Source organism: Agelaius phoeniceus, unplaced genomic scaffold (assembly GCF_051311805.1).
Source record: "Agelaius phoeniceus isolate bAgePho1 unplaced genomic scaffold, bAgePho1.hap1 Scaffold_400, whole genome shotgun sequence".
Taxonomy (NCBI): Eukaryota; Metazoa; Chordata; class Aves; order Passeriformes; family Icteridae; genus Agelaius; species Agelaius phoeniceus.
Window position 1 is genome coordinate 1 of NW_027509987.1, and position 70,554 is coordinate 70,554.

Below are 70,554 nucleotides of genomic sequence, written 5' to 3' on the forward strand. Positions count from 1 at the left end.
TCCCCAATTTTTGTTGAATTTTCCTGATTTTTTCTGGAATTTTCTACTAAAAAAAAACTCCCAAAATTCCAAATTTTCCCCATTAAAAACCCCAATTTTTTCCTGTTTTTTAGGATTAAAACCTGGGAATTTTCCTGAATTTTTCTGGAATTTTCTGCAGAAAAAAGCCCCAAAAATTCCAATTTTTCCACATTAAAAATCCCCAATTTTTAGGAATTCCTCTGAAAAAAAAACTTCAAAAATTCCAATTTTTCCTCATTAAAAAATCCCCGATTTTTGGGGAATTTTCCTGAATTTTTCTGCAATTTTCTATGGAAAAAAAACTCCAAAAATTCCAATTTTTCCTCATTAAAAATCCCCAATTTTGGGGGATTTTTAGGGAATTTTCCTTGAATTTTCTGTGGAAAAAAACCCCCCAAAATTCCAATTTTTCCTCATTAAAAAATCCAATTTTTGGGGGATTTTTGGAGAATTTTCTATGGAAAAAAAAAACCAAAAAATTCCAATTTTTCCCTGTTTTTTTTAGATCCAAACCTGGGAATTTTCCTGGATTTTCCTATGGAAAAAAGCCCCAAAAATTCTGATTTTTTTCCTCATTAAAAAATCCAAATTTTTGGGGAATTTTCCTGGTATTTTTGGGGGATTTCCTATGAAAAAAAACCCAAAAATTCCAATTTTTCCTCATTTAAAAATCCAAATTTTTGGGCCTTTTTGGGGAATTTTCCTATGGAAAACCCCCAAAAATTCCAATTTTTCCTCATTAAAAATCCCCAATTTTTGTTGAATTTTCCTGATTTTTTCTGGAATTTTCTACTAAAAAAAAAACTCCCAAAATTCCAAATTTTCCCCATTAAAAACCCCCAATTTTTTCCTGTTTTTTAGGATTAAAACCTGGGAATTTTCCTGAATTTTTCTGGAATTTTCTGCAGAAAAAAGCCCCAAAAATTCCAATTTTTCCACATTAAAAATCCCCAATTTTTAGGAATTCCTCTGAAAAAAAAACTTCAAAAATTCCAATTTTTCCTCATTAAAAAATCCCCGATTTTTGGGGAATTTTCCTGAATTTTTCTGCAATTTTCTATGGAAAAAAAACTCCAAAAATTCCAATTTTTCCTCATTAAAAATCCCCAATTTTGGGGGATTTTTAGGGAATTTTCCTTGAATTTTCTGTGGAAAAAAACCCCCCAAAATTCCAATTTTTCCTCATTAAAAAATCCAATTTTTGGGGGATTTTTGGAGAATTTTCTATGGAAAAAAAAAACCAAAAAATTCCAATTTTTCCCTGTTTTTTTTAGATCCAAACCTGGGAATTTTCCTGGATTTTCCTATGGAAAAAAGCCCCAAAAATTCTGATTTTTTTCCTCATTAAAAAATCCAAATTTTTGGGGAATTTTCCTGGTATTTTTGGGGGATTTCCTATGAAAAAAAACCCAAAAATTCCAATTTTTCCTCATTTAAAAATCCAAATTTTTGGGCCTTTTTGGGGAATTTTCCTATGGAAAACCCCCAAAAATTCCAATTTTTCCTCATTAAAAATCCCCAATTTTTGTTGAATTTTCCTGATTTTTTCTGGAATTTTCTACTAAAAAAAAACTCCCAAAATTCCAAATTTTCCCCATTAAAAACCCCCCAATTTTTTCCTGTTTTTTAGGATTAAAACCTGGGAATTTTCCTGAATTTTTCTGGAATTTTCTGCAGAAAAAACCCCAAAAATTCCAATTTTTCCTCATGAAAAAAAAATCCGGATTTTTGGGGGAATTTTTCTGGAATTTCCTATGGAAAAAAACCCCAAAATTCCAATTTTTCCCCTTAGAAAATCCCCAAGTTTTAGGAATTTTCCTCTGGAAAAAAAACCCCAAAAATTCTGATTTTTTTCCCATTAAAATCCAATTTTTTGGGGATTTTTGGGGATTTTTTTTTAAATTTTCCTATGGAAAAAATCCCAAAAATTCCAATTTTCCCCATTAAAAATCCAAATTTTCCCCCCATTTTTTAGGATTAAAACCTGGGAATTTTCCTGAATTTTTCTGGAACTTTCTGCAGAAAAAACCCCAAAAATTCCAATTTTTCTCATTAAAAAATCCAAATTTTTGGGGATTTTTGGGGGAATTTTCCTATGGAAAAAAACCCCAAAAATTCCAATTTTTACCCTTAGAAAATCCCCAAGTTTTAGGAATTTTCCTCTGGAAAAAAAAACCCAAAAATTCTGATTTTTTTCCCATTAAAAATCCAAATTTTTGGGGATTTTTGGGGATTTTTTTGGAATTTTCTGCAGAAAAAAAAAAACCCAAAAATTCCAATTTTTCCTCATTAAAAAAATGCGAATTTTTGGGGATTTTTCCTGAATTTTCCTATGAAAAAAAAAAAACCCAAAAATTCTGATTTTTCCTCATTAAAAATTCAAATTTTTCCCTGGTTTTTTTGGGATCCAAAGCTGGGAATTTTCCTGAATTTTTCTTGAACTTTTTGCAGAAGAAAATCCCCAAAATTCCAATTTTTCCTCATTAAAAATCCCCAATTTTTAGGAATTTCTCTGGAAAAAAAAACTCCAAAAATTCTGATTTTTTCCTCATTAAAAAATCCAAATTTTGGGGAATTTTTGGGGATTTTTTTTGAATTTTTCTATGGAAAAAAATCCCAAAATTTCCAATTTTTCCTCATTAAAAACCCCCAATTTTTTTCCATTTTTTAGGATTAAAACCTGGGAATTTTCCTGCATTTTTCTGGAATTTTCTGCAGAAAAAAAACCCCAAAATTCCAATTTTTCTTCATTAAAAAAATCCAATTTTTCGGGATTTTGGGGATTTTTTCTATGGAAAAAAACCCCAAAAATTCCAATTTTTCCTCATTAAAATTCCCCAATTTTGGGGATTTTTGGGGAATTTTCCTATGGATAAAAACCCCAAAAAATCCAAATTTTTCCCCATTAAAATTCCCTTTTTTTCCTGTTTTTTGGGATCCAAACTTGGGAATTTTCCTGAATTTTTCTGGAATTTTCTGCAGAAAAAAACCCCCAAAAATTCCAATTTTTCCCCATTAAAAATCCCCAATTTTTAGGAATTCCTCTGGAAAAAAACTCCAAAAATTCTGATTTTTTCCTCATTAAAAAATCCAAATTTTTGTGGATTTTTTGGGGGAATTTTCCTTGATTTTCCTATGGAAAAAAACCCCAAAATTCCAATTTTTCCTCATTAAAAAAATCCAAATTTTTGGGGATTTTTCCTGAATTTTCCTATGGAAAAAAACCCCAAAAATTCCAGGTTTTCCTCATTAAAAATCCCCAATTTTTAGGAATTTATTGAGAATTTTCCTGGAATTTTCTATGGAAAAAACCCCAAAAATTCCAATTTTTCCCCATTCAAAATCCTTTTTTTAAACTATTTTTAGGATTAAAATTGGGAATTTTCCTGAATTTTTCTGGAATTTTCTGCAGGAAAAAACCCCAAAAATTCCAATTTTTCCTCATTAAAAATCCAAATTTTTGGGGATTTTTCCTGAATTTTCCTATGGAAAAAAACCCCAAAAAATCCAAATTTTTCCTCATTAAAAATCCCCAATTTTTAGGAATTCCTCTGGGAAAAAACCTCCAAAAATTCTGATTTTTCCTCATTAAAAAAATCCAAATTTTTTGGGGTTTTGGGGGAATTTTCCTATGGAAAAACCCCAAAAAATCCAATTTTTCCTCATGAAAAAAAATCCAAATTTTTGGGATTTTTGAAGGACTTTTTCTGGAATTTCCTATGGGAAAAAACCCCAAAAATTCCAGTTTTTCCCCCATTAAAAATCCCCAATTTTTAGGAATTTATTGAGAATTTTCCTGGATTTTCCTATGGAAAAAGAACCAAAAATTCCAATTTTTCCTCATTAAAAAATTCAAATTTTCAGGGATTTTTGGGGAATTTTCCTATGGAAAAAACCCCAAAAATTCCTGATTTTTTTCTCTTTTTTGGGATTAAAATCTGGGAATTTTCCTGAATTTTTCTGGATATTTCTGCAGAAAAAACCCCCAAAAATTCCAATTTTTCCTCATTAAAAATCCAAATTTTTGGGGATTTTTCCTGAATTTTCCTATGGAAAAAAGCCCCAAAAATTCCAATTTTTTCCCATTTTTTGGGATCCAAACCTGGGAATTTTCCTGTATTTTCTATGGAAAAAAGCCCCAAAAATTCTGATTTTTCCTCATTTAAAAAATACAATTTTTTGTCAATTTTCTTGGATTTTCCTATGGAAAAAAACCCAAAATTCAATTTTTCCTCATTAAAAAATCCAAATTTGGGGGATTTTTCCTGAATTTTCCTATGGAAAAAAACCCCAAAAAATCTAAATTTTCCCCATTCGAATTCCCTTTTTTTCCTGTTTTTTGGGATTCAAAGCTGGGAATTTTCCTGATTTTTTCTGGAATTTTCTATGGAAAAAAACCCCAAAAATTCCAATTTTTCCTCATTAAAAAAAAATCCAAATTTTTGGGGAATTTTCCTATGGAAAAAAACCCCAAAAATTCCAATTTTTCCTCATTAAAAATCCAAATTTTTGGGAATTTTTGGGAAATTTTCTTGGATTTTCCTATGGAAAAAAACCCCAAAAATTCCAATTTTTCCTCATGAAAAAAATCCAAATTTTTGGGGATTTTTTGGGGAATTTTCCTATGGAATAAAACCCCAAAAATTCCAATTTTTCCCCAATAAAAATTCCAATTTTTCCCTGTTTTTTGGGATCCAAACCTGGGAATTTTCCTGAATTCTTCTGGAATTTTCTATGGAAAAAACCCCAAAAATTCCAGTTTTTCCCCATTAAAAATCCATTTTTTTTCCATTTTTTTAGGATTAAAACCTGAGAATTTTCCTGATTTTTTTCTGGAATTTTCTATGGAAAAAAACCCCAAAAATTCCAATTTTTCCTCATTAAAAATCCCCAATTTTTAGGAATTTCTCTGGAAATAAAAACTCCAAAAATTCTGATTTTTCCTCATTAAAAAATCCAAATTTTTGTATATTTTTTTGGGAATTTTCCTTGATTTTCCTACGGAAAAGAACTGCAAAAATTCAAAATTTTCCCATGAAAAAATCCCTTTTTTTTTTCCTGTTTTTTGGGATTAAAATCTGGAATTTTCCTGAAATTTTCTGGAACTTTCTGAAGAAAAAAAAGCCAAAAATTCCAATTTTTCCTCATGAAAAATATCCAAATATTTGGGATTTTTGGGGGAATTTTTCTGGAATTTCCTGCAGGAAAAAAACCCCAAAAATTCAAATTTTTCCTATTAAAAATTCACATTTTTTTTTTCCTGTTTTTTGGGATTAAAATTTGGGAATTTTCCTCAATTTTTCTGGAATTTTCTGCAGAAAAAAAACCCCAAAATTCCAATTTTTCCTCATTAAAAATCCAAATTTTTGGGGGATTTTTCCTGAATTTTCCTATGGAAAAAAACCCCAAAAAATCCAATTTTTACTCATTAAAAATCCCCAAATTTTTAGGAATTTCTCTGGAAAAAAAACCCCAAAAAAATCCAATTTTTCCCCATTAAAAATCCCCGATTTTGGGGGAATTTTCCTGAATTTTCCTGGAATTTTCTATGGAAAAAAAGCCCCAAAAATTCCAATTTTTCTCCATTAAAAATTCCAATTTTTCCCTTTTGTTTGGGATCCAAACCTGGGAATTTTCCTGAATTCTTCTGGAATTTTCTGCAGAAAAAAAACCCAAAAATTCTGATTTTTCCTCATTAAAAAATCCAAATTTTTGGGGAACTTTCCTATGGAAAAAACCCCAAAAAATCCAATTTTTCCTCATTAAAAATCCCCAATTTTTAGGAATTTCTCTGGAAAAAAACCCCAAAAATTCTGATTTTTTCCTCATTAAAATCCAAATTTTTTGGGATTTTTGGGGATTCTTTTGGAATTTTCCTATGGAAAAAACCCCAAAAATTCCAATTTTTACCCTTCAGAAAATCCCAATTTTTAGGAATTTATCTGGAAAAAAAACCTCCAAAAAATCTGATTTTTTCCTCATTAAAAAATCCAAATTTTTGGGGGATTTTTCCTGAATTTTCCTATGGAAAAAAAAAACCCCAAAAATTCCAATTTTTCCTCATTAAAAAATCCCCGATTTTTGGGAATTTTCCTGAATTTTCCTATGGAAAAAAACCCCAAAAATTCCAATTTTTTCCCATTTTTTGGGATCCAAACCTGGGAATTTTCCTATGGAAAAAAGCCCCAAAAATTCCGATTTTTCCTCATTAAAAAAATCCAAATTTTGGGGGATTTTCCCTCAATTTTCCTATGGAAAAAAACCCCAAAAATTCCAATTTTTTCCCATTTTTTGGGATCCAAACCTGGGAATTTTCCTGCATTTCTGGGCATTTACAAGGAGCAAAAACCCTCTGGATCAAAGCCTTCACTGCCCAATAATCCACGGAATTTTCATGGATGTGGCGCTGGAATTCCAGCAAATCCTGACCCTGTGGGGAGAAAATTCCAAAATTTATTCCAAAATCTCCATTTTGGGAATTTTTGCCCAAAAAATCCTGGAAATTTGGAGCAAATTCCGCAAAATTCCACCAAAATTCCACTTTTTTTATCCCAAAATTCCGTTTTTTACCCAAAATTCCCCTATTTTTTACCCCAAAATTCCATTTTTCCCCTAAAATTCCATTTTTCCCCCAAAATTCCACTTTTTTTATCCCAAAAATTCCTTTTTTTAACTCCAAAAATTCCATTTTTTTTACCCCAAAATTCCACTATTTTTACCCCAAAAATTCGATTTTTTACCCAAAATTTCTATTTTTTTGCCCCAAAATTCCACATTTTTAACCCCAATATTCCACTATTTTTTACTCCAAAATTCCACCTTTTTAACCCAAAATTGCACTTTTTTTACCCAAAAATTCCATTTTTTAACCCCAATATTCCAGTATTTTTACCCCAAAATTCCACGATTTTTTACCCCAAAATTCCATTTTTAACCCCAAAATTTCCATTTTTAACTCCAAAATTCCATTTTTTACCCCAAAATTCCACTATTTTTACCAAAATTTCAATTTTTTTACCCCAAAATTCCCCCATTTTTACCCCAAAATTCCACCTTTTTTTACCCCAAAATTCCAATTTATTGCCCCAAAATTCCACTGCTTTTACCCCAAAATTCCACTATTTTTTACCCCAAAATTCCATTTTTTTACCCAAAATTCAATTTTTTTTACCCCAAAATTCCATTTTTTAACCTGATTTTTCCCTATTTTCCAATTTTTTCCCCATTTTTAACCAATTTTTTCTGATTTTTCCTGCTTTTTCCCCCATTTATTCCTGATTTTTTTCCAAAATTTTCCCCCAACTTTTTCCCAATTTTTTTCTGATTTTCCCCAAATTTTCCCCAATTTTTTTTTATTTTTTCCAATTTTGCCCCATTTTTCTCCAATTTTTCCCCAAATATTTCCCCAATTTTTTCTGAATTTTTCCCACATTTTTTCTGATTTTTTTCCAAATTTTCCCCGAATATTTTCCCAATTTTTCTGAATTTTTTTCCCGATCTTTCCCCAAAATTATTGTCATTTTTTCCAAATTTTTCCCCAAATTTTTCTCCATCTTTCCCCAAATTTCCTCGATTTTTCCTATAAAATTGTCCAAATTTTCCCTGATATTTTACCATTTTTCCCAATATTTTCCCAATTTTTTCTGATTTTTTCCCCTGTTTTTTCCCAATTTCCCCCAAAATTTTCCTCAGATTTTTCCCAATTTTTTCCCATTTTCCCCCAATATTTCCCCAATTTTTCCCCAATTTCTTCTGAATTTTTCCCAATTTCCCCTCAATTTTCCCCCAATATTTTCCCATTTTTTTTCTGCTTTTTTCCCTTCAATTTTTCCCAAAATTTTCCCCAAAGTTTTCCTCAGATTTTCCAGATTTTTTACCATTTTCCCCCAATTTTTTCCCAATTTCTTCTGAATTTTCCCCAATTTTCCCCTCACTTTTCCCAATTTCCTCCCAATTTTCCCCCAATTTTTTCCAATTTTTCCCCAAATTTTCCCTATTTTTTCCCAATTTTTCTGAATTTTTCCCCCATCTTTCCCCAAAATTTTTGCAAGTTTTTCCAATTTTTTCCCCATTTTTTCCCCACAATTTTCCCATACAATTGTCCAAATTTTCTCTAATTTTTTACCATTTTCCCCAATATTTCCCCAATTTTTCCAATTTCTTCTGAATTTCCCCCCAATTTTTTCCCAATTTCCCCTCAATTTTCCCAAGTTTTCCTCAGATTTTCCTCCAATATCTTCCCAATTTTTCCCAATTTCCCCCCAATTTTTTCCCAATTTTCCCTCCGATTTTCCCCCAATTTTTTCCCAATTTTCCCTCAGATTTTCCCCCAATTTTTCCCAATTTCCCCTCAGATTTTCCCTTATTTTTCCCAATTTTCCCTCAGATTTCCCCCATTTTTCCAAATTTTCCCTCATATTTTCCCCCATTTTTCCCAATTTTCCCTCAGATTTTCCCCCATTTTTCCCAATTTTCCCTCAGATTTTCCCCAATTTTTCTTCAGATTTTCCCAATTTTTTTCCCATTTTCCCTCAGATTTTCCCCTATTTCTCCCAATTTTTCCCCAATTTTCCCTCAGATTTTCCCCAATATTTTCCCTCAGATTTTCCCCCATTTTTCCCAATTTTCCCTCAGATTTTCCCCAATTTTTCCTCAGATTTTCCCAATTTTTTTCCCAATTTTCCCTCAGATTTTCCCTCAGATTTCCCCCCTTTTTGTCTCAATTTTCCCTCAGATTTCACCCCATTTTCCCCAATGTTCCCTCAAATTTCCCCCAATGTTCCCTCAGATTTCCCCCAATTTTTTCCCATTTTCCCCTCAGATTTCCCTCAGATTTTCCCCAATTTTTCCCAATTTCCCCTCAATTTTCCCCCAATTTCCCCCAAACTTTCCCCTCAGCTTTCCCCCATATCCCCCCATATTTCCCCCCTTTTCCCAATTTCCCCTTGTATTTTCACCAATTTTTTCCCAATTTCCCCTCCATTTTCCCCCAATATTTTCCCAATTTTTCCCTCAGATTTTCCCTGAGATTTCCCCCCTTTTTTCCCAATTTTCCCTCAGATTTTCCCCAATTTTTCCTCAGATTTCCCCCAATTTCCCCTCATATTTTTCCCCAATTTCCACTCAGATTTCCCCCCATTTTTCCCCAATTTTCCCTCAGATTTCCCCCCAATTTTCCCTTAGATTTTCCCCAATTTTCCCTCAGATCTTCCCCAGTGTTTTCCCAATTTTCCCCCAATATTTTCCCAATTTCCCCCAATTTTCCCAATTTTCCCACAATATTTCCCCAATTTCTTCTGAATTTTTCCCAATTTCTCCCCCAATTTTCCCTCAGATTTCCCCCAATTTTTTCCAATTCCCCTCAATTTTCCCTCAGATTTTCCCCCATTTTTTCCCAATTTTCCCTCAGATTTCCCTCAGATTTCCTCCAATGTTCCCTCAGATTTCCCCCCAATTTTTTCTGAATTTTCCCTCAGATTTTCCCTCAATTTTCCCTCAGATTTTCCCCAATTTTTTCCCAATATTCCCTCAGATTTCCCCCAATTTTCCCCTCATATTTTCCCCCATTTTCCCTCAAATTTCTCCCAATTTTCCCAAACTTTCCCTCAGTTTTTCCCCAATTTTCCCCCCGATTTTCTCCAATTTTTTCCCAATTTTCCCTCTGATTTCCCCCAATTTTTTCCCCAATTATCCCTCAGATTTCCCTCAATTTTTCCCAATTTTCCCTCAGATTTTCCCTCAGATTTTCCCCCAATTATTTTCCTCATATTTCCTCCAATTTTCCCCTCAGATTTTCCCCATTTTTCCCCCAATTTTTTCCCAATTTTCCCTCAGATTTCCCCCATTTTTCCCAATTTTCCCTCAGATTTTCCCCCTTTTTTTCTCAATTTTCCCTCATATTTTCCCCCATTTTTCCCAATTATCCCTCAGATTTCCCCCAATTTTCCCCAATTTTTTCCAATTTTCCCTCAGATTTTCCCTCATATTTTCCCCCATTTTTTTCGCGATTTTCCCTCAGATTTTCCCCTATTTTTTCCCAATTTTTCCTAATTTTCCCCCAATTTTTCCCCAATTTTCCCTCAGATTTTCCCTGAGATTTTCCCCATTTTTCCACAATTTTCCCTCATATTTTCTCTGAGATTTTCCCCATTTTTTCCCAATTTTCCCTCAGATTTTCACCCAATTTTTCCCAATTTTCCCCCATTTTTCCCAATTTTTTCCCAATTTCCCCTCAATTTTCCCTCAGATTTTCCCCCAATTTTTCTGAATTTTCCCTCATTTTTTCCCCCATTTTTCCCAAACTTTCCCTCAGTTTTTTCCCAATTTTCCCTCAGATTTCCCCCAATTTTCCCCCAATTTTTCCCAATTTCCCCTCAATTTTCCCTCAGATTTCCCCCAATTTTTTTACCAAATTTTCCCTCAGATTTTCCCCATTTTTTTCCCAATTTTCCCTCAGATTTTCCCCAATTTTTCCCAATTATGCCTCAAATTTCCCCCAATTTTTTCCCAATTTCCCTCAGATTTTCCCCATTTTTCCCAATTTCCCCTCAGATTTTCCCAATTTCCCCTCAGATTTTCCAAATTTCCCCATAGATTTTCCCCATTTTTTCCCAATTTTCCCTCAGATTTTCCCTCAGATTTCCCCTTTTTTTCTCAATTTTCCCTCAGATTTCCCCCCATTATTCCCAATTTTCCCTCAGATTTTCCCCAATTTTTCCTCAGATTTTCCCTCAGATTTTCCCCAATTTTCCCTCAGATTTCCCCCAATTTTCCCCTCATATTTTCCCCCATTTTTCCCAATTTCCCCTCAATTTTCCCTCAGATTTCCCCCAATTTTTTTACCAAATTTTCCCTCAGATTTTCCCCATTTTTTTCCCAATTTTCCCTCAGATTTTCCCCAATTTTTCCCAATTATGCCTCAAATTTCCCCCAATTTTTTCCCAATTTCCCCTCAGATTTTCCAAATTTCCCCACAGATTTTCCCCATTTTTTCCCAATTTTCCCTCAGATTTTCCCCAATTTTTTCCCCAATTTCCCCTCAGATTTTCCCCCTTTTTTTCGTCATTTTTCCCTCAGATTTCCCCCAATTTTCCCCTCATATTTTCCCTCATATTTTCCCAATTTTCCCCCATTTTTCCCAATTTCCCCTCAATTTTCCCCAATTTCCCCTCAGATTTCCCCCCATTTTCCCAATTTTCCCTCAGATTTTCCCTGAGATTTCCCCTTTTTTTCCCAATTTACCCTCAGATTTTCCCCCAATTTTTCCCAATTTTCCCTCAGATTTCCCTGAGTTTTTCCCCCATTTTTCCCCAATTTTCCCTCAGATATTCCCCCATTTCCCCAATTTTCCCTCATATTTTCCAGCAATTTTTCCCAACTTTCCCTCAGATTTCCCCCAATGTTCCCTCAGATTTCCCCCAATTTTTTTCCCAATTATCCCTCAGATTTCCCTCAATTTTTCCCAATTTTCCCTCAGATTTTCCCTCAGATTTTCCCCCATTTTTCCCAATTTTCCCTCAGATTTTCCCCCAATTATTTCCCTCATATTTCCTCCAATTTTTCCCCCGTTTTCCTCAGATTTTCCCCAATTTCCCGAATTTCCCCTCAGATTTTCCCCCAATTTTCCCTCACATTTTCCCTCATTTTTCCCATTTTCCCTCAGATTTCCCTCAATTTTTTACCAATTTTCCCTCAATTTTCCCTCATATTTTCCCCCATTTTTTTCTAATTTTCCCTCAGATTTTCCCTCAGATTTTCCCCCATTTTTCCCAATTTTCCCTCAGATTTTCCCCCAATTATTTCCCTCATATTTTCCCCCAATTTTCCCCTCAGATTTTCCCCATTTTTCCCCCAATTTTTAACCAAATTTCCCTCAGATTTTCCCCATTTTTCCCTCAGATTTCCCCCATTTTTTCCAATTTTCCCTCCGATTTTCCCCCTTTTTTCCCAATTTCCCTTCCATTTCCCCCAATATTTTCCCAATTTTCCTTAGATTTCCCCCAATTTTTTCCCAATTTTCCTCAGATTTCCCCCAATTTTCCCTCATATTTTCCCCAATTTTATTCCAATTTCCCCTTTAATTTTCCCCCCACTTTCCCCCCCTATCCCCCCATATCCCCACCTGTCTCTGCAGGCACAGGTGGCTCCGCGCCTCCGCCCGTCCCTTCCGGCCCTGCCGCTTTCCTGCACGAAGCGCTCGGCGCTGCCGGCGCCCCCGTGGTGCAGGACGGCGCTGACGGGGGCCCTGTCCAGGCCCAGGCCGATGCAGGCGGTGCCGCACAGGACCCAGAGCGCGCCGGCCGCCAGCGCCCTCAGCACGCGCCGCCTCTGGAGGGCGCTGAGGCCCGCGTGGTACGCGGCGGAAACCTGAACGGGCCGCGATTTCCCTGGAAAAAAAAACAATTCCATGGCTTTGAGTCAGTTATTGTGCAATTCCGGCTTTAGTTCCGGAAAATTCTCCCAAAAATTCCACCCTTTTCCCCTCACAATTCCCTCATTTTTCGCTAATTATCCCCAGTTTTCATGCATGGGCCCGGGCCGTTCCTAGAAAAACCAAGTTCTGAAGCTTTGAGTCAGTTATTCGGCAATTCCTGCTTTTTTTCCAGAAAATTCCCCCAAAATTCCACTCTTTTCCCCTCACAATTCCCTCATTTTTCTCCCCAATTTTCCTGCACGGGCCGGGATTTCCCTGGAAAAAGTAACATTTCAAGGCTTTCAGTCACTTATTCTGCAATTCCTGCTTTTTTTCCAGAAAATTCCCCCAAAAATTCCACCCTTTTCCCCTCACAATTCCCTCATTTTTCACTGTTTGGCCCCAGTTTTCCTGCACAGGCCGGGGCTGTTCCTGGAGAAACCAACAATTCCGAGGCTTTAGGTCAATTATTCTGCATTTCCGGCTTTAGTTCTGGAAAATTCCCCCAAAAATTCCACCCTTTTCCCCTCACAATTCCCTCATTTTTCGCTAATTATCCCCAGTTTTCATGCATGGGCCCGGGCCGTTCCTGGAAAAAGCAACAGTTCCGAGGCTTTCACTCAGTTATTCTGCATTTCCTGCTTTAGTTCCGGAAAATTCCCCCAAAAATTCCACTCTTTTCCCCTCACAATTCCCTAATTTTTTCTCCCCAATCTTCCTACATGGGCCGGGATTTCCCTGGAAAAAACAACATTTCCATGGCTTTCAGTCACTTATTCTGCAATTCCTGCTTTAGTTCCGGAAATTCCCCCACAAATTCCACCTTTTCCCCTCACAATTCCCTCATTTTTCACTGTTTGGCCCCAGTTTTCCTGCACGGCTCTGGGCTCTTCCTGGAGAAACCAACAAGTCCACGGCTTTCACTCAGTTATTCTGCAATTCCTGCTTTTTTTCTGGAAAATTCTGTGAAATTCCCCCCAAAATTCCACCCTTTTCCCCTCACAATTCCCTCATTTTTCGCTATTTGTCCCCAATTTTCCAGCACGGCCTGGGCTGTTCCTGCAGAAACCAACAGTTCCAAAGCTTTCAGTCACTTATTCTGCAATTCCTGCTTTAGTTCCAGAAAATTCCCCCAAAATTCCACCTTTTTCCCCTCACAATTCCCCGATTTTGCGCTTTTTGTGCCCAGTTTTCCTGCACGGGCCTGGGCTGTTCCTGGAAAAAAAACAACATTTCCAAGGCTTTCAGTCACTTGTTGTGGAATTCCAGCATTTTTTCCACAAATTCTGCAAAATTCCCCCACAAATTCCACCCTTTTCCCCTCACAATTCCCCATTTTTCACTCATTTGGCCCCAGTATTCCTGCACGGGCCGGGATTTCCCTGGGAAAAACAACATTTCTGAGGCTTTGAGTGAATTATTCTGCAATTCCTGCTTTAGTTCCGGAAAATTCCCCCAAAATTCCACCCTTTTCCCCTCACAATTCCCTCATTTTTCTCCCCAATTTTCCTGCACGGGCTGGGATTTCCCTGGAAAAACAACATTTCCAAGGCTTTCAGTCACTTGTTCTGCAATTCCTGCTTTAGTTCCAGAAAATTCTCCCAAAAATTCCACCCTTTTCCCCTCACAATTCCCCGATTTTGCGCTTTTTGTCTCCAGTTTTCCTGCACGGGCCCGGGCTGTTCCTGGAGAAACCAACATTTCCTGAGGCTTTCACTCAGTTATTCTGCAATTCCTGCTTTAGTTCCGGAAAATTCCCTGAAAAATTCCACCCTTTTCCCCTCACAATTCCCTCATTTTTCGCTATTTGTCCCCAGTTTTCATGCACGGCCCGGGCTGTTCCTGGAGAAACCAACAGTTCCTGAGGCTTTCAGTCACTTGTTGTGGAATTCCAGCTTTTTTTCCTCAAATTCTGTGAAATTCCCCCACAAATTCCACCCTTTTCCCCTCACAATTCCCTCATTTTTCACTCATTTGGCCCCAGTATTCCTGCACGGGCCGGGATTTCCCTGGAAAAAAACAACAATTCCATGGCTTTCAGTCACTTATTCTGCAATTCCTGCTTTAGTTCCGGAAAATTCCCCCCAAAATTCCACCCTTTTCCCCTCACAATTCCCTCATTTTTTGCTATTTGTCCCCAATTTTCCAGCACGGCCTGGGCTGTTCCTGCAGAAACCAACAGTTCCAAAGCTTTCAGTCACTTATTCTGCATTTCCTGCTTTAGTTCCGGAAAATTCCCCCTAAAATTCCACCCTTTTCCCCTCACAATTCCCCGATTTTGCTCTATTTGTGCCCAGTTTTCCTGCACGGGCCCGGGCTGTTCCTGGAAAAAAAACAACATTTCCAAGGCTTTCAGGCACTTGTTGTGGAATTCCAGCATTTTTTCCTCAAATTCTGCAAAATTCCCCCACAAATCCACCCTTTTCCCCTCATAATTCCCTCATTTTTCGCTATTTGCCCCCAATTTTCATGCACTGCCTGGGCTATTCCTGGAAAAAAACAACAATTCCAAAGCTTTCACTCAGTTATTCTGCAATTCCTGCTTTAGTTCCAGAAAATTCCCCCAAAATTCCACCCTTTTCCCCTCACAATTCCCTCATTTTTCACTGTTTGGCCCCAGTTTTCCTGCACGGCTCTGGGCTGTTCCTGGAGACACCAACAAGTCCACGGCTTTCACTCAGTTATTCTGCAATTCCTGCTTTTTTTCTGGAAAATTCTGTGAAATTCCCCCAAAAATTCCACTCTTTTCCCTCACAATTCCCTCATTTTTCGCTATTTGGCCCCAGTTTTCCTGCACGGGCTGGGATTTCCCTGGAAAAAGTAACATTTCCAAGGCTTTCACTCAGTTATTCTGCAATTCCTGCTTTAGTTCCAGAAAATTCCCTGAAAAATTCCACTCTTTTCCCCTCACAATTCCCTCATTTTTCACTCATTTGGCCCCAGTTTTCCTGCACGGCCTGGGCTGTTCCTGCAGAAAACAACAGTTCTGAAGCTTTCAGTCAGTTCTTCTGCAATTCCTGCTTTAGTTCCAGAAAATTCCCCCAAAAATTCCACCTTTTTCCCCTCACAATTCCCTCATTTTTCTCCCCAATTTTCCTGCACAGGCCTGGATTTCCCTGGAAAAAACAACAATTCCGAGGCTTTCACTCACTTATTCTGCATTTCCTGCTTTAGTTCCAGAAAATTCCCCCAAAATTCCACCCTTTTCCCCTCACAATTCCCTAATTTTTCACTGTTTGGCCCCAGTTTTCCTGCACGGCTCTGGGCTCTTCCTGGAGAAACCAACAAGTCCACGGCTTTCACTCAGTTATTCTGCAATTCCTGCTTTAGTTCCAGAAAATTCTGTGAAATTCCCCCAAAATTCCACTCTTTTCCCCTCATAATTCCCTCATTTTTCACTCATTTGGCCCCAGTATTCCTGCACAGGCCGGGATTTCCCTGGAAAAAACAACAATTCCATGGCATTCAGTCACTTTTTGTGGAATTCCAGCTTTTTTCCCTCAAATTCTGTGAAATTCCCTCAAAAATTCCACCCTTTTCCCCTCACAATTCCCCAATTTTGCTCTATTTGGCCCCAATTTTTGCTTCAAATTCCCCACATTTTCTTGCATTATTCCTTTTCCCCAGTTTTCAGAAATTCAATGATTTTCCCACAATTTCCCCTATTTTTGCCTCAATTTCTCCAAATTTTCAGGAATTGTTTCATTTTCTCCATGGTTTTCAAAAATTCAATGATTTTCCCAGAATTTTCCTCTATTTTTACCTCAATTTCTCCAAATTTTCTTAAACTTTTCCATTCCCCCATACTTTCAAAAATTCAATGTTTTTCCTGCAAATTTTCCCCTATTTTTGCCTCAATTTCTCCAAATTATTTTTCCTCATATTTTCAAAAATTCAATGATTTTCCCACAATTTTCCCCCAATTTTTGTCTCAATTTCTCCAAATTTTCTTGAATTGTTTCTTTTTTCTCGTATTTTCAAAAATTCAATGATTTTCCCCACCAATTTTCCCCTATTTTTACCTCAATTTCCCCAAATTATTCCTTTTTCTCATATTGTAAAAATTCAATGGTTTTCCCCCAAATTTCCCCTATTTTTACCTCAATTTCTCCAAATTTTCTTGAATTATTTCTTTTTTCCTCATACTTTTCTAAAATTCAATGATTTTTCCAAAAATTTTCCCCAATTTTTGCCTCATGTTCTCCAAATTTTCTGGAATTATTTCTTTTTTCTCATATTTTCAAAAATTCAATGATTTTCCCACCAATTTTCCCCAATTTTTGCCTCAATTTCTCCAAATTTTCTTGAATTATTTCTTTTTTTCTCATACTTTTCAAAAATTCAATGATTTTCCCACAATTTTTACCTCAATTTCTCCAAATTTTCTTGAATTATTCATTTTTCTTCATACTTTTCAAAAATTCAATGATTTTCCCACAATTTCCCCTATTTTTACCTCAATTTCTCCAAATTTTCTTAAATATTTCCTTTTTTTCTCATATTTTCAAAAATTCAATGATTTTCCCACAATTTTCCCCTATTTTTGCCTCAATTTCCCAATTTTCTTGAATTCTTCCTTTTTCCTCATATTTCAAAAATTCAATGATTTTCCCACAATTTCCCTCTATTTTTGCCTCAATTTCTCCAAATTTTCTTAAATTTTTCCATTCCCACACATTTTTCAAAAATTCAATGATTTTCCTACAAATTTTCCCCTATTTTTGAATTATTCCTTTTTTCTCATACTTTTCAAAAATTCAATGATTTTTTCCTTATTTTTACCTCAATTTCTCCAAATTTTCTTAAATTATTCCTTTTTTTCTCATACTTTTCAAAAATTCAATGATTTTCCCCACAATTTTCCCACAATTTTGCCTCAATTTCTCCAAATTATTCCTTTTTCTCATATTTTCAAAAATTCAATGATTTTCCCACAATTTTCCCCTATTTTTACCTCAATTTCCCCAAATTTTATTTAATTATTTATTTTTTCTCATATTTTCAAAAATTCAATGATTTTCCCACAATTTTCCCCAATTTTTACCTCAATTTCTCCAAATTTTCTTAAGTTTTCCCATTCCCCCATACTTTTCAAAAATTCAATGTTTTTTCCTACAAATTTTCCCATATTTTTTGAATTATTCCTTTTTTTCTCATACTTTTCAATAATTCAATGATTTTCCCACAATTTTCCCCTATTTTTACCTCAATTTCTCCAAATTCTTCCTTTTTTCTCATATTTCAAAAATTCAATGATTTTCCCACAATTTCCCCTATTTTTACCTCAATTTCTCCCCAAATTTTCTGGAATTATTTCCTTTTCCCATGGTTTTCAAAATTCAATGATTTTCCCACAATTTCCCCTATTTTTACCTCAATTTCTCCAAATTTTCTTGAATTATTTATTTTTTCTCATATTTTCAAAAATTCAATGATTTTCCCACAATTTTCCCCTATTTTTACCTCAATTTCTCCAAATTTTCTTGAATTATTCCTTTTTTTCTCATACTTTTCAAAAATTCAATGATTTTCCCACAATTTCCCCTATTTTTGCCTCAATTTCTCCAAATTTTCTTGAATTATTTATTTTTTTCTCATATTTTCAAAAATCCAATGATTTTCCCACAATTTTTGCTTCAAATTCCCCACATTTTCTTGAATTATTAATTTTCCCCAGATTTCATAAATTCAATGACTTTCCCTCAAAATTCCCCAATTTTTACCTCAATTTCTCCAAATTTTCTTGAATTATTCCTTTTTCTCATGTTTTCAAAAATTCAATGATTTTCCCACAATTTCCCCCAATTTTTACCTCAATTTCTCCAAATTATTTTTTTCTCATATTTTCAAAAATTCAATATTTTCCCACCAATTTTCCCCTTTTTTTACCTCAATTTCTCCAAATTATTTCTTTTTTCCCATATTTTCAAAAATTCAATGATTTTCCCACAATTTCCCCAATTTTACCTCAATTTCTCCACATTTTCTTGAATTATTCTTTTTTTCTCATACTTTTCAAAAATTCAATGATTTTTCCCCTATTTTTACCTCAATTTCTCCAAATTTTCTTGAATTATTTCTTTTTTTCTCATATTTTCAAAAATTCAATGATTTTCCCACCAATTTTCCCCAAATTTTACCTCAATTTCTCCAAATTATTTCCTTTTTCTCATATTTTCAAAAATTCAATGATTTTCCCACAATTTTCCCTATTTTTACCTCAATTTCTCCCCAAATTTTCTGGAATTATTTCCTTTTCCCATGGTTTTCAAAAATTCAATGATTTTCCCACAATTTTCCCCTATTTTTACCCTCAATTTCTCCAAATTTTCTTACATTATTTTTTTCTCACACTTTTCAAAAATTCAATGATTTTTCCCAAAATTTCCCCTATTTTTACCTCAATTTCTCCAAATTTTCTGGAATTATTTCCTTTTTTCTCATATTTTCAAAAATTCAATGATTTTCCCACAAAATTTTCCCCTATTTTTGCTTCAAATTCCCCACATTTTCTTATATTATTCCTTTTTCCCATGGTTTTCAAAAATTCAATGATTTTCCCACCAATTTTCCCCAATTTTTACCTCAATTTCTCCAAATTATTTCCTTTTTTCTCATATTTTCAAAAATTCAATGATTTTCCCACAATTTCCCCAATTTTTACCTCAATTTCTCCAAATTATTTCCTTTTTCCTCATATTTTCAAAATTCAATGTTTTTCCTACAAATTTTCCCTATTTTTTGAATTATTTCTTTTTTTCTCATACTTTTCAAAAATTCAATGATTTTCCCACAATTTTCCCCTATTTTACCTCAATTTCTCCAAATTTTCTTGAATTATTTCTTTTTTTCCCCCATTTTATGTCTGGAATTCTCCAAATTTGCTTGAAATTCCCCAATTTCTTCCTGAATTTTTCCCATTTTCCTCAGAAATCTTTTTAGATTCCTTCCATTTCCCTCACTCCTTTAAATTCCCCAAAATTCCAATAATTTCCCCCATTTTTCCTCCATATTTTTCCCATTTTTGCTTCAAATTCCCCACATTTTCCCCTGGTAAAAATTCCAAGGGTAATCCAAAAAAATTCCACAATTTTCCCCCCAAATTCCCAGATTTTTCTCTCATTTTGGCCCAAAATTCCCCAATTTTCCCCAAAATTTCCCCCAAATTTTTCCCATTTTCCCCCCCAAAAATTCCCATTTTTTCCCCAATTTCTCCCCAAAATTCCTTGAATTTTCCCTGATTTTCCTCCAAATTTTCCCCCAATTTTTTCCCAAAATTCCTCACTTTTCCCCGTTTTTTTCCCAAATTCCCCCAAATTTTTCCCCATATTTTTCCCCATTTTCTCCCCAAAATTCCTTGAATTTTCCCTGATTTTCCTCCAAATTTTCCCCCAATTTTTCCCAAAATTCCTCAACTTTTCCCCATATTTTTTCCCAATTCCCCCAAATTTTTCCCCATTTTTCCCACTTCCCCCCCAAAATTCCTTGAATTTTTTCCTGATTTTCCTCCAAATTTTCCCCCAAATTTTTTTTCCAAAATTCCTCAACTTTTCCCCATTTTTTTCCCAAATTCCCCCAAATTTTTCCCCATTTTTTCCCATTTTCCCCCCCAAAAATTCCCATTTTTTCCCCAATTTCTCCCCAAAATTCCTTGAATTTTCCCTGATTTTCCTCCAAATTTTCCCCCAATTTTTTCCCAAAAATCCTCAACTTTTCCCCGTTTTTTTCCCAAATTCCCCCAAATTTTTCCCCATTTTTTCCCATTTCCCCCCCAAAAATTCCCATTTTTTCCCCAATTTCTCCCCAAAATCCTCAACTTTTCCCCATATTTTTTCCCAAATTCCCCCAAATTTTTCCCCATTTTCTCCCCAAAATTCCTTGAATTTTTCCTGATTTTCCTCCAAATTTTCCCCCAAATTTTTTTTCCCAAAATTCCTCAACTTTTCCCATTTTTTCCCCAAATTCCCCCAAATTTTCTCCTAAATTTTCCTCCAATTTTTCCCAAAATCTTCCCCCCAATTTTTTCAAGAATTCCCATTTTTTCCCTTGATTTTCCCCAGAATTCCCCAAATTTCTTCCCATTTTTCCCAAAATTCCCCCAAATATTTTCCCCAATTTCCTCTAGAAATTCCCAAATTTTTTCCTCTCATTTTTCCCAAAATCCTCAATTTTTTCCCCAAATTCCTCCCCCCAATTTTCCCCCAAAATTCCCCCCAAATATTCCAAGGTTTCCAAAAACTTTTTCCCAAATTTCTCCAGCCTCTTCCAGAAATTCCCAAATTATTCCCCCCAATTTTTTCCTGATTTTCCAATTTTTTCCAAAACTTCCCTCCAATTTTCCCCCCATTTTTCCCAATTTTCTCTCCTTTTTTTCCTCCAAATTTTTCCCCAAATTTGCCCCCAAAATTCCCATTTTTTTCCCCATAATTCCCAAATTTTCCTCCAATTTTTCCTGATTTTCCCCAAATTATTGCCCCCATTTTCCCAATTTTTTCTCCTTTTTTCTCCAAATTTTCCCCTTAAATTTTTTCCAATTTTTCCCAAACTTTTTCCCCACATTTTTCCCATTTTCCCCCAAATTATTTCCCCCATTTTTCTCCTTTTTTTCTCAAATTTCCCCCTAAATTTCCCCAATTTTTCCTGACTTTTTCCCCAAATTTTCCCCATTTCCCCCCCAAAATTCCCCAATTTTTCCTCCAAATTTCCCCATAATTCCAAAATTTTCCTGAATTTCCCCCAAATTTCCCCCATTTTCCCAATTTTTTCTCTCAATTTTCCCCCCAAATTCCCCAATTTCTCCTCACATTTTCCCCCAAAATTCCCCATTTTTTCCTGATTACCCCCCAAATTTCCCCCCATTTTTTCCCAATTTTTCTCCCAATTTTCCAGACTTTTTCCCCAAATATCCCCCAAAATTCCCCCTCAAAATTCCCCCTCAAAATTCCCCATTTTTTCCACATTTTTCCTCATAATTCCCAATTTTCCTCCAATTTTCCTGAATTTCCCCAGAATTTTCCCCCAAATTTCCCCATTTTTCCTGATTTTCCCCCCATTTTCCCCACTAAATTTCCCCAATTTTTCAAAAAATTCCCCATTTTTCCCTCCATTTTTTGGTCAATTTTCCCCAAAATTCTTCCCCAAATTTTCCCCCCATTTTTTCCCAATTATTTCTCCTTTTTTTCCCCCTAAATTTCCCCAATTTTCTCCAAAAAGTCCCAAATTTTTCCCCATCCCCCCCAAATTCTCCAATTTTTTCCTCAAATTTCCCCAGAAAAATCTCCAGTTTTTTCCCAGAATTCCCCAATTTTTTCCTCAACTTTCCTCCCCAAATTCCCAATTTTTTCCTCAATTTTCCCCCAAAATTCCCTAGTTTTTTTCCTCAATTTTCTCCCAAAATTCCCTGTTTTTTCCCCCACAATTCCCCAATTTTTTCCTCAATTTTCTCCCAAAATTTCCCAATTTTTTCCTTATTTTTCCCCCCAAATTCCCAAAGTTTCCTCAATTTCCCCCCAAAATTCCCCATTTTTCCTTCATATTTTTCCCGTTTTCCCCCCTAAATTTCCCAATTTCTTCCTCAATTATTCCCCAAAATTCCCCAATTTTCTCCTCAATTTTCCCCCCAAATTCCCCAATTTTTTCCTCCATTTTCCCCCAATTTTCCCCCCCCAAATTCCCCAATTTTTTCCTCACTTTTCCCCCCAAAATTCCTCAATTTTCCCCAAATTTTCCCCCTATTTCCCCCTCAAAATTCCCCAATTTTTCCTCCGTATTTTTCCTGAAATTCCCCAATTTTTTCTCAATTTTCCCCAAATTTCCCCCTAAATTTCCCCAATTTCTTCCTCGATTATTCCCAAAATTCCCCAATTTTCTCCTCAATTTTCCCCCTAAATTTCCCCAAATTCCCCAATTTTTCCCTCACTTTTCCCCCAAATTTCCCCCCAAATTTCCCCTGAATGTTTTCCTCCATTTCCCCCAAAATTCCCCAATTTTTTCCTCAATTCTCCCCCAAATTTTCCCCCTAAATATCCCCAAATTTCTGCAAAAATTCCCCAAATTTTTCCCCAAATCCCCCAATTTTTCCTCAATTTTCCCTCCAAATTCCCCAACTTTTTCCTCAATTTCCCCCAAAATTCCCCAATTTTTCCTCAATTTCCCCCCAAATTCCCCAATTTTTCGTCAATTTCCCCCCCAAGTTCCCCAATTTTCTCCTCACTTTTCCCCCAAATTCCCCAATTTCTCCTCAAATTTCCCCCTAAATTTCCCAAAATTCCCCAATTTTTCCCCCCCAAATTCCCCAATTTTCCCCCAAAATTCCCCATTTTCCTTCATATTTTTCCTGATTTCCCCCCAAAATTCCCCAATTTTCTCCTCATTTTCCCCCCAAAATTCCCCATTTTTTCCTCCATTTTCCCTCCATATTTTTCCTGATTTTCCCCCCAAATTCCCCAATTTTTCCCCCCAAAATTCTCCAATTTTTTCTCAATTTTCCCCCAAATTTTCCCCCTAAATATCCCCAAATTTCTCCAAAAATTCCCCAAATTCTTCCCCTTTTCCCCCAAAACTCCCCAGTTTTCCCCCCAAAATTCCCCAGTTTTCCCCCCAAAATTTCCCCAATTTTCTCCTCAATTTTCCCCCCAAAATTCCCCAATTTTTTCCTCAATTTTCCCCCAATATTTCTCCATTTTTTTCCTCACATTTCCCCCCAAATTCCCCACTTTTTTCTCAATTTCCCCCATTTTTTCCCCATTTTTTCCCCAAATTCTCCAATTTTTCCTCACATTTTCCCCCAAATTCCCCAATTTTCTCCTCAATTCTTCCCCTAAATTTCCCCAAATTCCCCAATTTTTTCCTCAATTTTCCCCCCAAATTCCCCAGTTTTTTCCTCAATTTTCCCCCCAGTTTCCCCCCAAAATTCCCATTTTCCTTCATATTTTTCCTGATTTCCCCCCAAATTCCCATATTTTTTTCCTCAGTTTTCCCCCAAATTTTCCCCCTAAATATCCCCAAAATTTCCAAAAATTCCCCAAATTTTTCCCCAAATCCCCCAATTTTTCCTCAATTTTCCTCCCAAATTCCCCATTTTTTTCCTCCATTTCCCCCAAAATTCCCCAATTTTTTTGTCCATTTCCCCCCAAAATTCCCCAGCTTTTTTCCTCAATTTTCCCCAGAAATTTCCCCATTTTTCCCCAAATTCCCCAATTTTTCCTCTATTTTCCTCCCAAATTCCCCAATTTTTTCCTCAATTTCCCCCCAAAATTCCCCAATTTTTTCCTCCATTTTCCCCCAATTTTCCTCTCCATTTTCCCCCAAAATTCCCCCATTTTCCCTCACATTTCCCCCCAAATTCCCCATTTTTTCTCAATTTTCCCCAAATTTCCCCCATTTTTTCTCCTCAATTATTCCCCAAAATTCCCCAATTTTCTCCTCAATTTTCCCCCCAAAATTCCCCAATTTTTTCCTCAATTTTCCCCAAAATTCCCCAATTTTCTCCTCAATTATTCCCCAAAATTCCCCAATTTTTTCCTCAATTTTCCCCCAAAATTTCCCCGTTTTTTCCTCCATTTCCCCCCAAAATTCCCCAATTTTTTCCTCAATTTTCCCCAGAAAATTCCCCAGTTTTTTCCCCCAAATTCCCCAATTTTTTCCTCAATTCCCCCCCAAATTCCCCAATTTTCCCCCCCAAATTCCCAATTTTTTCCTCAATTTTCCCCCCCAAATTCCCCAATTTTTTCCTCAATTTCCCCCAAATTCCTGTTTTTTCCTGACTTTTTCCTCAAATTTCCTCCAAGTTTTTCCTGATTTCCCCCCAATTTTTTCCTCAATTTCCCCCCACAATTCCCCATTTTTTCTCCATTTCCCCCAAAATTCCCCATTTTTTTCCTCAACTTTCCCCCAAAATTCCCCATTTTTTTTCTCAATTTCCCCCCCAAATTCCCCATTTTTTTCCTCCATTTTCCCCCACTTTTTTCCTCAATTTTCCCCCCAAATTCCCCAATTTCCCCCCCCAAATTCCCCAATTTTTTCCTCCATTTTCCCCCAAAATTCCCCAATTTTTCCCCCCCAAATTCCCCAATTTTCCCCCAAAATTCCCCATTTTTCCTCCATATTTTTCCTGATTTTCCCCCAAATTCCCCATTTTTTTCTCCATTTCCCCCAAATTCCCCAATTTGCCTCAATTTCCCCCAGAAAATTCCCCAATTTTTTCCTCAATTTCCCCCCAAATTCCCCACTTTTTTCCTCCATTTCCCCCAAAATTCCCCAATTTTTTTCTCCATTTCCCCCCCAAATTCCCCATTTTTGTCCTCCATTTTCCCCCAATTTTTTCCTCCATTTTCCCCAGAAAATTCCCCAGTTTTTCCCCCAAATTCCCCAATTTTTTCCTCAATTTTCCCCCAAAATTCCCCATTTTTCCTCCATATTTTTCCTGATATTCCCCCCAATTTCCCCCATTTTTCCCAGTATTTTCCCCTCAAAATTCCCCAATTTTTTCCTCAATTTTTCCCCCAAAATTCCCCAATTTTTTTCCCCCAAATTCCCCATTTTTCCCCAATTTTTCCCCCCAAATTCTCCAATTTTTTCCCCATTTTCCCTCCATATTTTTCCTGATTTCCCCCCCAAATTCCCAATTTTTTCCTCAATTTTTCCCCCAAAATTCCCCAATTTTTCCCCCCCCAAATTCCCCAATTTTTTTCCTCAAATTTCCCCAGAAAATTCCCCATTTTTTCCCCATTTTCCCCCCAATTTTCCCCTCCATTTTCCCCCAATTTTCCCTCCATATTTTTCCTGATTTTCCCCCCAAATTTCCCAATTTTTTCCCCCAAATTCTCCAATTTTTTCCTCAGTTTTCCCCCAAAATTCCCCAGTTTTTTTCTCAATTTGCCCCCAAATTCTCCAATTTCTTCCTCAAATTTTCCCCCAAATTCCCCATTTTTTTCCTCCATTTCCCCCCAAATTCCCCAAATTTTTTCTCAATTTCCCCCATTTTTTCCCCTTTTTCCCCAAATTTCCCTGTTTTTTTCCTCAATTCCCCCCAAAATTCCCCATTTTTCCTCCATATTTTTCCTGATTTTCCCCCCAAAATTCCCCAATTTTTTCCTCAATTTCCCCCCAAAAATTCCCCAATTTTTTCCTCATTTTTCCCCCAAAATTCCCCAATTTTTTCCCCATTTTCCCCCCATTTTTTCCCCATTTTCCCTCCATATTTTTCCCCATTTTCCCCCCTAATTCCCCAATTTTTCCTCAATTTTCCCCCCAAATTTTCCAGTCTTTTCCTCAATTTCCCCCAAAATTCCCCAATTTTTTCCCCATTTTCCCCCCATTTTTTCCCCATTTTCCCTCCATATTTTTCCTGATTTTCCCCCCCAAATTCCCCAATTTTCTCCTCAATTTTCCCTCCAAAATTCCCCAATTTTTCCCTCAATTTTCCCCCCAAAATTCCCCAATTTTTCCTCAATTTTCCCCCCAAAATTCCCCAATTTTTCCTCAATTTTCCCCCAAAATTCCCCAATTTTTTCCTCAATTTTCCCCCAAAATTCCCCAGTTTTTTCCCCCCACAATTCCCCAATTTTTCCTCAATTTTCCCCCAAAATTCCCCAATTTTCCCCCCCAAATTCCCCATTTTTCCCCAATTTTTTCCCCCCAAATTCTCCAATTTTTTCCCCATTTTCCCTCCGTATTTTTCCTGATTTTCCCCCCAAATTACCCAATTTTTTCCTCAATTTTCCCCCAAAATTCCCCAATTTTTTCCTCAAATTTCCCCCCTAACTCCCCAATTTTTCCTCAATTTTCCCCAAATTTTCCCCCTAAATTTCCCCAAATTTCCCAATTTTTTCCTCCATTTTCCCCCAAATTTTCCCCCTAAATATCCCCAAATTTCTCCAAAAATTCCCCAATTTTTTCCTCAATTTCCCCCCCCAATTCCCCAATTTTTTCCTCAATTTTCCCCCAAATTCCCCAATGTTTTCCTCAAATTTCCCCAGTTTTTCCCCCAAATTCCCCAATTTTTTCCTCCATTTCCCCCCAAAATTCCCCAGCTTTTTTCCTCAATTTTCCCCAGAAATTTCCCCATTTTTCCCCAAATTCCCCAATTTTTCCTCACTTTTCCCCCAAAATTCCCCAATTTTTTCCTCAATTTTCCCCAGAAAATTCCCCAGTTTTTTCCCCCAAATTCCCCAATTTTTTCCTCAATTCCCCCCCAAATTCCCCAATTTTCCCCCCCCAAATTCCAATTTTTTCCTCACTTTTCCCCCAAAATTCCCCAATTTTTCCCTCAATTTTTCCCCCATAATTCCCCAATTTTTTCCTCAATTTTCCCCCAATTTTCCCCTCCATTTTCCCCAAAATTCCCCAATTTTTTCCTCCAAATTCCCCAATTTTCCCCCCCAAATTCCCCAATTTTTTCCTCAATTTTCCCCCAAAATTCCCCATTTTTCCCCATTTTCCCCCCATTTTCCCCCATTTCCCCACCTTGCCCTGCTCCCGTGGGCGGCCCCTCAGGGAAGTCGTTTTGGATCCGCTCCGCCAGGCGCTCGCTGTCCTCCCTGCGCGCGCAGTAAACGAGCACAGAGCCCCTCAGCCCCTCGCGGCTCCACTCGCGCAGCACCCGCACCACGGCCTGCAGGGAAAAAGGCAAAAGTAGGAATTTTTTCCTAAAATTTGGGGTTTTTTCATCTATAAAAATTGGATTTTCAGGGAAAAAATGGGGATTTTCCCTCAGAAAATGTGGGATTGATCCCAAAAAATGCATTTTTAGGCCCAAAAAATGAACTTTTTCCCTCAGAAAATGTGGGATTAATCCCAAACAAATGAAATTTTAAGGCCTAAAATTGGGGATTTTCCCTCACAAAATGTGGGATTAATCCCAAAAAATGAAATTGTAAGGCCTAAAACTGGGGGATTTTCCCTCAGAAAATGCGGACTTTGTCCCAAAAAATGAAATTTTAAGTCCTAAAAATCTGGACTTTTCCCCCAGAAAATTTGGGATTTATGCCCAAAAAATGCATTTTTTTGGCCTAAAATTGGGGATTTTCCCTCAGAAAATGCGGAATTTGTTTGAAAAAAGAAATTTTTTCCCTGAAAATCTGGATTTTTCCCTCAGAAAATGTGGAATTTATGCCCAAAAAATGCATTTTGAGGCCCTAAAAATGGACTTTTTCCCTCAGAAAATGTGGAATTTGTCCTAAAAAATGAAATTTTAAGCCCAAAAAATCTGGACTTTTCCCTCTGAAAATGTGGGATTTATGCCCAAAAATGCATTTTTAGGCCGTAAAAATGAACTTTTTCCCTCAGGGAATGTGGACTTGATCCCAAAAAATGAAATTTTAGGCCCTAAAAATGAGAATTTTTCCCAAAAAATTGACAGTTTAGACCCTAAAACTGGACTTTTTTCCTCAGAAAATGTGGAATTTATGCCCAACAATGCATTTTTAGGCCCTAAGAATGAACTTTTTCCCTCAGGATTAATCCCAAAAAATGCATTTTTAGGCCCAAAAAATGAACTTTTTCCCTCAGAAAATGTGGGATTAATCCCAAACAAATGAAATTTTAAGGCCTAAAATTGGGAGATTTTCCCTCAGGGAATGTGGAATTTGTCTGAAAAAAGGAAATTTTTTCCCTGAAAATCTGGAGTTTTCCCTCAGAAAATGTGGGGTTATTCCCAAAAAATGCATTTTTAGGCCCCAAAACTGAACTTTTTCCCTCGGAAAATGTGGGATTAATCCCAAAAAATGAAATTCTGAGCCCAAAAAAAGGACTTTTTCCCTCAAAAAATGTGGAATTTGTTTGAAAAAATGAAATTTTTTCCCAGAAAATCTGGATTTTTCCCTCAGAAAATGTGGGTTTGATCCCAAAAAATGCATTTTTAGGACCCTAAAAATGAACTTTTTCCCTCAGAAAATGTGGAATTTGCCTGAAAAAAAGAAATTTTTTCCCTGACAATCTGGATTTTTCCCTCAGATAATGTGGGATTAAGCCCAAAGAGTTCCATTTTAGGACCAAAAAATAGAATTTTTCCCTCAGGAAATATGGGATTTTTCCCAAAAAATCAAATTTTAGGCCCTAAAAATGAGGACTTTTCCCTCAGAAAATGTCAAATTTATGACCAAAAAATGCAATTTTAGGCCCTAAAAATGAATTTTTTTCCCTCAGAAAATGTGGAATTTATGCCCAAAAATGCATTTTTAGGCCCAAAAAATGAACTTTTTCCCTCAGAAAATGTGGGATTAAGCCCAAAAAATGAAATTCTAAGCCCAAAAAATGGACTTTTTCCCTCAGAAAATGTGGACTTTGTGTTAAAAAGAAGAAATTTTTTGCCCTGAAAATCTGGATTTATCCCTCAGAAAATGTGGGATTAATACAAAAAAATGCATTTTTAGGCCCTAAAAATGAACTTTTTCCCTCAGAAAATGTGGGATTAATCCCAAAAAATTAAATTGTAAGGCCTAAAATTGGGGATTTTCCCTCAGAAAATGTAGAATTTTTGCCCAAAAATGCATTTTTAGACCCTAAAAATGCACTTTTTCCCTCACAAAATGTGGAATTTGTCTGAAAAAAAAAGAAATTTTTTTTCCCCTGAAAATCTGGACTTTTCCCTCAGAAAAGGCGGGATTGATCCCAAAAAATGCATTTTTAGGCACTAAAAATGAACTTTTTCCCTCAGAAAATGTGGGATTATTCCCAAAACATGAAATTTTGGGCCATAAAAATGAGAATTTTTATCCAAAAAATTGACAGTTTAGACCCTAAAAATGGTATTTTCCCTCAGAAAATGTAGAATTTAGGCCCAAAAATGCATTTTTAGGCCCTAAAAATGAACTTTTTCCCTCAGAAAATGTGGGATTAATCCCAAAAAATTAAATTGTAAGGCCTAAAATTGGGGATTTTCCCTCAGAAAAGGTGGGATTGATCCCAAAAAATGCATTTTTAGGCCCTAAAAATGAACTTTTTCCCTCAGAAAATGTGGGAATAATCCCAAACAAATGAAATTTTAAGGCCTAAAATTGGGGATTTTCCCTCAGAAAATGTGGGATTAATCCCAAAAAATTAAATTGTAAGGCCTAAAATTGGGGATTTTCCCTCAGAAAATGTAGAATTTTTGCCCAAAAATGCATTTTTAGACCCTAAAAATGCACTTTTTCCCTCACAAAATGTGGAATTTGTCTGAAAAAAAAAGAAATTTTTTTTCCCCTGAAAATCTGGACTTTTCCCTCAGAAAAGGCGGGATTGATCCCAAAAAATGCATTTTTAGGCACTAAAAATGAACTTTTTCCCTCAGAAAATGTGGGATTATTCCCAAAACATGAAATTTTGGGCCATAAAAATGAGAATTTTTATCCAAAAAATTGACAGTTTAGACCCTAAAAATGGTATTTTCCCTCAGAAAATGTAGAATTTAGGCCCAAAAATGCATTTTTAGGCCCTAAAAATGAACTTTTTCCCTCAGAAAATGTGGGATTAATCCCAAAAAATTAAATTGTAAGGCCTAAAATTGGGGATTTTCCCTCAGAAAAGTTTGGATTGATCCCAAAAAATGCATTTTTAGGCCCTAAAAATGAACTTTTTCCCTCAGAAAATGTGGGAATAATCCCAAACAAATGAAATTTTAAGGCCTAAAATTGGGGATTTTCCCTCAGAAAATGCGGGATTTATGCCCAAAAAATGCATTTTTAGGCCCTAAAAATGAACTTTTTCCCTCAGAAAATGTGGGATTAATCCCAAAAAATGAAATTTTAGGCCCTAAAAATGAGAATTTTTATCAAAAAAATTGACAGTTTAGACCCTAAAACTGAATTTTTTCCCTCAGAAAATGTGGAATTTGTCTGAAGAAACGAAATTTTTTTCCATGAAAATCTGGACTTTTCCCTATAAAAATGTGGGATTTATGCCCAAAAATGCATTTTTAGGCCCAAAAATGCATTTTTAGGCCCAAAAATGCATTTTTAGGCCCAAAAAAAGAACTTTTTCCCTCAGAAAATGTGGGATTAATCCCAAAAAAATGAAACTGTAAGGCCTAAAATTGGGGGATTTTCCCTCAGAAAATGCGGACTTTGTCCCAAAAAATGAAATTTTAAGTCGTAAAAATGTGGACTTTTCCCCCAGAAAATTTGGGATTTATGCCCAAAAAATGCATTTTTTGGCCTAAAATTGGGGATTTTCCCTCAGAAAATGCGGAATTTGTTTGAAAAAAGAAATTTTTTCCCTGAAAATCTGGATTTTTCCCTCAGAAAATGTGGAATTTATGCTCAAAAAATGCATTTTGAGGCCCTAAAAATGGACTTTTTCCCTCAGAAAATGTGGAATTTGTCTGAAAAATGAACTTTTCCCCTGAAAATCTGGACTTTTCCCTCAGAAAATGTGGAATTAATCCCAAGAAATGCATTTTTAGACCCTAAAAATGAACTTTTTTCCTCAGAAAATGTGGGATTAATCCCAAAAAAATGAAATTTTAAGGCCTAAAATCTGGACTTTTGCCTCAGAAAATGTGGAATTTATGCCCAAAAATGCATTTTTAGGCCCTAAAATTGGACTTTTTCCCTCAGAAAATGTGGGATTATTCCCAAAACATGAAATTTTAGGCCATAAAAATGAGAATTTTTATCCAAAAAATTGACAGTTTAGACCCTAAAAATGGTATTTTCCCTCAGAAAATGTAGAATTTAGGCCCAAAAATGCATTTTTAGGCCCTAAAAATGAACTTTTTCCCTCAGAAAATGTGGGAATAATCCCAAACAAATGAAATTTCAAGGCCTAAAATTGGGGATTTTCCCTCAGAAAATGTGGGATTTATGCCCAAAAAATGCATTTTTAGGCCCTAAAAATGAACTTTTTCCCTCAGAAAATGTGGGATTAATCCCAAAAAACTGAAATTTTAGGACCTGAAAATGAGAATTTTTCTCAAAAAAATTGACAGTTTAGACCCTAAAAATGGACTTTTTCCCTCAGAAAATGTGGAATTTGTCTGAAAAATGAAATTTTTTTCCCTGAAAATCTGGACTTTTCCCTCACAAAATGTGGAATTTGTCTGAAAAAAAAAAGAATTTTTTTTCCCCTGAAAATCTGGATTTTTCCCTCAGAAAATGTGGGATTAATACCAAAAAATGAAATTTTAAGCCCTAAAATTGGGGATTTTCCCTCAGAAAATGTGGGATTTGTCTGAAAAAAAGAAATCTTTTTCCCTGAAAATCTGGACTTTTCTCTCAGAAAATGTGGGATTGATCCCAAAAAATGCATTTTTAGGCCCTAAAAATGAACTTTTTCCCTCAGAAAATGTGGGATTAATCCCAAAAAACTGAAATTTTAGGACCTGAAAATGAGAATTTTTCTCAAAAAAATTGACAGTTTAGACCCTAAAAATGGACTTTTTCCCTCAGAAAATGTGGAATTTGTCTGAAAAAAAAAAGAATTTTTTTTCCCCTGAAAATCTGGATTTTTCCCTCAGAAAATGTGGGATTAATCCCAAAAAATGAAATTTTAAGCCCTAAAATTGGGGATTTTCCCTCAGAAAATGTGGGATTTGTCTGAAAAAAAGAAATCTTTTTCCCTGAAAATCTGGACTTTTCTCTCAGAAAATGTGGGATTGATCCCAAAAAATGCATTTTTAGGCCCTAAAAATGAACTTTTTCCGTCAGAAAATGTGGGATTATTCCCAAAACATGAAATTTTAGGCCCTAAAAATGAGAATTTTTATCCAAAAAATTGACAGTTTAGACCCTAAAAATGGAATTTTCCCTCAGAAAATGTGGAATTTATGCCCAAAAATGCATTTTTAGGCCCAAAAAATGAACTTTTTCCCTCAGAAAATGTGGGATTAATCCCAAAAAATGAAATTGTAAGGCCTAAAATTGGGGATTTTCCCTCAGAAAAGGTGGGATTGATCCCAAAAAATGCATTTTTAGGCCCTAAAAATGAACTTTTTCCCTCAGAAAATGTGGGATTAATCCCAAACAAATGAAATTTTAAGGCCTAAAATTGGGGATTTTCCCTCAGAAAATGTAGAATTTATGCCCACAAAAGCATTTTCAGGCCCTAAAAATGAACTTTTTCCCTAAGAAAAATGTGGGATTATTCCCAAAAAATGAAAATTTTATGCCCTAAAAATGAGAATTTTAATCAAAAAAATTGACACCTTAGACCCTAAAAATGGACTTTTTACCTCAAAAAATGTGGAATTTCTCTGAAAAAATAAATTTTTTCCCTGAAAATCTGGGAATTTCCCTCAGAAAATGTGGGATTAATCCCAAAAAATGAAATTTTAGGCCCTAAAAATGAGAATTTTTATCAAAAAAATTGACACCTTAGACCCTAAAAATGGACTTTTTACCTCAAAAAATGTGGAATTTCTCTGAAAAAATAAATTTTTTCCCTGAAAATCTGGGAATTTCCCTCAGAAAATGTGGGATTAATCCCAAAAAATGAAATTTTAGGCCCTAAAAATGAGAATTTTTATCAAAAAAATTGACAGTTTAGACCCTAAAAATGGAATTTTCCCTCAGAAAATGTGGAATTTAGGCCCAAAAATGCATTTTTAGGCCCTAAAAATGAACTTTTTCCCTCAGAAAATGTGGGATTAATCCCAAGAAATGAAATTTTAAGGCCTAAAATTGGGGATTTTCCCTCAGGGAATGTGGAATTGATGCCAAAAAATGAAATTTTAGGCCCTAAAAATGAGAATTTTTACCAAAAAACTTGACAGTTTAGACCCTAAAAATGGACTTTTCCCTCAGAAAATGTGGAATTTGTCTGAAAAAAAGAAATTTTTTTTCCCTGAAAATCTGGACTTTTCCCTCAGAAAATGTGTGATTAATCCCAAAAAAAGAAATTTTATACCCTAAAAATGGCATTTTTTACTCAGAGAATGTGGGATTGATCCAAAAAATTGCAATTTGAGGCCCTAAAAATGTGGACTTTTCCCTCACAAAATGTGGGATTGAGGCCAAAAAATGCAATGTGAGGCCCTAAAAATGGAGATTTTCCCTCACAAAATGCGGGATTGAGGCCAAAAAAATGCAATTTTAGGCCCTAAAAATGGGGATTTTCCCTCACAAAATGTAGGATTGAGGCCAAAAAAATGCTATTTTAGGCACTAAAAATAAGGATTTTTCCCTCACAAAATGTGGGATTGAGGCCTAAAAATGCAATTTTAGGCCCTAAAAATGGGGATTTTCCCTCACAAAATGCGGGATTGAGGCCAAAAAAATGCAATGGGAGGCCCTAAAAATGTGGATTTTCCCTCAGAAAATGTGGGATTGAGGCCTAAAAATGCAATGGGAGGCCCTAAAAATGGGGATTTTCCCTCACAAAATGTGGGATTGAGGCCTAAAAATGCAATTTTAGGTACTAAAAATGTGGACTTTTCCCTCAGAAAATGCGAGATTGAGGCATAAAAATGGGGATTTTCCCTCACAAAATGCGGGATTGAGGGCAAAAAATGCAATTTTAGACACTAAAAATGGGGATTTTCCCTCACAAAATGAGGGATTGAGGCCAAAAAATGCAATTTTAGGCAGTAAAAATAAGGATTTTTCCTCACAAAATGTGGGATTGAGGCCTAAAATTGCAATTTTAGGCACTAAAAATGGAGATTTTCCCTCTCAAAATGTGGGATTGAGGCCTAAAAATGCAATGTGAGGCCCTAAAAACGGGGATTTTCCCTCACAAAATGTGGGATTGAGGCCAAAAAATGCAATTTTATGCACTAAAAATGGGGATTTTCCCTCACAAAATGCGGAATTGAGGCCAAAAAATGCAATTTTATGCACTAAAAATGGGGATTTTCCCTCACAAAATGCGAGATTGAGGCCTAAAAATGCAATTTTAGGTACTAAAAATGTGGACTTTCCCTCACAAAATGTGGAATTTATGCCCAAAAAATGCAATTTGAGGCCCTAAAAAATGGGGATTTTCCCTCACAAAATGTGGAATTTATGCCCAAAAAATGCAATGTGAGGCTCTAAAAATGGGCATTTTCCCTCAGAAAATGCGAGATTGAGGCCTAAAAATGGGGATTTTCCCTCACAAAATGCGAGATTGAGGCCTAAAAATGCTATTTTAGGCCCTAAAAATAAGGATTTTCCCCTCAAACTCCCCAAATCCGCACCCACCTGATCCAGGTCGTCCTCCAGAGACACCGAGAGCCGCAGATTTTCGGGAATTCCGAAGGCTCCGATGGTGGAATTTCCCTCAGGAATCCCCAAATGTTTGGCCACGTCCCGAGCCGTGGCCACCGTGGCCGTGGCCGTGAGGCCCAGGAAGCACCGAACTCCCAAACGCTCCCGAAGAACCTGGAATTTTGGGAATAAATTCCAGATTTTTGGGGATTTTAGGGAGGGGATTTTCGGAGGTTTTGAGGGTTTTTCCCACCTTGCAGACCCTGAGGTAAGCGGGTCGGAAATTATGGGACCATTGGGAGATGCAATGAGCTTCATCCAGGCAGGCGAAAGCCACCGGAGGGAAATGGCAAAAAAGGCGGGAAAAAAATCCCGATCCCGTCACGGATTCCGGGGAAAGCAGCAGGATTTGGGCTCGGCCGCTCCTGACCTGGTGGGAAATGGGGATAATTCTGGGGTTTTTAAGGGAAAAGTGGAAGGAAGAGCAGGGAAAAGTGAGGGGAAAAGAGTGGGAAGAACTGAGGGGAACTGAGGGGAAAAGGGCGGGAAAAACTGAGGGGAAAACTGAGGGAAAATGTGGGAAAAAAGGCAGGAAAAACTGAGGGGAAAAGGGCAGGGAAAAGAACAGGAGAATCAAGGAGAATGTGGGGGAAAGAGCAGGAAAAACTGAGGGGAAAATGGTGGGAAAAACTGAGGGAAAACAGGGGAAAAGGGCAGGAGAAACTGAGGGGAAAAGGGTGGGAAAAACTGAGGGAAAATGTGGGAAAAAAGGTGGGAAAAACTGAGGGGAAAAGGCTGGGAAAAACAGGGAAAATGTGGGAAAAAAGGTGGGAAAAGGGCAGGGAAAAAAGCAGGAGAAACAAGGAAAATGTGGGGTAAAAGGGCAGGAAAAACTGAGGGGGAAAGGGTGGAGAAAAGGGCAGGAAAAACTGAGGGGAAAAGAGTGGGAAAAACTGAGGGAAAATGTGGGAAAAAAGGCAGGAAAAACTGAGGGGAAAAGGGAAGGAAAAGAGCAGGAGAAACAAGGAAAATGTGGGGGAAAGGGTGGGAAAAACTGAGGGGAAAAGGGTGGGAAAAACTGAGGGGAAAAGAGTGGGAAAAACTGAGGGGAAATGGGTGGAGAAAAGGACAGGAAAAACTGAGGGGAAAAGTGGAAAAATGGGCAGGAAAAAGTGAAGGGAAATGTGGGGGAAACAGGGAAAAACTGAGGGGAAAATGTGGGAAAAACTGAGGGGGAAAGGGTGGAGAAAACGACAGGAAAAACTGAGGGGAAAAGTGGAAAAATGGGTGGGAAAAAGTGAAGGGAAATGTGGGAAAAACTGAGGGGAAAAGGGTGGGAAAAACTGAGGGGAAATGTGGGAAAAATGGCGGGAAAAACTGAGGGAAAAACTGAGGGAAAATGTGGGAAAAAAGGCAGGAAAAACTGAGGGGAAAAGGGCAGGGAAAAGAGCAGGAGAAACAAGGAGAATATGGGGGAAAGGGTGGGAAAAACTGAGGGGAAAAGGGTGGGAAAAACTGAGGGGAAATGCGGGGAAAAGGGTGTGAAAAACAGGGAAAACTGAGGGGAAAAGGGCAGGAGAAACTGAGGGGAAAAGGGCAGGGAAAGGAGCAGGAGAAACAAGGAGAATGTGGGGGAAAAGGCAGGAAAAACTGAGGGGGAAAGGGTGGGAAAAACTGAGGGGAAAGGGTGGAGAAAAGGACAGGAAAAACTGAGGGGAAAATGGAAAAATGGGCGGGAAAAAGTGACGGGAACTGTGGGGAAAACAGGGAAAAACTGAGGGGAAAAGGGTGGGAAAAACTGAGGGAAAATGTGGGGAAAAAGGCAGGAAAAACTGAGGGGAAAAGGGCAGGAGAAACAAGGAGAATGTGGGGGAAAAGGCAGGAAAAACTGAGGGGAAATGTGGGGAAAAGGGTGAGAAAAAGAGGGAAAACTGAGGGAAAAAGGGCGGGAGAAACTGAGGGGAAAAGGGCAGGGAAAAGAACAGGAGAAACAAGGAAAATGTGGGGAAAAGGGCAGGAAAAACTGAGGGGAAAAGGGTGGGAAAAAATGAGGGGAAATGTGGGGAAAAGGGTGTGAAAAACAAGGAAAACTGAGGGGAAAAGGGCAGGGAAAAGAGCAGGAGAAACAAGGAAAATGTGGGGGAAAGGGCAGGAAAAACTGAGGGGGAAAGGGTGGAGAAAAGGACAGGAAAAACTGAGGGGAAAAGTGGAAAAATGGGCGGGAAAAAGTGAAGGGAAATGTGGGGAAAACAGGGAAAAACTGAGGGGAAAAGGGTGGGAAAAACGGAGGGAAAATGTGGGAAAAAAGGCAGGAAAAACTGAGGGGAAAAGGGCAGGGAAAAGAGCAGAAGAAACAAGGAGAATGTGGGGGAAAGGGTGGGAAAAACTGAGGGGAAAAGGGTGGGAAAAACTGAGGGGAAATGTGGGGAAAAGGGTGTGAAAAACAGGGAAAACTGAGGGGAAAAGGGCAGGGAAAAGAGCAGGAGAAACAAGGAAAATGTGGGAGAATGGGCAGGAAAAACTGAGGGGGAAAGGGTGGAGAAAAGGAAAGGAAAAACTGAGGGGAAAAGGGTAGGGAAAAGAGAAGGAGAAACAAGGAAAATGTGGGGAAAAGGGTGGGAAAACTGAGGAGAAAAGGGTGGGGAAAACTGAGGGAAATTTGGGAAAAAAGGCAGGAAAAACTGAGGGGAAAAGAGTGGGAAAAACTGAGGGGAAAGGGTGGAGAAAAGGACAGGAAAAACTGAGGGGAAAAGTGGAAAAATATCCGGGAATAAGTGAAGGGAAATGTGGGGGAAACAGGGAAAAACTGAGGGGAAAAGGGTGGGAAAAACTGAGGGGAAAAGGGTGGGAAAAACTGAGGGGGAAAGAGTGGGAAAAACTGAGGGAAAATGTGGAAAAAAGACAGGAAAAAATGAGGGGAAAAGGGCAGGGAAAAGAGGAGGAGAAACAAGGAGAATATGCGGGAAAGAGCAGGAAAAACTGAGGGGGAAAGAGTGGGAAAAACTGAGGGGGAAAGGGTGGAGAAAAGGACAGGAAAAACTGAGGGGAAAATGGAAAAATGGGCGGGAAAAAGTGACGGGAAATGTGGGGAAACCAGGGAAAAACTGAGGGAAAAGGGTGGGAAAAACTGAGGGGAAAAGGGTGGGAAAAACTGAGGGAAATGTGGGGAAAAAAACTGAGGGGAAAAGGGTGGGAAAAACTGAGGGAAAATGTGGGGAAAGAGGCAGGAAAAACTGAGGGGAAAAGGGCAGGGAAAAGAGCAGGAGAAACAAGGAGAATGTGGGGGAAAGGGCAGGAAAAACTGAGGGGAAAAGGGCGGGAAAAACTGAGGGGAAATGTGGGAAAAAAGGCAGGAAAAACTTAGGGGAAAAGGGCAGGGAAAAGAGCAGGAGAAACAAGGAGAATGTGGGGGAAAGAGCAGGAAAAACTGAGGGGAAAAGGGTGGGAAAAACTGAGGGGAAATGTGGGAAAAAAGACAGGAAAAACTGAGGGGAAAGAGTGGGAAAAACTGAGGGGAAAGGGTGGAGAAAAGGACAGGAAAAACTGAGGGGAAAAGTGGAAAAATGGGCGGGAAAAAGTGAAGGGAAATGTGGGGAAAACAGGGAAAAACTGAGGGGAAAAGGGTGGGAAAAACTGAAGGAAAATGTGGGAAAAAAGGCAGGAAAAACTTAGGGGAAAAGGGCAGGGAAAAGAGCAGGAGAAACAAGGAGAATGTGGGGAAAAGGGCAGGAAAAACTGAGGGGAAAAGGGTGGGAAAAACTGAGGGGAAATGTGGGAAAAAAGGCAGGAAAAACTGAGGGGAAAAGGGCAGGGAAAACTGAGGGGAAATGTGGGAAAAAAGGCAGGAAAAACTGAGGGGAAAAGGGCAGGGAAAAGAGCAGGAGAAACAAGGAGAATGTGGGGAAAAGGGCAGGAAAAACTGAGGGGAAAAGGGTGGGAAAAACTGAGGGGAAATGTGGGAAAAAAGGCAGGAAAAACTGAGGGGAAAAGGGCAGGGAAAACTGAGGGGAAAAGGGTGGGGAAAACTGAGGGGAAAAGGGTGGAGAAAAGGACAGGAAAAACTGAGGGGAAAAGTGGAAAAATGGGCAGGAAAAAGTGAAGGGAAATGTAGGGAAAACAGGGAAAAACTGAGGGGAAAAGGGTGGGAAAAACTGAGGGGAAAAGTGGAAAAATGGGTGGGAAAAAGTGAAGGGAAATGTGGGAAAAACAGGGAAAAACGGAGGGAAAAGGATTTTACTCACTTTTTGAATGGCTGCTTCACGCTGGGACGGGGTGAGGTTGGAGTGGATGCAGACGGCTTTGAGGGCTGAGGGGAGGCCTGAAACCTGGGAGTGGGAATATTGTGGGGTTTTTTTGGGATTTTGTGAGGGGAAATTTCCCAAAATAAAGCAGGAATGGTGGGAATACCTGGTCTTCCATGAGGGAGATGAGGGGGGAGATGACGATGCAGATGCAGCGGGAGCGGCGGTGGTAGAGGAAGGCGGGGAGTTGGTAACACAGGGATTTGCCTGAGCCCGTGGGTAACAGCAGCAGGGTGGAGATTCCTGGGAAAAATGGGAATTTTGGAGGGTTGAGAGAGGGGAAAAGGGTGGGAAAAACCGAGGGGAAAAGGGGAAAGGGAAGGAAAAAACTGAGGGCAAAAGGGCGGGAAAAAATGAGGGGAAAAGGGCGGCAAAAACTGAGGGGAAAATGGCGGGAAAACCTGAGGGGAAAAGGGCGGGAAAACCTGAGGGGAAAAGGGCGGGAAAAACTGAGGGGAAAAGGGCAGGGAAAACTGAGGGGAAAAGGGGAAAGAGCGGGAAAAACTGAGGGGAAAAGGGTGGAGAAAACTGAGGGGAAAGGGGGAAAGGGCAGGAAAAACTGAGGGGAAAAGTGGGGAAAAGGGCAGGAAAAAACTGATGGGAAAAGGGTGGGAAAAAATGAGGGGAAAAGGGGAAAAGGGCAGGAAAAACTGAGGGGAAAAGTGTGGGGAAAATGGCAGGAAAAAACTGAGGGGAAAAGGGGAGAGGAAAAAACTGAGGGGAAAAGGGTGGGAAAAACTGAGGGGAAAATGGCGGGAAAACCTGAGGGGAAAAGGGGAAAGGGCAGGGAAACCTGAGGGGAAAAGTGTGGGGAAAAAGGTAGGAAAAAGGGCGGGAAAAACTGAGGGGAAAAGTGTGGGGAAAAGGGTGGGAAAAGGGTGGAGAAAACTGAGGGGAAAAGTGGGAAAAGGGCAGGAAAAACTGAGGGGAAATGCGGGGAAAAGGGCAGGAAAAACTGAAGGGAAAAGAGCGGGAAAACTGAGGGGAAAAGGGCAGGAAAAACTGAGGGGAAAAGGGGAAAGGGCAGGGAAACCTGAGGGGAAAAGTGTGGGGAAAAAGGTAGGAAAAAGGCTGGAGAAAACTGAGGGGAAAAGGGTGGGAAAAAGGGTGGAGAAAACTGAGGGGAAAAGGGTGGGAAAAAGGGTGGAGAAAACTGAGGGGGAAAGGGGAAAGGGCAGGAAAAACTGAGGGGAAAAGTGTGGGGAAAAGGGCGGGAAAAACTGAAGGGGAAAGAGTGGGAAAAACTGAGGGGAAATGTAGGGAAAAACTGAGGGGAAAAGGGCAGGAGAAACAGGGAAAATGTGGGGGAAAAGGGCAGGAAGAACAGAGGGAAAATGTGGGGAAAAGAGTGGGAAAAACAGGGGAAAAGTAGAAAAAAGGGTGGGAAAAACTGAGGGGAAATGTGGGAAAAACTGAGGGGAAAAGGGTGGGGAAAGAGGGAAAATGTAGGGGGAAAGGGCAGGAAAAACTGAGGGGGAAAGAGTGGGGAAAAGAGCAGGGGAAAAACTGAGGGGAAATGTGGGGAAAAGGGCAGGGAAAACTGAGGGGAAATGTGGGGAAAAGGGCAGGAAAAACTGAAGGGAAAAGAGTGGGAAAAACTGAAGGGAAAAGAGTGGGAAAAAAGGTAGGAAAAAGGGTGGAGAAAACTGAGGGGAAAAGGGGAAAGGGCAGGAAAAACAGAAGGCAAAAGTGTGGGGAAAAGGGCGGGAAAAACTGAAGGGGAAAGAGTGGGAAAAACTGAGGGGAAAAGTGGGGAAAAGGGTGGGAAAAACCGAGGGGAAAAGTGGGGAAAAGGGCAGGAAAAAAATGAGGCCAAAAGGGAAAAGAGCAGGAAAAATTGAGGGCAAAATGGTGGGAAAAATGGTGGGAAAAAGGGTGGAGAAAACTGAGGGGAAAAGTGGAAAGGGCAGGGAAACCTGAGGGGAAATGTGGGGAAAAGGGCGGGAAAAAACTGAAGGGAAAAGAGTGGGAAAAACTGAGGGGAAATGTAGGGAAAAACTGAGGGGAAAAGGGCAGGAGAAACAGGGAAAATGTGGGGGAAAAGGGCAGGAAGAACTGAGGGGAAATGTGGAAAAAAGGGCAGAAAAAACTGAAGGGAAATGTGGGAAAAACTGAGGGGAAAAGGGTGGGGAAAGAGGGAAAATGTAGGGGGAAACGGCAGGAAAGCCTGAGGGGGAAAGAGTGGGGAAAAGAGAAGGGGAAAAAAGAGGGGGGAAAAAGAGTGGGAAAAATGGAAAATTCAGTAAAAAGGGTGGGAAAAACTGTGGGAAAAAAAGGGCAGGAAAAAATAGCTGGAGATAAAGAGAGAGGAAAAAGGGGTAGGAAAAAAGGAGGGGGAAAAGGGTGGGAAAAAAGGGGCAAGAAAAAAGAGTGGGAAAATGGAAAGAAAAAAGGGAAGGAAAAATGGAGGGGGGAAGAAGGGCAGGGAAAAAAAGAGGGGGAAAAAGGGCAGGAAAAAACTGAAAAAAACAGGGAAAAAGTGGGAAAAAGTTGAGAAAACTGTATGGAAAAAGAGCAGGGAAAAAAGAGTGCAGACAAAAGAGGGGGAGAAAAAAGAGCAGGAAAAAATGGAAGGAAAAAGACAGGGAAAGAAAAAGGTGGGGAAAATAGAGGGAAAAAGAGCAAGAAAAAGAGCAGGAAAAAGGAAAAAAGGGAAAAGAAGAGGGGAAAAAAGGTGGGGAAAATAATGGGGAAAGAGTGGAAAAAAGGTCTGGAAAAATAGCAGGGAACAAAAGGAGAGGGGGGAAAAGTTGGGAAAAAGGAGAGGAAAAAATGTGAGGAAAAGGGTGTGAAAAAAATGGGAAAAACAGAGAAAAAGGGTGGGAAAAAGGGCAAGAAAAAGAGCAGGGAAAAAAGTGGGGAAAGAATTGGAAAAAAGGAGGAAAAAGGGTGGGGAATGAAAAAAGGGCAGGAAAAATGGCAGAAAAAACTGAGGGAAAAAGGATGGGAAAAAAAGGGACAAGAAAAAAGAGGGGGAAAATGGAAAGAGAAAAGGGCAGGAAAAATGAAGGGGGAAAAAAGGGGGAAATGATGGAAAAAAGTGTGGAAATGGAGGGGAAAAAAGGCTGGGGAATAAAAAAGGGTGGGAAAAATAATGGGCAAAAAGGGCAGGAAAAATGGCAGAAAAAAAATGAGGGAAAAAAGGGCAGGGAAAAAAGGGTGGAAAAAAAAAGGGACAAGAAAAAAGAGGGGGAAAATGGAAAGAGAAAAGGGCAGGAAAAATGAAGGGGGAAAAAAGTGGGAAAAAAGAGGGGGAAAGGATGGGAAAAAGTGTGGAAAAAGGAGGGGGAAAAAAAGGCTGGGGAATAAAAAAGGGTGTGGAAAATAATGGGCAAAAAGGGCAGGAAAAATGGCAGAAAAAAATTAAGAAAAATGGTGGAAAAAAGGGCAGGAATGGGGAAAAAACCCCAGAAAATCCAACCAGAAAGGACCCTCATGACAGCCTCAGCCTGGCCAGGCCGGAAGGAATCGAATCCCAAAGTTCTCAGAGCTTCCAGCACTTCCTCAGGAGGATCTGTGAGGGTTCAGGAGCAAAAATGGGAATTTTCAAAATTTTTTTCTGTTTTTTTTGCAAGGTTTTTTGGTGGATTTGCTCTGGGATTTACCTGGGACGGTCCCATCGGGGTTTGGGGGGTAAAGGGGATCCATAGGGGGTGGGGGAGAAAATTCTGGAAAATTTTCTGGAGGGAAATCCAGGGAATCCAAGGGGAGCTGGGAATTTTCTGTGTTGGATCCATCTGGAGAGAAAAAAAGAAAAAAAAAAATCAGAATTTTAGCCAAAAAAATCCAGGTTTTTAGGAAAAAAAATCCAAATTTTTTAAGGCAGGAATTCCATAATTTAGTTTCTCACCAGGAATTTCTGGCATAAAATCTCCATTGCTCCTTTGGGCAGCTTCTTCCAGAGTGAGAAGTGGCTTCTCCTGGGGAACTTCCTCTGGGAATGATCCCAAATCCTTCCCTGTGAGCAGAATTCCCTCAAAAATCCATGGAAAAGAAACCCCCTCACCCTTTTCCCGCTGTTTTATCCCAAAAATCCCCTCAGAAATCGCAAAATTCCCTCAAAAATCCCAAAAATCCCCTCAGAAATCTCAAAAAATTCCCTCAGAAATCCCAAAATTTCCCAGCCCCATCTCGCAATTGTCCCTTGGAACGATCCCAAATCCTTCCCTGTGCACAAAATTCCCTCAAAAATTCAAGGAAAACAAACCCCTTCATCCTCTTCCTGTTGTTTTATCCCAAAATCCCCTCAAAAATCCCAAAAATCCCCTCAGAAATCCCCAAATCCCCTCAGAAATCCCAAAAAATCCCCTCAGAAATCCCTAAAATCCCCGGCCTGACCTCTCAGTTTCCTCAGGAATTTCTCCTGGAATGATCCCAAATCCCATCCCAAATCCCTCTGTGTGTGCACAAAACGGGCAATTCCCTTAAAAATTCCTGGACAAGAACCTCCCTCACCCTTTTCCTGCCATTTTATTCCAAAAAATCCCCTCAGAAATCTCAAAAAATCCCCTCAGAAATCCCAAAAATCCCCTCAGATACCCCAAAAATCCCCGGCCTGACCTCGTAATTTCCTCCAGAATTTTTCTGGCAATGATCCCAAATCTCCTCAGAAATCCCAAATATTCTCAACCTGAAATCACAATTTTCTCAGGGAATGATCCCAAAACTCCCATCCAAAAATCCCCAAAAATTCCCCTCAGAAATCCCAAAAATCCCCAGCCTGAAATCAGAATTGCCTCAGGAATTTTTCCAGGAACGATCCCAAATCCTTCCCTGTGCACAAAATTCCCTCAAAAATCCACACAAAAGAACCCCCCTCACCCTTTTCCTGCCATTTTATCCCAAAAATCCCCTCAGAAATGGCAAAATCCCCTCAGAAATCCCAAAAATTCCCCTCAGAAACCTCAAAAAATCCCCTCAGAAACCACAAAATTTCCCAGCCCCATCTCGCAATTTTCCCCTGGAACAAACCCAAATCCTTCCCTCTGCACAAAATTCCCTCAAAAATTCAAGGAAAAGAAACCCCTTCATCCTCTTCCTGTTGTTTTATCCCAAAAATCCCCTCAAAAATCCCAAAAATCCCCTCAGAAATCCCCAAAAAACCTTCAGAAACCTCAAAAAATCCCCTCAGAAATCCCAAAAATCCCCAGCCTGAAATCAGAATTGCCTTAGGAATTTTTCCAGGGACCATCCCAAATCCTTCCCTCTGCACAAAATTCCCTCAAAAATTCATGGAAAAGAACCTCCCTCACCCTTTTCCTCCCGTTTTATCCCAAAAATCCCCTCAGAAATCCCAAAAATCCCCTCAGAAATTCCAAAAATTCCCCTCAGAAACCTCAAAAAATCCCCTCAGAAATCCCAAAATTTCCCAGCCCCATCTCGCAATTTTCCCCTGGAACAAACCCAAATCCTTCCCTCTGCACAAAATTCCCTCAAAAATTCAAGGAAAAGAAACCCCTTCATCCTCTTCCTGTTGTTTTAGCCCAAAAATCTCCTCAGAAATCCCAAAATTCCCTCAAAAATCCCAAAAAACGCCTCAGAAATCTCAAAAAATCCCCTCAGAAATCCCTAAAATCCCCGGCCTGACCTCTCAGTTTCCTCCAGAATTTTTCTGGCAATGATCCCAAATCTCCTCAGAAATCCCAAATATTCTCAACCTGAAATCAGAATTTTCTCAGGGAATGATCCCAAAACTCCCATCCAAAAATCCCCCAAAAATTCCCCTCAGGAATCCCAAAAAATCCCCTCAGAAATCCTAAAAAATTCTGGCCCAACCACGCAATTTCCTCAGGAATTTCTCCTGGGACGATCCCAAATCCTTCCCTGTGCACAAAATTCCCTCAAAAATCCATGGAAAAGAACCTCCCTCACCCTTTTCCTGCCATTTTATCCCCAAAATCCCCTCAGAAATTACAAAATCCTCTCAGAAATTCCAAAAAATCCCCTCAAAAATCCCCAAAAAACCCCTCAGAAATCCTAAAAAATTCTGGCCCAACCACGCAATTTCCTCAGGAATTTCTCCTGGAACGATCCCAAATCCTTCCTGCATGCACAAGTCCCAAAAAATCTGTGGAAAAAAACCCCCCTCACCCTTTTCCCGCTGTTTTATCCCAAAAATCCCCTCAGAAATCCCAAAATTTCCCAGCCCCATCTCGCAATTTTCCCCTGGAACAAACCCAAATCCTTCCCTCTGCACAAAATCCCCTCAAAAATTCATGGAAAAGAAACCCCTTCATCCTCTTCCTGTTGTTTTAGCCCAAAAATCTCCTCAGAAATCCCAAAATTCCCTCAAAAAATCCCAAAAAATCCCCTCAGAAACCTCAAAAAATCCCCTCAGAAATCCCAAAAATCCCCGGCCTGACCTCACAATTTCCTCCAGAATTTTTCTGGCAATGATCCCAAATCTCCTCAGATAATCCCAAATATTCTCAACCTGAAATCAGAATTTTCTCAGGGAATGATCCCAAAACTCCCATCCAAAAATCCCCAAAAATTCCCCTCAGAAATCCCAAAAATCCCCAGCCTGAAATCACAATTGCCTCAGGAATTTTTCCAGGGACGATCCCAAATCCTTCCCCGTGCACAAAATTCCCTCAAAAATTCATGGAAAAGAACCTCCCTCACCCTTTTCCTGCTGTTTTATCCCAAAAATCCCCTCAGAATTCGCAAAATCCCCTCAGAAATTCCAAAAATTCCCTCAGAAACCTCAAAAAATCCCCTCAAAAATCCCCTCAGAAATCCTAAAAAATTCTGGCCCAACCACGCAATTTCCTCAGGAATTTCTCCTGGAACGATCCCAAATCCTTCCTGCATGCACAAGTCCCAAAAAATCTGTGGAAAAAGAACCCCCCTCACCCTTTTCCTGCTGTTTTATCCCAAAAATCCCCTCAGAAATCGCAAAATCCCCTCAGAAATTCCAAAAAATCCCCTCAGAAACCTCCAAAAATCCCCTCAGAAATCCCAAAATTTCCCAGCCCCATCTCACAATTTTCCCCTGGAACAAACCCAAATCCTTCCCTCTGCACAAAATTCCCTCAAAAATTCATGGAAAAGAAACCCCTTCATCCTCTTCCTGTTGTTTTATCCCAAAATCCCCTCAAAAATCCCAAAAATCCCCTCAGAAATCCCCAAAAAACCCCTCAGAAACCTCAAAAGATCCCCTCAGAAATCCCCAAAAATCCCCAGCCTGAAATCACAATTGCCTCTGGAATTTTTCCAGGAACGATCCCAAATCCTTCCCTGTGCACAAAACTCCCTCAAAAATCCACACAAAAGAACCTCCCTCACCCTTTTCCTGCCATTTTATCCCAAAAATCCCCTCAGAAATCCCAAAAAATCCCCTCAGAAATTCCAAAAATTCCCCTCAGAAACCTCAAAAAATCCCCTCAGAAATCCCAAAATTTCCCAGCCCCATCTCGCAATTTTCCCCTGGAACAAACCCAAATCCTTCCCTCTGCACAAAATTCCCTCAAAAACTCATGGAAAAGAAACCCCTTCATCCTCTTCCTGTTGTTTTAGCCCAAAATCCCCTCAGAAATCCCAAAATTCCTTCAAAAATCCCAAAAAAACCCCCTGAGAAACCTCAAAAGATCCCCTCAGAAATCCCAAAAATCCCCAGCCTGAAATCAGAATTGCCTTAGGAATTTTTTCAGGGACGATCCCAAATCCTTCCCTCTGCACAAAATTCCCTCAAAAATCCATGGAAAAGAACCTCACTCACCCGTTTCCTGCCATTTTATCCCCAAAAACCCCTCAGAAATCGCAAAATCCCCTCAAAAATCCCAAAAAAGGCCTCAAAAATCCCCAAAAATCCCCTCAGATACCCCAAAAATCCCCGGCCTGACCTCGCAATTTCCTCCAGAATTTTTCTGGCAATGACCCCAAATCTCCTCAGAAATCCCAAATATTCTCAACCTGAAATCAGAATTTTCTCGGGGAATGATCCCAAAACTCCCATCCAAAAATCCCCAAAAATTCCCCTCAGAAATCCCAAAAATCCCCAGCCTGAAATCACAATTGCCTCTGGAATTTTTTCAGGAACGATCCCAAATCCTTCCCTGTGCACAAAATTCCCTCAAAAATTCATGGAAAAGAACCTCCCTCACCCTTTTCCTGCTGTTTTATCCCAAAAATCCCCTCAGAAATCCCAAAATCCCCTCAGAAATCCCAAAAATTCCCCTCAGAAACCTCAAAAAATCCCCTCAGAAATCCAAAAATTTCCCAGCCCGACCTCGCAATTTTCCCCTGGAACAAACCCAAAACCTTCCCTCTGCACAAAATTCCCTCAAAAATTCAAGGAAAAGAAACCCCTTCATCCTCTTCCTGTTGTTTTATCCCAAAATCCCCTCAGAAATCCCAAAATTCCCTCAAAAAATCCCAAAAATCCCCTCAAAAATCCCAAAAATCCCCTCAGAAATCCCAAAGCCCCGGGCCTACCTCGGCACTCCGAAGCCCAGTGCCCTTTCCCGCCACACCGGAAGCAAACATCGGCTCCGCCCCCGAACTTTTTTCTCCATTTTTGCTTCCAAACCTGGAACAAAAAAATCCCAAATCCCAAAATTCCAGCGGGGGAGAGGTCGGGAATTGGTAAAATAAAAAATTTGGGAATTTTTACCTGTTTGCGGAGGAATTTTCCCCTCATGGATGCACGGGAATAGGATTTTCTCTTCAGGTTGAGGCGGACGAAATTGCCCCGGGCTGCGGCTCTGAGGGGAAATAGGGATTAAAAACGGCGGGAAAATGGGAAAAATTGGGGAAAAAAAAGGGAATTTTGGGATGAGGATTTTTGGGATTTTGGGGTCTTTAATTTTGGGGGGTTTGAGTTCTCAGATTTTGGGGATTTTTTTTTGTATTTTGGGGGTCTTGAAAGTTTGGGGTGTCCGATGTTGTGGTTCTTGGGTTTTCGGGATATTTTGGATTTTGGGTTTAGAGATTTTTGGGATTTTTTTTTTTAATTTTGGGGTCTTTAATTGGAAAAAAAGCTGGGAAAAAATAGGAAAAAGGGAGGGAAAACTGGGGAAAAGCAAGAAAAACGGGAAAACTGGAAAATAGGCAGGAAAATGGTGGGAAAGGTGGGAAAAGTGGAGAAAAATGGGAAAAAAGTGGGAAAAAGCTGGGAAAGGGCAGAAAAATTGGAAAAAAGTGGGAAAAATTGGAAAAATGTGGGAAAAATTGGGAAAATGTGGGAAAAGCAGGAAAAAAGGCAGGGAAAAGATGGGAAATGCTGGAAAAAGGTGGGAAAAAAGCTGGAAAAATTGGGAAAAATGTGGGAATAAATGTGGGAATAAATGTGGGAAAAAGGCAGGAAAATTGCGGGAAAGTGGAGAAAAATGGGAAAAAAGTGGGAAAAACTTGGGAAAGGGCAGAAAAATTGGGAAAAATTGGGAAAATGTGTGAAAAAGCAGGAAAAAGGCAGGGAAAAGATGGGAAATGCTGGAAAAAGGTGGGAAAAGCTGGAGAAAAATTGGAAAAAAAGTGGGAAAAAAGCTGGAAAAGGGCAGAGAAATTGGGAAAATGTGGGAAAAAATTGGGAAAATGTGGGAAAAAATTGGGAAAAAGGTGGGAAAAACCAGGAAAAAAAGGTGGGAAAAAATGGGAAATGCTGGAAAAAGGTGGGAAAAAAGCTGGAAAAAGGGAGAAAAATTGGGAAAAAATGGGAAAAAATGGGAAAAAATTGGGAAGAATGAGGGAAAAAATTGGGAAAAAGTGGGAAAAAATTGGGAAAATGTGGGAAAAGCAGGAAAAAAGGTGGGAAAAAAGCTGGAAAAGGGCAGAAAAATTGGGGAAAATGTGGGAAAAAATGGTGGAAAAAAGGCAGGAAAATTGGGAAAAAATGTGGGAAAAGTGGAGAAAAATGGAAAAAAAGTGGGAAAAAAGCTGGAAAAGGGCAGAAAAATTGGGAAAATGTGGGAAAAAATTGGGAAAAACCAGGAAAAATGTGGGAAAAGCAGGGAAAAAGGCAGGGAAAAGATGGGAAATGCTGAAAAAAGGTGGGAAAAAAGCTGGAAAAGGGCAGAAAAAATGGAAAAAAAGGTGGGAAAAAGTTGGAAAAAATTGGGGAAAAGGTGGGAAAAAATTGGGAAAAATGTGGGAAAAAATTGGGAAAATGTGGGGAAAAAATGGGAAAAATTGGGAAAATGAGGGAAAAAATTAGGAAAAAGTGGGAAAAAAATTGGGGAAAAGTGGGAAAAAATTGGGAAAAATGAGGGAAAAAATTGGGAAAAAGTGGGAAAAAATTGGGATAAAGGTGGGAAAAAAATGGGAAAAAGTGGGAAAAATTTGGAAAAAAAATGGGAAAAATTGGGAAAAAGGTGGGAAAAAATTGGGAAAATGTGGAAAAAAATTGGGAAAAAGTGGGAAAAATTGGGAAAAAGTGGGAAAAGCAGGAAAAAAGGCAGGGAAAAGATGGGAAATGCTGGAAAAAGGTGGGAAAAAAGCTGGAAAATTGGGGAAAATGTGGGAATAAATGTGGGAAAAAGGCAGGAAAATTGCGGGAAAAGTGGAGAAAAATGGGAAAAAAAGTGGGAAAAACTTGGGAAAGGGCAGAAAAATTGGGAAAAAGTGGGAAAAATTGGGAAAATATGGGGAAAAATTGGGAAAAAGGTGGGAAAAATTGGGAAAAAGTGGGAAAAAATGTTGGAAAAATTGGGAAAAAGTTGGGAAAAAATTGGGAAAAAATGTGGGAAAAAAATGGGAAAAAGTGGGAAAAATTGGGAAAATGTGGGAAAAGCAGGAAAAAGGGCAGGGAAAAGATGGGAAATGCTGGAAAAAAGGTGGGAAAAAAGCTGGAGAAAGGCAGGAAAATTGGGAAAAATGTGGGGAAAACTGGGAAAATGTGGGAAAAAATTGGGGGAAAGGTGGGAAAAGTGGAGAAAAATGGGAAAAAAAATGGGAAAAAGTGGGAAAGGGCAGAAAAATTGGGAAAAATGGGGAAAAATTGGGAAAAAGTGGGAAAATGAGGGAAAAATTGGGAAAAAGTAGGAAAAAATGGGAAAAATTGGGAAAATGTGGAAAAAAATTGGGAAAATGTGGGGAAAAAATGGGAAAAATTGGGAAAAAGTGGGAAAAAATTGGGAAAGGGCAGAAAAAATTGGGAAAAAGGTGGGAAAAAGGTGGGAAAAAGTGGGAAAAAATTGGGAAAATGTGGGGGAAAATTGGGAAAAAGGTGGGAAAAAGTGGGAAAAATTGGGAAAATGTGGGAAAAAATTGGGAAAAAGGTGGGAAAAAGTGGGAAAAAATAGGGAAAAATTGGAAAAAGGTGGAAAAAATTGGAAAAAAAGTGGGAAAATTTGGGAAAATGTGGGGAAAACCGGGAAAAAGTGGGAAAAAATTGGGAAAATATGGGGAAAAATTGGGAAAAAGGTGGGAAAAATTGGGAAAAAGTGGGAAAAAATGTTGGAAAAATTGGGAAAAAGTTGGGAAAAATTGGGAAAATGTGGAAAAAAATTGGGAAAAATTGGAAAAAAAGTGGGACAAATTGGGAAAAAGTGGGAAAAATTGGGAAAATGGTGGGAAAATGTGGGAAAAAGGTGGGAAAAAGTGGGAAAAACTGGGAAAATGTGGGAAAAAATTGGGAAAAAAGTGGGAAAAAATTGGGAAAGGGCAGAAAAATTGGAAAAAAGGTGGGAAAAAGTGGGGAAAGATTGGGAAAAATTTGGGGAAAAATGTGGCAAAAAGGCAGGAAAATTGGGGGAAAGGTGGGAAAAGTTGGGAAAAAGGCAGGGAAAAGATCAGAAATGCTGGGAAAAGGTGGGAAAAAAGCTGGAAAAGGGCAAAAAAAAGGAAAAAAAGGTGGGAAAAGATTGGGCAAAAGGCAGGAAAATTGGGGGAAAAGTGGAGAAAAATGGGAAAAAAAAGTGGGAAAAAAGCTGGAAAAGTTTGGGAAAAGTTTGGGAAAATGTGGGAAAAAAGGGGGAAAAAAAGAAGGAAAAGCTGAGGAAAGGTGGGAAAAATTGGGAAAAATGTGGGGAAAAAAAGGTGGAAAAAGGCAGAAAAAATGGGAAAAATGTGGGAAAAAAATGGGAAAAAGTGGGAAAAATTGGGGAAAATTTGGGAAAAAAGTGGGAAAAAATTGGGGAAAATTTGGGAAAAAAGTGGGAAAAAATTGGGAAAAAAGTGGGAAAAAGGTGGGAAAAAGTAGGAAAAAGGTGGGAAAAAATGGGAAAAAATTGGGAAAAAATTGGGAAAAAATTGGGAAAAAATGGGAAAAAAAGTGGGAAAAATTGGGAAAATGTGGAAAAAAATGGGAAAAATTGGAAAAAGGTGGGAAAAAGGTGGGAAAAAGTGGGAAAACCCAGGAAAAAGTGGGAAAAGCCAGGAAAAATTGGGAATTACCGAGCTGTGGGTTTGGGTTTTTCCTCCTCCTCCTCCTCCTCCTCGTGCTGCAGGAATTCCCTGGATCCATCCTGGGATTTTCCCTTTTCCCGGATTTTCCCCATCCCAGCAATTCCAGCCTTGGATTCTCTGCTCCCGTCCCCATCCCGGGCTCGTTTCCTGCCCAAATTCCCCCAAAATTCCCAAGGTTTTTGGGATAATTCCCAAGGTTTCTGGGATAATTCCCAAGGTTTTTGGGATAATTCCCAAGGTTTTTGGGATTCCTCCACCCTCCGGATCCAGGCGGGGTCCAGGGATCCCAAAGTTTGGGCCACGTTCCGCCGGAGCCGCCGGAATTTTTCGGGAATGGGGAAAAATCCGGGAATTTGGGAGGGGAATTTGGGGGGATTTTGGTCCAGGGAGGTCGGAAGGGAAAAATCTGGGAAAAATTGGGAATTTTGGGGATTTTCTGAGGGAATTTCAGTTCCCAGCTCTGGGAATTTTTGGGAATTTTCTGATGGAATTTCAGCTCCAAACTCTGGGAATTCTTTGAATTTTTTGGGATTTTTTGGGAATCCTTGGGAATTTTGGGGATTTTTTGAGGGAATTTCAGCTCCAAAATCTGGGAAAAATTGGGAATTTTGGGGATTTTCTGAGGGAATTGCGGCTCCAAAATCTGGGAAAAATTGGGAATTTTGGGGATTTTCTGAGGGAATTTCAGCTCCAAACTCTGGGAATTTTTGGGAATTTTTTGATGGAATTTCAGTTCCAAAATCTGGGAAAAATTGGGAATTTTGGGGATTTTCTGATGGAATTTCAGTTCCCAACTCTGGGAATTCTTGGGAATTTTTTGATGGAATTTCAGCTCCCAGCTCTGGGAATTTTTGGGAATTTTTGGATGGAATTTCAGCTCCAAACTCTGGGAATTTTTGGGATTTTTTTGGAATTTTTAATGGAATTTCAGTTCCCAGCTCTGGAAATTTTTGGGAATTTTTTGATGGAATTTCAGCTCCAAACTCTGGGAATTTTTGGAATTTTTTGGGAATTTTTAATGGAATTTCAGTTCCCAACTCTGGGAATTCTGGGGAATTTTTTGATGGAATTTCAGCTCCAAACTCTGGGAATTTTTGGGAATTTGGGGAATTTTTGGGATTTTTTTCCACTGAGGTTCGAAGGAAAAAATCTGGGAAAAATTGGGAATTTTTGGGATTTTCCTTTGGAATTTCAGCTTCCAACTCTGGGAATTTTTGGGAATTTTTTGATGGAATTTCAGCTCCCAGCTCTGGGAATCCTTGGGAATTTTTGGGATTTTTTGGGAATCCTTGGGATTTTTTGGGATTTTCCGATGGAATTTCAGCTCCAAACTCTGGGAATTTTTGGGAATTTGGGGAATTTTTGGGATTTTTTTCCAGTGAGGATGGAAGGAAAAAATTTGGGAAAAATTGGGAATTTTGGGGATTTTTTGATGGAATTTCAGCTCCAAACTCTGGGAATTCCTGGGAATTTTTGGGATTTTTTTGGAATCCTTGGGAATTTTGGGAATTTTTGGGATTTTCCTTTGGAATTTCCTCTCCCATCTCTGGGGTTTTTTTATGGGGAATTTTTGGGATTTTCCGCAGGTTTGGGTTCAGAGGAGGCTCCTGGAGAAAACAAAAAGAGACAAAAAAATTCCCAAATTTTGGTTCAAACTCTGGAATTTCAAACCCAAAATTTAACAGGGATTGGGGGAATCCAAATTTTGGGATTCTCCAATTTTTTGGGATCCCAAATTTTGGGATTCTCCAATTTTTGGGGTCTCAAATTTTGGGATTTTCCAATTTTTTTGGGCTCCCAAATTTTGAGATTCTTCATTTTTGGGGTTTTTTCCTTCCATTTTAAGGGGTCCCAAATTTTGGGATTCTCCAATTTTTTGGGGCTCCCAAATTTTGGGATTTTCCAATTTTTGGGGTCTCAAATTTTGGGATTTTCCAATTTTTGGGGTCTCAAATTTTGGGATTTTTCATCTTTTGGGGTCTCTGACTTTGGGATTTTCCAATTTTTTTGGGCTCCCAAATTTTGAGATTCTCCAATTTTTGGGTCTCTGAATTTTGGGATTCTCCAATTTTGGGATTTTTCATCTTTTGGAGTCTTTGAATTTTGGGATTCTTCAATTTTAGGGATCCCAAATTTTGAGATTCTCCAATTTTTTGGGATTCTCCAGTTTGGGATTCTCAAATTTTCAGGGCTCCCAAATTTTGGGATTTTTCATCTTTTGGAGTCTCTGAATTTTGGGATTCTCCAATTTTAGGGGGTCCCAAATTTTGGGATTTTCTCAATTTTGGGGATCCCAAATTTTGGGATTCTCCAATTTTTGGGTCTCTGATTTTGGGTTCTCCAATTTTAGGGGATCCCAAATTTTGGGGTCTCTGAATTTTGGGATTCTCCAATTTTTGGGATCCCAAATTTTGGGATTCTCTCAATTCTGGGATTCTCCAGTTTTGGGACTCTCCAATTTTTGGGGTCTCTGAATTTTGGGATTCTCCAGTTTTGGATTCTCAAATTTTTGGATTCTCCAAATTTTGGCGTCTCTGATTTTTGGGGTTTTTTTTTCCATTTTTTGAGGTCCCAAATTTTGGGATTCTCTGAATTTTGGGATCCCAAATTTTGGGATTTTCCATCTTTTGGGGTCTCTGATTTTTGGGATTCTTCAATTTTTGGGGTCTCTGATTTTGGGATCCCAAATTTTGGGATTCTCCATTTTTTGGGGTTTCTGATTTTTGGGGTCTCCAATTTTCAGGATCTTTGATTTTGGGGATCCCAAATTTTGGGATTCTCTGAATTTTGGGATTCTCCAATTTTTTGGGATTCTCCAATTTTGGGGTCTCCAATTTTCAGGCCTCCCAAATTTTGGGATTTTTCATCTTTTGGAGTCTCTGAATTTTGGGATTCTCCAATTTTAGGGGGTCCCAAATTTTGGGATTCTCCATTTTTGGGGTCTCTGATATTTGGGTTCTTTCATTTTGGGGATCCCAAATTTTGGGATTTTTTGAATTTTGGGATTCTCCAATTCTTGGGCTCCCAAATTTTGGGATTCTCAAATTTTGGGATTCTCCAACTTTTGGGGTCTCTGAATTTTGGGGTTTTTTTCCATTTTTTGGGGTCCCAAAATTTGGGATTCTCTGAATTTTGGGATTCTCCAACTTTTGGGGTTTCTGATTATTGGGATCCCAAATTTTCAGGATCTTTAATTTTGGGGGATCCCAAATTTTGGGATTCTCTGAATTTTGGGTTTCTCCAATTTTGGGATTCTCCAATTTTTGGGATCTCTGAATTTTGGGAGTCTCCAGTTTTGGATTCTCAAATTTTTGGATTCTCCAATTTTTGGGGTCTCTGATTTTTGGGGTTTTTTTCCATTTTTTGGGATCCCAAATTTTGGGGTCTCTGATTTTGGGGTTTCCAACTTTAGGAATCTCTGAATTTTGGGATTCTCCATTTTTGGGGTCTCTGATTTTTGGGTTCTTTCATTTTGGGGATCCCAAATTTTGGGATTTTCTGAATTTTGGGATTCTGCATTTTTTGGGATTCTCCAAATTTTGGGATTCTCTGAATTTTGGGGTCCCTGATTTTGAGGTTTTCCAATTTTGGGATTTTCCAACTTTTGGGGTCTCTGATTTTTGGGGTCTCCAATTTTTGGGGTTTTTTTCCTTTTTTGGGGTCCCAAATTTTGGGATTCTCTGAATTTTGGGATTCTCCAATTTTGGGTCTCTATTTTTTGGGAGTCTCCAGTTTTGGATTCTCAAATTTTTGGATTCTCCAATTTTTGGGGTCTCTGATTTTTGGGGTTTTTTTCCATTTTTTGGGGTCCCAAATTTTGGGATTCTCTGAATTTTGGGGTCTCTGAATTTTGGGATCCCAAATTTTGGGATTCTCCCATTTTGGGGTCTCTGATTTTTGGGGTTTCCAATTTTTTTGGGCTCCCAAATTTTGAGATTCTTCAATTTTTGGGGTTTTTTTTCTTCCATTTTAAGGGCTCCCCAATTTTGGGATTCTCCAATTTTTGGGGTTTTTTTCCATTTTTTGGGGTCCCAAATTTTGGGATTTTCTGAATTTTGGGATTCTCCAACTTTTGAGATCTCGGATTTTTGGGGTCTCCAATTTTGGGGTTTTTTTCCATTTTTTGGGGTCCCAAATTTTGGGATTCTCCAACTTTTGGAATCTCTGAATTTTGGGATTCTCCAATTTTAGGGATCCCAAATTTTGGGACTCTCTGAATTTTGGGGTCTCTGCATTTTGGGATCCCAAATTTTGGGATTTTCCAATTTTGGGGTCTCAAATTTTGGGATTTTCCAATTTTTTTGGGCTCCCAAATTTTGGGATTCTCCATTTTTTGGGGTTTCTGATTTTTGGGGTCTTAAATTTTCAGGGTCTTTGATTTTGGGGATCCCAAATTTTGGGATTTTCTGAATTTTGGGATTCTCCAATTTTGGGATCCCAATTTTAGGGATTTTCCAATTTTGGGTTTTATTTTTCCAATTTGGGGTTTTTTTCCTTTTTTTGGGGTCCCAAATTTTGGGATTCTCTGAATTTTGGGGTCTCAAATTTTGGGATTCTCCAATTTTTTGGGATCCCAAATTTTGGGGTCTCCAATTTTCAGGCCTCCCAAATTTTGGGATTTTTCATCTTTTGGGGTCTCTGATTTTGGGATCTCAGATTTTGGGATTCTCCATTTTTTTGGGATTCTCCAATTTTGGATTCTCAAATTTTGGGATTCTCCAAATTTTGGGGTCTCTGATTTTTGGGTTTTTTTTCCATTTTTTGGGATCCCAAATTTTGGGATTCTCTGAATTTTGGGATTCTCTGATTTTTGGGATCCCAATTTTTGGGATTTTTCATCTTTTGGGGTCTCTGATTTTTGGGATTCTCCAACTTTTGGGCTCCCAAATTTTGGGATTCTCCAACTTTTGAGATCTTGGATTTTTGGGGTCTCCAAATTTTGGGGTCTCTGATTTTTGGGGTCTCCAATTTTGGGGTTTCAAATTTTGGGATTCTCTGAATTTTGGGATCCCAAATTTTCAGGGGTCCCAAATTTTGGGATTCTCCAATTTTTGGGATCTCTGATTTTTGGGATTCTCCAATTTTAGGGGGTCCCAAATTTTGGGATTCTCTGAATTTTGGGATCCTCCAATTTTTGGGGTCTCAGATTTTCAGGGCTCCCAAATTTGGGGATTTTCCACATTTTTTGAGGGGTTTCCAATTTTTGGGATCTCAAATTTTCCGGGTCTTTAATTTTGGAGGTCCCAAATTTTGGGATTCTCTGATTTTGGGATTCTCCAATTTTGGATTCTCCAAATTTTGGGGTCTCTGAATTTTGGTATTCTCCAGTTTTGGATTCTCCAAATTTTAGGGTCTCTGATTTTTGGGTTTTTTTTCCATTTTTTGGGGTCCCGAATTTTGGGATTCTCTGAATTTTGGGATCCCAAATTTTGGGATTTTTCATATTTTGGGGTCTCTGATTTTTGGGTTCTTTCATTTTGGGCAATCCTAAATTTTGGGATTTTCTCAATTTTGGGATTCTCCAATTTTGGGCTCCCAAATTTTGGGATTTTCCACATTTTTAGGGGGGTTTCTATTTTTTGGGGTTTCTGATTTTTGGTCTCTCCAATTTTCAGGGTCTTGGATTTTGGGGATCCCAAATTTTGGGATTTTCTGAATTTTGGGATTCTCCAACTTTTGAGATCTTTGATTTTTGGGTTCTCCAAATTTTGGGGTTTTTTTCCATTTTTTGGGGTTTCAAATTTTGGGATTCTCCAACTTTTGGGATCTCTGGTTTTGGCTTCTTCAATTTTAGGGGATCCCAAATTTTGGGATTCTCTCAATTTTGGGATTCTCTGAATTTTTGGGATCCCAAATTTTGGGATTTTCCAATTTTGGGGTCTTAAATTTTGGGATTTTCCAATTTTTTTGGGCTCCCAAATTTTGAGATTCTTCAATTTTTGGGGTTTTTTTCTTCCATTTTAAGGGGTCCCAAATTTTGGGATTCTCCAATTTTAGGGGATCCCGAATTTTGGGGTCTCTGAATTTTGGGATCCCAAATTTTGGGGTCTCAAATTTTGGGATTTTTCATCTTTTGGGGTCTCTGATTTTGGGATTTTCCAATTTTTTTTGGGCTCCCAATTTTTGGGAATCTCTGAATTTTGGGGTCCCTGATTTTGGGATTCTCCAATTTTGGGATTTTTCATCTTTTGGAGTCTTTGAATTTTGGGATTCTCCAATTTTTGAGATCTTTGATTTTTGAGTTCTCCAATTTTGGGGTTTTTTCCATTTTTTGGGGTCTCTGATTTTGGGATTCTCTGAATTTTGGGGTCTCTGAATTTTGGGGTCTCCAATTTTAGGGGATCCTGAATTTTGGGATTCTCTGAATTTTGGGGTCTCTGAATTTTGGGTTCTTTCATTTTGGGCAATCCCAAATTTTGGGATTTTCTGAATTTTGGGATCCTCCATTTTTTGGGATTCTCCAATTTTGGGATTTTTCAGCTTTTGGGGTCTCCAGTTTTTAGAGTCTTTAATTTTAGGGGATCCCAAATTTTGGGGATTCTCCATTTTTGGGGTTTTCCAATTTTTGGGGTCCCCAATTTTGGGATTCTCCAACGTTTGGGGTCTCTGATTTTGGGGTCTCCAATTTTAGGGGATCCCCAACTTTTGGGATTCTCTGAATTTTGGGGTCTCCAAATTTCAGGGTCTTTGATTTTTGGGTTCTCCAAATTTTGGGGTTTTTTTCCCATTTTTTGGGTCCCAAATTTTGGGATTCTCTGAATTTTTGGTGTCTCCAATTTTAGGGGATCCCAAATTTTGGGATTCTCTGAATTTTGGGATTCTCTGAATTTTGGGATTCTCCAATTTTGGGATTCTCCAATTTTGGGATTCTCCAATTTTTTGGGATCCCGAATTTTGGGGTCTCCAATTTTCAGGGCTCCCAAATTTTGGGATTTTCCATTTTTTGGGGTCTCTGAATTTTGGGTTCTTTCATTTTGGGCAATCCCAAATTTTGGGATTTTCTGAATTTTGGGATCCCAATTTTTGGGGTCTGAAATTTTCAGGGATCCCAAATTTTGGGATTCTCCAACTTTTGGGGTTTCTTATTTTGGGTTCTCCAATTTTAGGGGATCCTGAATTTTGGGATTCTCAAATTTTGGGATTCTCCAACTTTTGGGGTCTCTGAATTTGGGGATCCCAAATTTTGGGATTCTCTGAATTTTGGGATTCTCCAATTTTGGGTCTCTATTTTTTGGGAGTCTCCAGTTTTGGATTCTCAAATTTTTGGATTCTCCAATTTTTGGGGTCTCTGATTTTTGGGTTTTTTTTCCATTTTTTGGGGTCCCAAATTTTGGGATTCTCTGAATTTTGGGATCTTTGGTTTTGGGTTCTCCAATTTTAGGGGATCCTGAATTTTGGGATTCTCTGAATTTTGGGGTCTCCAATTTTGGGTTTCTCCAAATTTTGGGGTCCCTGATTTTGGGGTCTCAACTTTTCAGTGTCTTTAATTTTGGGGAAATCCCAAATTTTGGGGTTCTCCAACTTTTGAGATTCTCCAATTTTTAGGAACCCAAATTTTGGGTTTCTCCAATTTTTGGGGTCCCTGATTTTGGGATTCTCCAATTTTGGGGTCTCTGATTTTTGGGGGTCTCCAATTTTGGGGTTTTTTCCATTTTCTGGGGTCCCAAATTTTGGGATTCTCTGAATTTTGGGCTCTCAAATTTTCAGGGCTCCCAAATTTTGGGATTTTCCAACTTTTGGGATTCTCCAATTTTTGGGGTCCCTGATTTTGGGATCCCAAATTTTGGGATTTTCCATTTTTTGGGGTTTCTGATGTTCGGGGTCTCCAATTTTCCCTCTTGAATTTTAGGGGATCCTGAATTTTGGGATTCTCTGAATTTTGGGATTCTCCAATTTTTTGGGATCCTCCAATTTTTTGGGATTCTCCAATTTTGGGGTCTCCAATTTTCAGGGCTCCCAGATTTTGGGATTTTTCATCTTTTGGGGTCTCTGAATTTTGGGATTCTCCAATTTTGGGATCCCAAATTTTGGGATTCTCCATTTTTTGGGTCTCTGATTTTTGGGGTCTCCAAATTTTGGGGTTTTTTCCATTTTTGGGGTCCCAAATTTTGTGATTCTCTGAATTTTGGGGTCTCAAATTTTCAGGGCTCCCAAATTTTGGGACTCTCCAACTTTTGGAATCTCTGAATTTTGGGATTCTCCAATTTTAGGGATCCCAAATTTTGGGACTCCCTGAATTTTGGGGTCTCTGCATTTTGGGATCCCAAATTTTGGGATTCTCCATTTTTTGGGGTCTCTGATTTTCAGGGTCTTTGATTTTGGGGATCCCAAATTTTGAGATTCTTTAATTTTTAGGAACCCGAATTTTGGGATTCTCCATTTCTTGGGATTCTCTAATTTTGGGTTTCTCCAATTTTGGGGTCTCAAATTTTGGGATTCTCCAATTTTGGGATTCTCCAACTTTTGAGATCTCAGATTTTTGGGGTCTCCAAATTTTGGGGTCTCTGATTTTTGGGGTTTTTTTCCTTTTTTGGGATCCCAAATTTTGGGATTCTCTGAATTTTGGGATCTCAAATTTTCAGGGCTCCCAAATTTTGGGATTCTCCAACTTTTGGGTCTCTGATTTTGGGTTCTCCAATTTTCAGGGCTCCCAAATTTTGGGATTTTCCATTTTTTGGGGTCTCTGAATTTTGGGATTCTCCAATTTTTGGGCTCCCAAATTTTGGGATTTTTCATCTTTTGGGGTCTGCAATTTTCAGAGTCTTTCATTTTAGGGGATCCCAAATTTTGGGATTCTCCAATTTTGGGGTCTCCAATTTTTTGGGATTCTCCAATTTTGGGGTCTCCAATTTTTGGGATTCTCCAGTTTGGGATTCTCAAATTTTCAGGGCTCCCAAATTTTGGGATTCTCCAATTTTTGGGTCTCTAATTTTTGGGATCCCAAATTTTGGGAACTTTCATCTTTTGGGGTCTCCGATTTTTGGGGTTTTTTTCCATTTTTTGGGGTTTCAAATTTTGGGATTCTCCAACTTTTGGGGTCTCTGATTTTTGGGTTCCCCAATTTTAGGGGCTCCCAAATTTTGGGATTCTCTGAATTTTGGAGTCTCTGATGTTTGGGTTCTTTCATTTTGGGGATCCCAAATTTTGGGATTTTCTCAATTTTGGGATTCTCCAACTTTTGGGATTCTCCAATCTTGGGATTCTCTTAATTTTGGGATTCTCCATTTTTTGGGATTCTCTAATTTTGGGTTTTCCAATTTTTGGGGTCTCTGATTTTGGGATCTCAGATTTTGGGATTCTCCAACTTTTTGGGGTCCCTAATTTTGGGGTCTCCAATTTTCAGGATCTTTAATTTTAGGGGATCCCACATTTTGGGATTCTCTGATTTTTGGGGTCTCAAATTTTGGGATTCTCCAACTTTTGGAATCTCTGAATTTTGGGATTCTCCAATTTTTGGGGTCTCTGATTTTGGGAATCTCCAATTTTAGGGGGTCCCAAATTTTGGGATTTTCTCAATTTTGGGGTCTCTGATTTTGGGATCCCAAATTTTGGGATTTTCTGAATTTTGGGATTTTCCAATTTTTAGGGGTCCCCAATTCTGGGATTCTCCAACTTTTGGGGTCTCCAAATTTTGGGGTCTCTGATTTTTGGGTTCTTTAATTTTAGGGGATCCCAAATTTTGGGGTCCCTGAATTTTGGGATTATTCAATTGTTGGGATCCCAAATTTTGGGATTCTCCAATTTTTGGGGTCTCTGATTTTTGGGTTCTTTCATTTTGGGCAATCCCAAATTTTGGGATTTTTTGAATTTTGGGATTCTCCAATTCTTGGGCTCCCAAATTTTGGGATTCTCAAATTTTGGGATTCTCTGAATTTTTGGGGCTCAAATTTTCAGGGCTCCCAAATTTTGGGATTCTCAAATTTTGGGATTCTCCAACTTTTGGGGTCTCTGAATTTTGGGATCCCAAATTTTGGGATTCTCCATTTTTTGGGGTCCCTAATTTTGGGGTCTCCAATTTTCAGAGGTGACAAATTTTGGGATTCTCGAATTTTGGGTTTTCCAATTTTTAGGATCTCTGATTTTGGGATTCTCAAATTTTCAGGGGTCCCAAATTTTGGGAATCTCCAATTTTGGGGTCTCTGGTTTTCAGGGTCTTTAATTTTAGGGGATCCCAAATTTTGGGATTCTCCAATTTTGGGTTTTCCAATTTTTGGGGTCTCTGATTTTGGGATTCTCCAATTTTGGGTCTCTGATTTTTGGGGTCTCAACTTTTCAGGCTCTTTAATTTTGGGGAAATCCCAAATTTTGGGTTTCTCCAATTTTTTGGATCTCTGATTTTGGGGTCTCTGATTTTGGGATTCTCCAATTTTTGGTGTCTTGAATTTTTGGGGGTCCCAAATTTTGGGATTCTCTGAATTTTGGGCTCTCAAATTTCCAGGGCTCCCAAATTTTTGGGATTCTCCAATTTTGGGATCCCAAATTTTGGGTTTCTCCAATTTTGGGATTCTCCAATTTTTGGGATCTCTGATTTTTGGGATTCTCCAATTTTCAGGATCTTTGATTTTGGGGATCCCAAATTTTGGGATTCTCCAATTTTTGGGGTCTCTGATTTTGGGATTCTCCAATTTTGGGATCCCAAATTTTGGGATTCTCCATTTTTTGGCTTTCTCCAATTTTTGGGATCTCTGATTTTTGTCTTCTCCAACTTTTGGGGCTCCCAAATTTTGGGATTCCCCAACTTTTGCTGCCTCAGCTTTTTGGGTTTTCCCCTCATTTTGGTCTCTCTCATTTTGGGGCCGTTTCCCAAATTTTGGGATCCCAAATTCTGGGCCAAGCCCCGCCCCCAAGGCCCCTCCTTGGCCAATCCCATTTCCCCATTTCCTCCTGACCTTCCCAGTTGCTCCCAGTTTGGTTTTGAGTTTTTTGCCATAAATTTGGGAAATTCCCGCCCGGGGCTGCCGGGCCCGGCCCCGCCCGGGGCCTTTGGGGGCTCGGTTCAGGTGGGAGCCCCAAAACCCCAAATCTTCCTCCTGCAAAGGGAGAAAATCACAAAATTACAACAGAAAATACTCAAAAAATTCCAAAAATCCCAGGTCAAAATCCCAAAAAAAATCTCACAAAGAAACCCCAAAAGTCCCAAAAATCCCCAATTCAAAATCCCCAAAAAATCCCCAAAAAATCCCCCAAAGATCCCCAAAAATCCCCCAAAAATCCCAGCCCAGAATTCCCCAAAAAACCCCAAAATCCCAAAAAATTCCATCCCAAAATCCCCCAAAAATCCCAAAAATTCCCAATTGAAAATCCCCAAAAATCCCCCCCAAAAAAACCCCAAAATCCCCTCAAAAACCCCAAATGAGGAGCAGGTCCTGAACCCCAAAAACCCCCCAAAAATCCCAAAAAACCCAAACCCAACCCCCCCAAAAAATCCCCCAAATCCCCAAAATTCCCAAAATTCCATCCCAAAATCCCAAAAAACCCCCCAAAAATCCCAGCCCAGAATACCCAAAAAATCTCCAAAAATCTCCAAAAATTCCCAATTCAAAATCCTAAAAAAAACCAAAAAAATTCCAAAAAATGCCCCAAAAATCCCCAAAACCCAGAATCCCAAAAAATCTCCCAAAAATCCCAAAAAATCTCCAAAAAATCCCAAAAATTCCAGCCCAAAACCCCAAAAAACTCCAAAATCCCAGCTGAAAATCCCCAAATCCCAAAAAATTCCCAAAACCCCCCAAAATCCCCAAATCTGTTCAATTCCAGCCCAAAATCCCCAAAACTCCAAAATCCCAGCTCAAAATCCCCAAATCCCTAAAAAAATCCCCCAAAAAATCCCAAAACCCCAAAAAAATGCAGCAAAATCCCAAAAATTCCCTGAATCCCAAAATCCCACCCCAAAACCCCCCAAAAAATCCAAAAATCCCAGCCCAGAATCCCAAAAAATCTCACAAAGAAATCCCAAAAATCCCCAAAATTCCCAATTCAAAATCCCCAAAAAATCCCCCAAAAATCCAAAAATCCCAGCCCAGAATCTCCAAATCCCAAAAAAATCCCAAAATCCCAAAAAATGTCCCAAAGAAATCCCAAAAAAATCCTAAAACCCCCAAAAACCCCCAAAATCCCAGCTCAAAGTCTCCAAATCCCAAAAATACCCCAAAACCCAGAATCCAAAAAAAACCCCAAACACCAAATCCCAAAAATTCCCTGAATCCTAAAATCCCAGCCCAAAATCCCCAAAAATCCCCAAATCTGTTCAATTCCAGGCCAGAAACCAAAAAAACCCCAAAAATCCCAACCCAAAATCCCCAAAAAAATCCAAAATCCAAGCCCAGAATCCCAAAAAATCTCCCAAAAAATCTCCCAAAAAATCTCCCAAAAAATCCCAAAACCCAAAATCCCAAATCCCAAAAATCCCAGCCAAGAATCCCCAAAAATCCAAAAATCCCAGCCCAGAATCTCCAAATCCCAAAAATACCCCAAAATCCAAAATCCCAAAAAAACCCCAAAACCCCAAATCCCAGAAATTTCCTGAATCCCAAAAATCCCAGCCCAAAATCCCCAAAAAACCCCAAAATCCCCAAACCCCAACCCAAAATCTCCCCCAAATTCCCAATCCCAAATTCCCCCAAAATCCCCAAAACCCTCAAAAATCCCAGCCCAAAATCCCAAAAAATCCCCCCCAAAAAATCCCCAAAATCCCCAAAAATTCCCAATTCAAAATCCCCAAAAAATCCCCCAAAAAATCCCCAAAAATTCCCCAAAAAATCCCCCAAAAATCCCCAAAAAATCCCAAAAAATCCCCCCAAAAATTCCCAAAAATCCCAAAAATTCCCAATTCAAAATCCCCAAAAAATCCCAAAAATCCCAAAAAATCCCCCAAAAATCCCAGCCCAAAATCCCCTCAAAAATCCCCAAATGTGGAGCAGGGACTGAACCCCAAAAACCCCAAAAAATCCCAAAAAACCCAAAACCCCCCAAAATCCCCCAAATCCCCAATCCCAAATCCCAGAGGTTCCCAAAGCCCCCAAATCCCAAAATCCCAAAAAATCCCAGCCCAGAATCCCAAAAAAATCCCAAAAAAATCCCAAAAAAATCCCAAAAATTCCCAATTCCAAATCCCAAAAAATCCCCCAAAAATTCCACCCCAAAAATCCCAAAAAACCTCCCAAAAATCCCCCAAAAATCCCAGCCCAGAATCCCAAAAAAATCTCCCAAAAAATCCCAAAAAAATCCCAAAGATCCCAAAAATCCCCAATTCAAAATCCCCAAAAAAATCCCCCAAAAATTCCAATAAATCCCCCAAAAAATCCCCCAAAAATCCCCAAAAAATGCCCCAAAAAAGTCCCTAAAATCCCAAAAATTCCCAATTCAAAATCCCCCAAAAAAACCCCAAAAATCCCAAAAAATGCCCCAAAAATCCCCAAAAAATCCCAAAAATTCCCAATTCAAAATCCCCCAAAAAACCCCAAAAATCCCCAAAAATCCCAGCCCGAAATCCCAAAAAATCCCCAAAAATCCCCAAAAATCCCAAAGAAATCCCAGCCCAATTTTGGGGTTTTTTTTGGGGGTTTTTGGGTTTATTTTGGGGTTTTTTGGGATTTTTTTAGGGGTTTTTTGGGTTTTTTGGGGTTTTTTTGGGTTTTTTGGGGTTTATTTTGGGGTTTATTTTGGGGTTTTTTTTAGGGTTCATTTGGGGTTTATTTTGGGGTTTTTTGGTTTATTTTGGGGTTTTTTTGGGTTTATTTTGGTTTTTTTGGGGGTTTATTTTGGGGTTTTTTTGGGGTTTTTTTGGGGTTTATTTTGGGGATTTTGGGAATTTTTTGGGTTTATTTTGGGGATTTTGGGATTTTTTGGGGTTTATTTTGGGGTTTATTTGGTGTCTATTTTAGGGTTTATTTTAGGGTTTATTTTGGGAGTTTTGGGGTTTCTTTTGGGGTTTTTTTGGGGTTTTTTTGGGGGTTTATTTTGGGGGGTTTTTAGGGGTTTTTTGGGTTCATTTTGGGGTTCCTGACCTGCTCCTCCTTTGGGGTTTATTTTGGGGTTTATTTTGGGGTTTTTTTAGGGTTTATTTGGGGTTTTTTTAGGGTTTATTTGGGGTTTATTTGGGTTTATTTTGGGGTTTTCTGGGGTTTATTTTGGGGTTTATTTTGGGGTTTTTTAGGATTTTTTTTGTGGTTTATTTTGGGGTTTATTTTGGGGATTTTTTAGGGTTTATTTGGGGTTTTTTGGGGTTTATTTTGGGTTTTTTTTAGGGTTTATTTTGGGTTTATTTTGGGTTTTTTTTTAGGGTTTATTTGGGTTTTTTGGGGTTTTTTTGGGGTTTTTTTGGGTTTTTTTGGGGTTTATTTTAGGGTTTATTTGGGGTTTATTTTGGGGTTTTTTGGGAATTTTTTGGGGATTTTTGGGGTTTATTTTGGGGTTTTTTTGGGTTTATTTTGGGGCTTATTTTGTTGTTTGGGGTTTATTTGGGGTTTATTTGGGATTTTTAGGGTTTATTTTGGGATTTTTTGGGGTTTTTTTGGGGTTTCTTTTTGCATTTATTTGGGGTTTTTTGGGTTTATTTTGGGGTTTTTGGGGTTTATTTTGGGGTTTTTTTGGGGTTCATTTTGGGTTTTTTGGGGTTTTTTTGGGGTTTATTTTGGGATTATTTTGGGGTTTCTTTTGGGGTTTATTTTGGTGTTTTTTTGGGGTTTTTTGGGATTTTTGGGGTTTTTTGGGGGTTTATTGTGGGATTTTTTAGGGTTTATTTTGGGGTTTTTTTGGGTTGTTCTGGGCTTTATTTTTGGGTTTTTTGGGGCTTTTTTGGGGTTTATTTTGAGGTTTTTGGGGGGTTCAGCACCTGCTCCTCCTTTGGGGTTTTTGGGGTTTATTTGGGTTTATTTTGCGGGTTTATTTGGGGTTTATTTTGGGGTTTTTTTGGGGTTTATTTGGGGTTTATTTTGGGGTCTTTTTTAGGGTTTATTTGGGGTTTATTTTGGGGTTTTTTGGGATTTTTTGGGTTTATTTTGGGGTTATTTTGGGGTTTTTTGGGGTTTATTTTGGTTTTTTTTTTTGTTTTTTTGGGGGGTTTTTTGGGGTTTATTTTGGGTTTTTTTTAGGGTTTATTTGGGGTTTATTTTGGGGTTTTTGGGGTTTATTTTGGGGTTTATTTAGGGTTTATTTGGGGTTGTTTTTGGGGTTTATTTTGGGTTTATTTTGGGGTTTATTTTGGGTTCTTTGGGTTTTTTTTGGTTTCATTTTTGGGGTTTATTTTGGGGTTTATTTTTGGGTTTATTTTGGGGGTTTTTTTTGGTTTCATTTTTGGGGTTTATTTTAGGGTTTATTTTGGGGTTATTTTGGGGTTTTTTTTAGGGTTTATTTTGGGGATTTTGGAGTTTACTTTGGGTTTATTTTGGGGTTTTTTGGGGGTTTTTTTGGGGTTTATTTGGGTTTTTTGGGGGTTTATTTTGGGGTTTATTTTGGGGTTTTTTTGGGTTTATTTTGGGGTTTATTTGGGGTTTATTTGGGGTTTATTTGGGTTTATTGGGGTTTTTTTTAGGGTTTATTTAGGGTTTTTTTGGGGTTTTTTTAGGGTTTATTTGGGGTTTATTTTGGGGTTTTTTGGGGGGTTATTTTGGGTTTTTTTGGGTTTTTTTTGGGTTTATTTTGGGTTTATTTTGGGTTTTTTAGGGTTTATTTTGGGTTTTTTTTAGGGTTTATTTGGGGTTTATTTGGGGTTTTTTGGGATTTTTTGGGTTTATTTGGGGTTTATTTTGGGGTTTTTTTGGGGTTTCTTTTAGGGGTTTCTTTTGGGGTTTTTGGGTTTATTTTTTGGGATTTTTTAGGCTTTATTTTGGGGGGTTTTTTTGGGTTTATTTTGGTTTTTTGGGGGTTTATTATGGGATTTTTTAGGGATTTTTTGGGGTTTATTTTGGGGTTTTTGGGGTTCATCCCCTGCTCCCCTTTTGGGTTTTTTAGGGTTTATTTTGCGGTTTTTGGGATTTTTCTGGGTTCAGTTTTGGGGTTTTTTGTGGTTTATTTTGGGGTTTTTGGGTTTATTTAGGGTTTATTTTGGGGTTTTTTAGGGTTTCTTTTGGGTTTATTTTGGGATTTTTTGGGGTTTCTTTTAGGGTTTATTTTTTGGGTTTATTTTGGTTTTTTGGGGGTTTATTATGGGATCTTTTTGGGATTTTTTGGGGTTTATTTTGGGGTTTTTGGGGTTCATCACCTGCTCCTTCTTTGGGATTTTTGGGGTTTATTTTGGGGTTTATTTGGGGTTTTTTAGGGTTTGTTTTGCATTTATTTTGGGGTTTATTTGGGGTTTTTTAGGGTTTATTTTGGGGTTTTTGGGATTTTTCTGGGTTCAGTTTTGGGGTTTTTTGTGGCTTATTTTGTGGTTTTTGGATGTATTTTGGGGTTTCTTTTGGGGTTTATTTGGGTTTATTTTGGGGTTTTTTGGGGTTTTTTTTTAGGGTTTATTTTGGGTTTATTTTGGGATTTATTTTGGGGTTCATCACCTGCTCCTCCTTTGGGGTTTATTTTGGGGTTTTTGGGGTTTATTTGGGTTTCTCTTGGGATTTTTTGGGGTTTATTTTGGGGTATTTGGGGTTTATTTTGGGGTTTTTTAGGGTTTCTTTTGGGTTTATTTTGGGGTTTTTTTGGGGTTTTCTGGGGTTTATTTTGGGGTTTATTTTGGTTTTTTTGGGTTATTTTGTGTTCCTGACCTGCTCTCCCTCTGGGGTTTATTTTGGGTTATTTTGGGGTTTATTTTGAGTTTTTTGGGGTTTATTTAGGGTTTATTTTGGGGTTTATTTTGGGGTTATTTTGGGGTTTTTTGGGATTTTTTAGGGTTTATTTAGGGTTTATTTTGGCGTTTTTTTAGGGTTTTTTTTTAATTTTTAGGGTTTATTTGGGGTTTATTTTTGGGATTTTTTGGGGTTTATTTTTGGGTTTATTTTGGGTTTATTTTTGGGGTTTTTTTTGGGATTTTTTAGGGTTTTTTAGGGTTTATTTTGGGATTTTTTAGGGATTTTTAGGGTTATTTTTGGTGTTCCTGACCTGCTCTCCCCTCTCTGTTCCCATCCCCGCTCTCTCCCGGCTCTGGCAGCGTTTGAGCTCCCGGTACTGACGGTACAGGCCTGGGAAATGGGGAAAAATGGGGAAAAATGGGGGGAAAATGGGAACAATTTGGGAAAAATGGGGAAAATTTGGGAATTTTGGGGGAAATTGGAGAAAAAATGGGGAAAAAATGGGAAAAAAATGGGGAAAAATGGGGAAAAAATGGGGAAAAAATGGGAAAAATGGGGGAAAATGGGGGAAATGGGGAAAATAGGGAAAAAATGGGGAAAATTGGGAAAAATGGGGAAAAATGGGGAAAATGGGGAAAATTGGGAAAAAATGGGGAAAAATGGGGAAAAATGGGGAAAATGGGGAAAATTGGGAAAAATTGGGAATTTTGGGGGAAATTGGGGAAAAAATGGGGGAAAATGGGGAAATTTGGGGAAAATGGGGAAATTGGGAAAAATGGGGAAAAATGGGGGGAAAATGGGGAAAAAATGGGGAAAAATTGGGGAAAAAATGGGGAAATTTGGGGAAATTTGGGGAAAAATGGGGAAAAATGGGGAAAAAATGGGGAAAAATGGGGAAAAATGGGGAAATTCTGGGGAAAATTGGGGAAAAAATGGGGAAAAATGGGGAAATTTGGGGAAAATGGGGGAAATATGGGGGAAATTTGGGAAAAAAATGGGGAAAAATTGGGGAAAAAATGGGGAAATTTGGGAAAAATGGGGAAATTGGGAAAAATGGGGAAAAATGGGGAAAAATGGGGAAAATGGGGAAAAATGGGGAAATTTGGGAAAATTGGGAAAAATGGGGAAAAATGGGGAAAAATGGGAAATTGGGGAAATTTGGGAAAAATGGGGGAAAATTGGGGAAAAATGGGGAAAAAATGGGGAAAAATGGGGAAAATGGGGGAAAAATGGGAAATTCTGAGGGAAAATGGGGAAATTTGGGGAAAAATGGGGAAAAATTGGGGAAAAATGGGGGGAAAATGGGGGGAAATGGGGGAAATTTGGGGAAAATGGGGGAAATTTGGGAAAATGGGGAAAATGGGGGAAATGGGGGAAAATGGGGAATTTGGGAAAAATGGGGAAATTTGGGAAAAATGGGGGAAAAATGGGGAAATTTGGGAAAAATGGGGAAAAAATGGGGAAAAATGGGGAAATTTGGGGAAAATTGGGGGGAAATGGGGTAAAATGGGGGGGAAATTGGGGTTAATTTTGGGGGAAATTGGGGGAATTTGGGGGAAATTGGGGAATTTTGGGAAATTTGGGTAATTGGGGTTATTGGGATTTTGGGGATTTGGGGTATTGTGGGGTTATTGGGGGAATTTGGGGTTTTGGGGGTATTGGGGAATTTGGTTTTTGGGGATTTTTGGGGAAATTGGGGGTATTTGGGGGTTATGGGGAATGGGGGTTATTTGGGGAATTGGGGAAAATGGGGAATTTTGGGGATTTTGGGGAAAAATGGGGTAATTGGGGGGTAATGGGAAATGGGGAAAATTTGGGGGAAATTTGGGGAATTTGGGAATTTTTGGGTTTTTGGGTTAATGGGGATTGGGGTAAATTGGGGAATTTGGGGGATTTGGGGTTAATGGGGTTAATGGGGTAATTTGGGGATAATGGGAATTTGGGTAAATGGGGTAAAATGGGTATTTGGGGAAATTGGGGAAATGGGGAATATGGGAATTTGGGGAAAATGGGGAATTTGGTAAATGGGAATTGGGGATTTGGGGTAATTGGGGAAATAAGGGGAATTTGGGGTTAATTGGGGTAATTGGGGGAAATTGGGGTAATTTGGGAATTGGGTTTTGGGGTAAATTTGGGTTATTGGAAATTGGGGAAAATTGGGAAATTGGGTTTTTGGGGTAATTTGGGGATTTGGGGAAAATGGGGATTTTGGAAATGGGGTTTTTGGGGATTTGGGGAAAATGGGGTATTTGGGGAAATGGGGTTAATTGGGTTTGGGGGATTTGGAATTGGGGAAATTTGGGGAAATTGGGGGTTTTGGGGGGGGTTTTGGGGTTTATTTGGGATTTGGGGTTAATGGGGTAATTGGGGAATTTGGGTTTGGGGTTATTGGGGGTTTTTGGGGTAATTTGGGGGAAATTGGGGTTTTTTGGGTTTATGGGGTTTTTGGGGTTATTGGGATTTTGGGGGTTTGGGGAAAATGGGGGTTATTGGGTAATGGGGTATTATTGGGTTATTTGGGGTAAATGGGGGTATTTGGGGTATTGGGGGGTTTTGGGGGTTTTTTGGGGGGTTTGGGGGTTGTTTTGGGGGTTTTTGGGGGTTTTGGGGGGTTTTTTGGGGTTTTGGGGGTTTGTTTTGGGGTTTGGTTG

The 70,554-nt window shown here is 38.6% G+C and overlaps 1 protein-coding gene across 1 annotated transcript; it reads right to left on the minus strand.

Moving 5' to 3' along the window:
- Positions 1–6,325: 6,325 nt before the first annotated feature.
- On the minus strand, positions 6,326–51,703 carry LOC143693209 (ATP-dependent DNA helicase Q4-like; the record flags this gene model as incomplete). Its single annotated transcript, XM_077173213.1, is given in 14 exon segments — positions 6,326–6,451; positions 12,143–12,174; positions 12,177–12,407; positions 26,900–27,047; positions 34,531–34,710; positions 34,790–34,966; positions 38,778–38,861; positions 38,944–39,080; positions 42,259–42,351; positions 42,443–42,574; positions 42,688–42,795; positions 47,274–47,367; positions 47,452–47,542; positions 51,171–51,703. Coding segments are annotated over 14 exon segments (2,166 nt in total), but the record flags the coding sequence as incomplete, so codon positions are not given.
- Between the last annotated feature and the right edge of the window lie 18,851 nt (positions 51,704–70,554).